Source organism: Gambusia affinis, linkage group LG17, assembly GCF_019740435.1.
Source record: "Gambusia affinis linkage group LG17, SWU_Gaff_1.0, whole genome shotgun sequence".
Taxonomy (NCBI): domain Eukaryota; kingdom Metazoa; phylum Chordata; class Actinopteri; order Cyprinodontiformes; family Poeciliidae; genus Gambusia; species Gambusia affinis.
In genome coordinates this window covers 10,318,447-10,390,535 of record NC_057884.1, presented here as the reverse complement: position 1 = coordinate 10,390,535, position 72,089 = coordinate 10,318,447, and the positions used below count along the sequence as shown (strand labels likewise).

The 72,089-nt window shown below is 38.3% G+C and overlaps 1 protein-coding gene and 1 long non-coding RNA gene across 3 annotated transcripts; one reads left to right on the top strand and one right to left on the bottom strand.

The window, feature by feature from the left end:
- Positions 1-14,010: 14,010 nt before the first annotated feature.
- LOC122819630 lies at positions 14,011-15,372 on the bottom strand. Its single transcript, XR_006368638.1, has 2 exons — positions 15,228-15,372; positions 14,011-14,158 (listed from the first exon to the last, which is right to left on the bottom strand). It is a non-coding gene; the product is annotated as an uncharacterized LOC122819630 (long non-coding RNA).
- Positions 15,373-20,935: 5,563 nt separating this feature from the next.
- On the top strand, positions 20,936-65,513 carry ctif (CBP80/20-dependent translation initiation factor). 2 transcript variants are annotated; one of them, XM_044096481.1, is made up of 14 exons: positions 20,936-21,144; positions 30,388-30,628; positions 31,011-31,082; positions 32,674-32,796; positions 33,081-33,154; positions 33,304-33,408; positions 33,550-33,628; positions 43,378-43,454; positions 47,898-47,978; positions 52,781-53,396; positions 53,882-54,181; positions 56,804-56,959; positions 61,539-61,592; positions 62,763-65,513. In XM_044096481.1, exons 2-14 carry the CDS (start codon positions 30,452-30,454, stop codon positions 62,982-62,984), a joined length of 2,136 nt encoding a protein of 711 aa, XP_043952416.1. In that variant the 5' UTR covers positions 20,936-21,144; positions 30,388-30,451; the 3' UTR covers positions 62,985-65,513. The 2 variants fall into 2 exon arrangements, with proteins under 2 accessions (XP_043952416.1, XP_043952417.1); XM_044096482.1 differs by lacking the exon at positions 47,898-47,978 and having other exon boundaries at positions 20,937-21,144.
- Positions 65,514-72,089: the final 6,576 nt, after the last annotated feature.

Here is a 72,089-nt window from a genome sequence, read left to right as displayed (position 1 = left end):
TAATGGTATGGCCCAGGCGTTTACAATAGGTGTTCGCTAAAAGCCGACAGGAAGAGGAAAGACGTAGCTGCGGTGAATTTAATCAGGTTTCATTAGCGATACTCGCTGTGCTTCCATTTTATTTGTATCTTTGTATCTTTCCTTCAGGTAAGAACTTTAGTTCATGCATGGGAGAGTTTGAACATTTGCAAGTACGTTTTAATATTCAATAAATTGAAATAAAATCAGATTTTATGCAGATTATGAAGTGCGTGCAAAGTGTCACACGGTTTAAGAACAATTACATCACATCTGACGTCAACTGATCTGCTGCTGCGGAAAGTTTTGATGTCAGTGCAGTGGAGGAGGATGTTAGAAAACGAACAAGGAGGGACTGGCACATAAACATTTTCATAAATGACGTGCAAATAATATTGTAGCACAGGCAAACAATATAATAATAACAATCTTTGCAAAATTAAGAATTTTTATTTTAATGGCAGAAATAAAAATTCCATCACTAATCAGTGACAAAATTGAAGTCCTGAAAAAGAAACACATTGTTCTCTCCTTTAGATGACAGGATGATGAAGGATAATAAGACCCTCTGATTTCACTTATTGCCTTTGTTATAACCAGGTTTGCATAATTAAAAACTCAAAGGCTTGTCAGCAACCAAAACGCTATGTTTTTGTCATATTGACACACTGTAGAATCTATTTTTTGGTGACAAACCATATTCTTTATAGATTGTTGAACTGATTAAGAAGACGCTTGATTATTTACTAGCAATAATTTAACTGAAAAACAATCAACTATTTAATTTATCATTACGTGATGGGGCAATATTGTCAGTCCAGCTGAAATTACTCAATGAAAGTTTAATTTGAGCAAAAGACATTGTCTTCTTGCTGTAGCAATGAAGATGCTACAGCAAGAAAATAAGAGAATAGCAGCCATTATGACTTTGATGCAACATGGTTCAACATGTAAAAATGTTCTGCAGAGAATAGTGGATCTTAAACTTCTGTATTCTGGTCAGGGTTTGCACCGCAAAGAAAATTGGGGAGTCTAACGCTATTCTGCCCAAGAATGCAGACATGAATAGAGAGCAGGTTAAAAAAAGAGACAGATAAATGGAAACCAATAAAATTATTAGAATAATTAAGAAAACAATGGATCACTTGCTAGCCTTTATTAATACTGTAAATACTGACTCTTTACATATATTTCTGTGTTTTCTGATCATAGAAAGTGTCTTTGATTTTTTTCTACATAGTAAGTAAATTCTTCTCAGGGATATTCTGACCCTGGAATGTTAATGTTAATGGAATCAATGCCATTAACATTTCTGCACAAAACCCAATAAATTATCCAAAATGTGTTCAAGAGTGATAAAAATAATAATAATTTATCTGGCTATTTCGCCTCAATTTGCTTTTTTGTGTGCTTGTTTTACTCAGTTTTATTCCTTAACCATTTATTTAATTTTTTTTCATTTCTCCATACGTTCGCAGACAAAATTTCATAAGTCATGTTTAGAGAAACCATAAGTAAAAGAACTATTAATATCCCTTATCAAGTTTCAACCAGAAACTGCTGTGCATGTTATTTGGAAGTTGAGTGACATATCACACAATGATGGTTAAATATAAATACAGGGCAATCCTGAAAGTAAACCAGTGATAAGTTGCAACAGACTTGAAGCTGGGGTGGGAGGTTAACTGTGTTCAGGATAAGTGGAGCTAAAATTTAATGGTTTAGATCAAAGCATTTTCATGTGCTAGAATGGCCCAGTCAAAGTCCAGACATAAATACAACCCAAAGTGTGTGACGATAATAGAAAATGATCCCCTTTGTCAAATCTGACTCAGTTTCTTTTATTTTGTGAGGAGGAACTTTGACTCTCCGGAAGTCAAATTTCAGATGATACGGCCTAGAATACTTCTAGATGTAATTAAGATGAAGAGTATCTCTTTAAAGCAATAAACAATCAAAACATGTTTCAGTTCATAATGATAGATTGCTTAGTCTTCATTCAACACATAACACCTAGTGAATTATGTGTGAATACTTCTGCAATATATGACATTTAAATTTGGTTTGAGAGTTAAGTTTTTGGGAATATAAAACATATTTAATGAAATGTGGAATCAGTGGTGTATGCTAGACTAACAAATATTAATTTAAGAATAAAAATAAAATAAAAGAGCTCCAAAGGTACCCAAACTCACATTATTACAATAATCAGATTAGTAATTAAAAATAATGCTAAATGTAAATAACATTGGAACTTTATTGTTTTTAGTCAGTTTTAAAGGTCAGTATTAGTATGATAGCTGATTATTGTTATTATTCCTTTACGTTTTCTGTTAAATACTTTAGTAACTTTCTTTTCATAAAATGTATATTTGAAACCAAACCTTCAAAACTAAACCTATTGACAAATCCAGCGAGAAAATCCCACGTTAGCTTTGCTTATTGTGCACCACACACCTCACGCAGGCATTAAAAGTCTATTGAACCATAACTATTTATGCATTCAGAGCATAAACTCTGCACTATATTACATTCTGCGATGCAAATAGGGGTGCAGGTAATGAAGCTTTTGCAGTGTGAAAAGACCAATTACTCCAGTGTGTGGTGGCTGGGACCAGGCGTGTGCTTGGGCTCCCTCCAGGCTAAAGACAGAGCCTAGTAAACACCTCATCAGCTGATGAGACACATGCACACACACACACGCACACACACGCACATGCATACAGTGTTAAAAATCCTTGTAAAATGCATAAAAACACACGCTCCAATAACAAAGGGTGGACTTGAGCACAATCCTGCATAAAGATAAATATAAATACCTTCAAATGATCATAAACACTCTAAATGCTCATTAAGGCGATTGAATCATTTCACATATCTGATTTTTATTTTATTTTTTTATTAAAATGTACGTTTGCAGTAGTAATTTACCAGCAGATGAGCTGGGCAGAGTTCAACACGGAGGTGGGTTAGACAAGGAGATCCCGCCTTTGTGTTTTAAATGTTTACTTTTCATTTGTTCCACTCTTTGACGTTTGAATGTCTCGTCGTGTGTGCACACCGGCCGGAAGAAAAAACTGGTTTTGTTTGAAACCCCAGTAAATCCAAGAAAAGTAAGGCATGCACGTCAGAGATGGGAATGAGCCGAGTGAGGAGACAGGATTCATCAGGGGCAGACCGGAGAAGAGAAAACAGACGTGCAGCGGGAGGCCGCTTGTGTCACCAGTGGCAGAGGATCATGGTGGGGGAGGTGAAAATTAAAGCACGCGGGCGGCGTCTTGCACCTCAGCCTTGGCTGAGTCCCCCCTCCTTGGCCCTCATCGGTGTCGCAGACCTGAAAATGTACAATATGTGTGAGTGCAGAAAGCTTTTTTTGAGGGGCGAGAGGTGGGCCGGGGGGGGTCTCAGGGGTATGGAAATTTGCAAGTGAGTCACAGGTGTAGCCGCCGTCATACACGCTGCATATTTGAGGAGTACCATCACCGGGGTGGAGGGGCACCTGAGCATGGGGTGCGCCATGTGGCTTCCTGCTCAACAGAAAGATTACACTGATGTCTCATTGTGAAGAAATGGGAGTGTGTGGACTGGAAGAGGAGAGACCTGTTGGATGAGTTAGAAGCCAAGCATATAAAAGAAATGAGTTGTTATCACGCTCAGAAGGCAGATGAAGATGAAAAATAATACACTGAAACAAATGCTGTACAAAAAAGAAAAAAAAAAAACCTGGGGAAAATCAAACAGTGTTTTTTATTAAAACAGTACCGCATCGTTTAGTGTAATGCATTCTGGGCAGTATTTACTCTTTCTCTTCTAAAACTGTTAAATACTGTACAAAGCATTGCGTTCCAGGAATCTAGTCCAATTTAACAGTTAGGAGGCTCTGCGGTGACAAATTATTACCATAGTGCCATTTACCATTGCCATATTACTTGACAAGTGACGGTAATATGGCTTTCAAATGCCACACAGACTGCAGGATGTTATTTAAAAAACACCAACAGTTCTGTAAGGCTTAAACGATTCATTTTCCAGGTGTTTCATCCTGATCTAAACTAACACAATTTCACAAACGTGGAATTCAGTTAAGTCTGAATACACCTGATAAACACAACCAAAACAATTCAGTCAGTGACATCAGTATCACGCCATGCTAATTTGGGCCAAAGTAATTGGGACATTACAGCAAGACCTCGTAGTACAGAACGAGCAGTGAAAAAAAAGAAGGATGAAATTAGATAAATGATGTGAGACGCTTCATGTTTGGTGTTTATGAGATGAATAAACTCTCTGGCTGTGTGTCTCTGTGAGTGTTTTTTGTTCACATCCCGTACTGACCTACGTGACTCAGCAGGGGTTTCTGTGGCCGTATAATGGGGATGCCCTCGGACATACACCATAATCATCTTCCTTTCCATGCCTCAACATTAAAGACTCCCCTTTTTCTCTAGCGTGTAATAATAGAGGAATGGCAATTCTTGCCTCACAACAGCTTGTGACTTTGTACAAATCACATGGCCGTCATAAAGATGATGTTTCCCAACGGGTGTTTCAAATAGATCCAAAAAGTAAAATCTGAAAACAAATTTTATTTTTTTTTTTTTGGTTTTTGATGAAAATGAGAGCTTTAGTTCATTTTAAGAAGATGAGAAGGTACAACTCAGACGGAAGAGCGACTCCTGAATGGATGAGAGGAACCGACAGAAAACATACCGCAGGTCGCTGCTGTTGCCCTGTCAGCGCGTTTACATAGAAGGAGTGACAGGAGACGAATCTTTGGGAAACTCCACAAATAACGCATAAAAAAAGGGAGGAGGGAGGAATCCGTCTGCTTCACCAGCAGCGAGGAGGGTGGGGAGGGCTTGGACTCAACTGTACACACACATACACACGCGCGCGCACACGCCAACACACGCCGACAGATGCGTTTCCATACAAACAACTTGGCCAGGCCAGGCGGTTAGGTGGGAGGATGTAAGGCAGAGGGCAACACCCTTATGTGAAGCTTTGTTGTGTGACACATAGACAGCCCACCCTAACATTCCCACCCCTATATTTGGCCTTGAATACAATTGCAGGTTTGAGAGTGACAAATCGGACTGGGGAAAGCAGGCGGGCAGGCTCAGGCGGGAACGAGGGCAAAGTTATATGAGCACCAGAGGAAAAGGCTGCAGCAGAGAAGGTCTAGTGGAGATGATGTGCAGCACATCACACTGAGACCTTTTTCTGACTATTTTTCCATAACTGAACTAAATCTGGGCTAAATCCCACTAATATAATACACAGCAGGTGTAAATGAAACCGGTGTTGACAGATGGGGATTGATTGAATGTTTTCCACTGCAATCCATCTTGTAGATGCCAGAAAACTAAATCAAGGACAACAAAAAATATTAATAAATAATGTAATAACCTTTTTGTTGTTGATGATGTGATTCACCACCCGTTAATATCTCGCTATGAATTTAGACTTTGATTAGTTCAGAGATTTTGTAAAATCGACTGTTTTACATGATTTATTTATTTTTTTTTGTATAAAATGGCATCTCTTGATATCTAAAGCGCTAAAGTGGTGCTGAACATCATGAAGCTGTTGATCATTACCACTTTCATCAAATGTATGTCTAAGTTTTTCTGCAAAAATACTCAGATAGTTCGGCAAGATTGCCAGAAGATAGTTACTGGCAATCTTGACTTGAAAGTGAAACTACACCCAGTTATGATAACTTCTCAAAGATAGAACCGCTTCCTTGTGTGAAAGAGAATGGCAAAAAAAAAAAAAGTGGATTTACTTCAACTGATAATGCCATTGCTATTTAAAATTATTATCGCCAACACCACAGTTTCTAAAAAAAGCAGTCCTTCTTTGTGGGTGTTTACAAGGCATGACAGCTTCCTCCCACAGTCCAAAAACAAGCCTTTTACTAACTTTTAGGGAGAGTTTAGAAAATGGACGAATGGTTTAGCACGACAGTTTAGAGGGATGTTCTCATCTTCACCAGACGGTTCTGCTGCTGCAGAAAAAAACACAAATTGTGTAAAAGGCTTTGAATTTTTATGACACAATGGAAAAGCACTACATTAGTTCAGTCCATTTACCTCATTCAACTTTTGAATATGTTGCAAACTAAATATTATTAATATTTAATTTATTATTCTATTAAAGAAAGTTTGTATATTTTTGATAAATTTTACATGGAAACACTTGTGATTTTCTGAGCTTGTCACTGGATCATATTGGATATTAAAGTTGAATTTGATTTTTTAAATAACTTAAAATGAATCTGACCAGCCTTGGTAAACACTTTTCTGAAGATGAATATGAACAAGGAGCACATGTCTAATTAATAACTGTACCTCTCCACATAAAAAAGATTGGAACATATTTTTAAGTAAGATTTGTCAGTGCATAATATTTCCACATCTGAAATACACAGATTGATTTTTGTTCATATTTTGTAATCATGTTTTTAATTTTCCTCTTTCAAAAAGAGCTCAGTGTTTGTAGATAAAAAATTCTAAGCAATGATGGATGCTACATGGCTTAAATATATATCAATTTCAAACTTGCCAAGTGCTACATTATGTGAATACAGCTATTATAGTGTTAAAAGTTAATTTCTCCAATAAGTAATTACATTTTTCTAACTTTATATGTTGCGAAATAAAGTTTGATTTCTGTTATTTTTGCTCTTGAGTCAAAGAAGCAAAAAAAAGAGTTTTAAATATATATCACCTTGCACAACTAAAGCGAATATTAAAGTGTTGATGATCGTCATGATCCTGTGACTGTCCAATATCTGTGAACATTTTTAAATTCTAATGGAAATAGAAACCTCGATGCAGTTTTACAGTCCGGTCGTCTCTCTATTTTACTCTCCCTGTTTGTGTGCGTGCGTGTGCGGGCGCGTGTGTATGCGTGTGCTGGGTAATTACACAGTGGTAAACTGGTGGTGGGACAGTAAATCAACTGTAGAATGAGTTGGATTGGTCAGCTCTGCTGACAGCACTCCTCACAATCAGGGAGGGACATGACCCTAGATATAAATACTGTGTGGGTGCGTGTGTGTGCGTGCGTGTGTGTGCGCGTGTGCGTGTGTGTGTGCGTGTGTGGGCATGTGTGCGTTCCACATCTGCATGTCCATATACATCTGCCTAATCACTGGATTGTCTGTTTGTGCCTTTTTCTCATGCGGACACATGTTACGCAGCAGCAAGTCTGTATCCGCTCCATGTAGTTTGGGTACACACACGCTACATGGGCGTATCTGTGCACAAGTGTATTTGCACGCACACAAAAGTTGGCGCCTTGTCAACGGAGTCACTCATCCAAACAGGTCATGAAAAAGGACTCCTGATGGCTGCCTCTTTGGCCACAGCAGCCACTCGGCCTGCAGCCGCCCGGACGCTGCTACTAAAAACACTCTCTACACAGCCAGAGAGAAATCAATAAACTGGTCCCTCAAAATCTCCAACATAATTCTTAAGCTTTTCTTAATGCTATCATAAATCTGGAATAATTGAAAGTAAATAAAAAAATTTTTAAACTGTTTAGGGTTGTTATTATGTTGAGATGGCATACCTTTCAACAACTGAAAAATTCTAGTGAAACATTTCACATTTGCGTACGGTACACAAAGGGGCACATAACCAGAGACAGAGATGATTGTAGTTTTTTTTATTACCTTCTTCTAATTCATAGATTTTACAGACATCAAGATTGTCATGCCTTTTAGGAAAACCTGGATGATGATTTGTAAGCTTTTGATAGGTCAATTCAAATCATTATAAATACAAGGAACCACAAATAAGGAAGGATTTTATCTACATTCATAGACGTGTGTGTATTTTGTAAGCTGTCAGAATGATTGCTTACAAGTTGTGGAAGACCAGAGTTCATCCTTTGGTGCAATTTCTAATGGCACTAAGCAAAATGTTTAAAAGGGACTTAAAGAAAACAAAGTCAATGTTTTGAAGTGAGCATCACAAATTCTTGATTTTAGCACCATAAAAAAGTGTGTTCAGATCTGATTCAACAAACTGGCTCCGTTACACCAGTTCTGTCAGGAAGAATGAGTCAAAGATCCAGGAAACTATGAAAGAAATGTATGTCTCATTCTGACATTTAGCAAAAATGTATATTTTAGGCATTCCTGACTAATGCCTAAAATATTAGGGAGGAAAGGTTTAGAAAAAAGGTTATGACCCTTCATACAGGGCAAATAAATATGTGATTTCCAATGCAGATTTTATGATAATTATCATATACATCATCAGCTAAAAGAAAAAAAAAAACACATTTTTCCTCAACATCATCTAACAAACAATATTAGGTGATGGACGGTACAAAATATTAAAGATAAATATGATCTCTGAAAGAATCTGTTTCTCCTCCATCTCCATTTTCCTGTAGCTCTGATTGACTTTTATACAACTCAACATGGCTTTATCTTAATTATATTTTCATAAAGTAATCCACTTCCATTACTTTTTGCCACTTAAAAAGTAAGTGGCAAAAGGCCTGCATTAGTGGATTATAATCCACGACATTTTATAGTTTCTGACAAGCACTTTCATAAGTTTTATGCACAAATATTTTTTGTCCACTTTTCTTTATTCCATTAGGGGATTGTGTCATTAATGAATGAACTATGTATGAAACACAGATTTCATTGAGTGTAAAACAAGGTTCAAGTGCAAGCAGTGAATGCATCTCAGGCAGCTTTGTTTGATTTCAATGTTACTCAAGCACAGAACGAAGAAAGGAAACCTATATTATATGAAATGACCTTGCAAGTGTAGATACTAATGAGGTTCATAAAAGCAAATAACTCTTGAACATTGAAAAAAAAATACATTTGTTTACTTCATGATGAAAACCCTTTTTATCTCTTCTAATCAAGAGTGCTCTTACGGATGCAGGCAGTCCTTGCTCCTTATCAACGATCAGAAAACTACCATGAACTTCTAATAAATAGGTCTCAAAATAATTATAGAAATAAAAAAAATCCAGACTGCACTTTTATAACAATCTACAGTTCAAAATTTGCTCAGGTAAACTTTAAGATTTGCAAAGAAACAGCTCTTGACCCAAAGCAGTCCACCACAGCTATCAAGCCTGATGCTGGTTCTGTTCTTCATTTTAGTTTTCATAACTAATGAAAACTCATTCATTAGTTAATGGAGAGCCTTGAATTTAGACTCAAGAGACTTTCAAGAGAAGAAAACTGACAGACATTTAAAAAAAAAGTGCCCTGCAAAAAGCATTTGTACTCATAAAGCCATTAAACAACACAGATTGATTTAGTTTTGTGGGATTATCTGTGGTAAACAAACATAAAGTAGCACACTATTGTTAAGTGGAAAGAAAAGGATCCATGTTTTTCATAATTTTTCAATAAATAAAAATCTAATAAGTTTTGTCTTGCATTTAAATTCAACTCCTGGAGTCAGGTTTTCTATAGAACCATCAAGGGATTGAATCATGCCCCTATTTTCTCTGCAAAATATCTTAAGTTCATTTGGATCAAATAAAGATTATGTTCTTTGAATATCAATTTTTAAGTCTTATATATCCTCAGTTGAACTGTGATCTGGAGTTTAACTGGGCCATTCTGACTCAATAGTATTCTTTGATCTAAATCATTTCATTATAGCTCTGGCTGTACGTCCAGGGTCATTTGTCCACCAGAAGATGTATCTCCATCCCAGGCTCAAGTCTTCAGCAGCTGCTAACAGGCTTTCTTTCAGGAAATCCTAAGCCTGAAAGAGGCTTAGGTTTAGATTGCTGATTTAGATTGAACATCTTCACAACTTTATTCCTCGCCTTGCTTTTATGTTCCTTCGTCCTCTTGGTGATGTTTGCTCAGCATCCTCTAAAAAACCTCTGAGGCCTTCACCTAACAACTGGATTCATAGCAAGATAAAGTTATTACCATATATGATGCTTGCTTGATGAAATGTATTTAACTTAATTAATGCAGTTATTGTCGAATGAATACGGCAGCAGGTTTGCGTCCGGCCTTCTTTAGACCTGAAGGCTGTGTTTTCATATTTGTGTTTGTGTGTGTGTGTTCGCTCGTGACAATATTGAAACAGTCACTTCTGCCAGCACAGAGAACGTGACTGACTAGAAAAGTTAGAAATATGAAACACAGGCATGTTCTGGCATGAGTCACCATCATACGCACGCACGCGCACACACGCCCATCAACAGATTGTCCGGATATTTGGATTCAGCAATTATTGGCAATAAACAGCCATCAGCTTGCCTGTATGTTGTGTTGGTTGATACGAGGGTCCTTCCACGTGCAAAGCATGAATGTTAAATTTGGTTGCACGCATTGTGGTTTTCATTCCATGTGTGTCCGGTTTTACTGTTTGCCTGCGATAACGAGAAACCCACACCCCACTTATGCGGCACGCACAGGGCTCAGAGCGCCACACCTCAGTGATTTGGGTGGTTCACCGAAGCCATCTCTACCCGCAGACGCACACTAAGTCTCTCCACTCCTGATCATATCAGAGCTGCAGCCACCACTACAATGAAACCCCCAAACGCCCCTCACAATTACTACCACAGGTCAACCACACATACACAAACACCTCCACACATCTTTTCAAATTGTGAATATCTTACTTCAATCATTGAATAAACCCCCCAAAAAACAATGTATTTAAATCAATTTTAACAAATGAATTTTGAATTAATTCTGGATTTTGAAGTAATGAAGCGGAATCTAGTTCTTTCTGTTTTGATGCCTCTAGAACAATGAAGATGTCACTTAAAAAATAAAATACCTCCAAATAACTTCATTTGTACATTGTGTTTTTTGTGTTCTTTTTTTCTTTTCCCAGATATGCCAACACTGATGAAATACAACAACAACAAAAAAACAGTAACAGCAGCGTTGCTGTGACAGCTGTGAGTTTCCAGAATGGTGTAAGTGCAAATCTATCTGTCTCGATTGGAAGCTTTTCAGTCAGATTCTGGCACAAAAACCTACATTTTTTTCACCCAGCTAAATTTACATTAACAGAGCCGTTGGCCTGGATCTGCTGAAACAACTCAGGACAGGAACAAAAAAATGTCAATGCACACAAAGGTTAAGAAAATGTATTGCTGCACTGTAGAAGTATTCTAAAAAGCTTCACTTGAAGGCATGCAAATTTATTTTTCTTCCCTTTTCCAGGAAAAGCAGGAAATATATATTTTCTTATCAATAAACCAAAAAGAAAAGTAGAATTTTCTCTACTGAGCAGTGATTTAGTAGCACGACACATCTTTAAATACAAAGTGGTGTAATGACGATGTTGCAGAACGTTGTAACTGGTTGTTTCCTTTTAATGTAAACCAGTACAACCATCGGTGTGAGCATGCTCCCACATGTCCTCCATTGAATAAACCACATTCTTGAGTTCAAAAGACTCCGACAAAGAGAGTGATAGGATTTGAGTCCAAATTGCCCCCCGCCCCTTTTGTACAGGACTGACAGATTTATGAAGTATTTGAAAGGCTTCATTTTAGATTTCACTTTTCTCTTGGGTGTGTTTGTGAAGGCCTGAGCTGGCACTTCTCAATCCTACAGATTTTAAAAAGCTGAAAATTACAGTTGTCATGGATAAATGTTTTATATTGAACCTTAGGATGTTGACCTAATTTACAACCAGTGGCTAGTTGGTGCAGAAAACCACAGTGATGCTAATTTTTAAAAATAAAAAAATTGTAATTCGCTATAAAACAAAGATTGTAGTGAATTGCAGCAGCAGTAATGTGAAACACTGCAAAGCCAATAAAGAAATACAAGGATAATTGAAATCATTAAGCCTCTAAAATAGCAATCTATTCCATTTAAACTCATGGAACTATATTTGGTTTTAACAGCTTGTTTAACAGAAATGTAAGCATGCATGATTACAATGATTCAGAGGTAGTTCTAAATATAACATGTAACATGCAAACTAACTTAAGATCTGCAAATCAATACCATAGCAACACTGTTTTAAAAGCTCACCTAAGCAACATCAGTATGTGGCTAAAACCATCTGGTTTACCACGTTCTTCAAAGTTTAGGACAAAACTTTACTGAACATCAATTATTTACTCAAAAATAACTACACACTCCTGTCTGTGTATGGCCTTCTATTGTCATGTTAAACATTGTAAATGGTCCGAACCTATATAGCGCTTTTTCGGTCATTTTGACTACTCAAAGCACTTTACACTAAAGTCACGTTCACAAACATTCATACACCGATATGCAGATCGGTAGGCAATTTGGGGTTAAGTGCCTTGCCCAGAGGCACATTGACATGTAGCTGGAGGAAGCTGAAATTGAACCTACAACCTTCCGATTGTAAGACGACTACTCTACCATAGAGCCACAGTAAGGACCATTTTCCTAACATCAGCTCTTTTGTGGGGACTGACCGCTCCTTATGGGGCCCAAAGCCAAGGCCTCATAAGTGTGTATGGGTGTGTTTGTGAGGTATCCTGTAAAACAATGAATTAATTTGAGATACTGATTACAGAAAAAGAAGCAATATAGGTATTCTAACAGAGGAAAATGTTAGGACACTCCAACTCCTGGTATAGTCTTATACCCTATGGTTAAATTCAATACAATCTTTGAGAGAAAATTAGCCACTCTATTCATTTTCAGCTGTGGGATCTCTGAGCAGGTGTCTTGCACCTGCAGCCTGTTTCAAGTCACCCCACATCTTCTCAGCGAGATCAAGATCAGGGCTTTGATTCAGCCCAGGGGTTTCCATTGCTTTGTTTTTGGCAACTTCTTAGAGGATTTACTGGAACCTCTTGGGTCCAGTAAACTTCAGCTTGAATCTACTGGTGGTCTTGTATTTTACTCAATCATCCATTGATACAGGAAATTGCAGATTCTCCAATGACTAGTTGACCTCTCCAACAAAACATCCAAAAACCATTACTTGTCCTCCTCTGTCTTCACAATTGTTATGAGGTTCTTTTTCTGGAAATGCTATTTAGTTTATATTAAACTAATTGCAGTGGGATTTGCTTTCATCTTAATGGTTGGAAGAGTCTGCAGTCCTTCCTGCAACTTGATGTGAACTTGTTTGGACGCAAGCCACATAGGCTTGTTAGCTGTTTTGAATCGTGTTCACTTTTTCACAATCTTCTGGATAGGCATTCTGGAAATGTTCAATTTCCTTCCTAACCTAAGAAAGCTACTACAAGCATCTTTCTGAAGACTTCACACTTCTTTTTAAATCTCATCTTTCGTTCTCATCTTTACAGCCAGGAGAACACCAGACTGAATGTCTCGGTTTTAAGCAGGGAAAACCTGCTTTAAAATGCCAAGTAATTATGTTTTAATTGTGTGTAAGATAGTTTTTATGCCTTTGTGTAATATTAACAATTTTAACAAATGTACAGTACAGACCAATAGTTTGGACACACTTTCTAATTGAATTCAATGAGAAGGTGTGTCCAAACTTTTGGTCTGTACTATATTTCTTAAATGTGTTAGAAAAACTCGCAGTCTTCTGCAGGATGCCCTAATGTTTTTCAGACGACTGTATGTAACTTTCACTTTACAAATGTTATTTAAACAAATTAAGTTTCTCTGTTACAACCACTAAATATGCCAGTGACCTGGAAAACTGAAGGACTGAGAGTAAACAATGGTTTTCATGTACATATGAGCAAATTCAGCAGTGTGCAATGTTTTAATTAGGAAGCAAAACGAAAAGGTTCAAAGACGACCACAGTGTCTCAGCCTTATGTGGGATGAAGTTTTAATAGGCATGAATTTGGAGTAACCAGACACCCCTCCCTCATTTTCTCCCCTCTTTCCAGACAAGACACCAAAAAAAACAAGATTTTTTTTTTTACAACCCATCTCTGACCAGAAGGCACCTCATCATATTGCTGCATGCACTGTAAGGTTCAGACAAGTTCACTAAGTGGGCTGAGATTTCTGATTCAACACACGTTTATACAAATGAGTAGAGAGGTGGATGTTTAATACAGTGTAGCTTTATTACGCTTGGAAACAAACGTGGGAAAGCAAGACGATGCTTAACAATCAGCACTGTGATGTTTGATCGGGAGAGAAGGCAGCGTAGCAGAACTTCCACATCAACAGAACCTGGGAGATCCTTTTATCCTGTTGAGACAGAGTTAATCATCACTTTATTTCTAGTTTAACCATTATAAAACATTGTGAATGTTGCTTTCACATTGCTTTATAAACACAGCTTTGAGTGATTTTATTTGCTTTTGTCCACATATTGACTCAGAAGTTCCAGCGTCTTCATTTCGACTCTATTTTGCAGTAGCAATATGAAATGCAATTTTTTCCTTCTTTAATTGAGAGACCAGAATAGCGCCACTGTTCTGACGTGGGGGTGATGGTTTAAATTTAAAACATCCAATAACACAGTAAACATGACATTCGCTCTGTCGCAGATGTTCAAACGCAAAAGTTTGTTTAATAGGGATTTAACAAACGCATGACATCACGTTGACTGTTGTCTGTTTTTGAGAAGCGGTTAAATGAGGGTACATGTCTGGTATTTCTTTATGGATTGTTTTTCATCTTGAAATTGAACCATCTTCACAGATGTAGCCTTAAATATAGTTTGTGTGAGTTTACAAATGGGTCAAGGAACCACTTATTAATATATTTAGTATTATAAGGTCTGATTTTCTCCGGTTGCATTTGATGATTTTTGCAGGGATTTTTGGATGAACATGTGATTCTGTGCCAGAGCCTACCATCAAACTATTTTGAAGGTCAAAAATATGTTTCCTCCCTCCTCCTGTCTTCCACCTGCTATCATTATCTCTCCCCAAGTCCTGACTTCTCCACCCTCCATCCCTACCTGTCACCCTTCCTCCAGCACCCGCTGCTTGTCACATCCCTTTCACCTCTCCCTCTGTTACCTGACACATCTCTCGCCTCTCCATCTCCCAGCTCTGCCACTTTTCTCCCACCACCCGCTATAAACCCTGTCCATCCTTTCTGCATGTCTGTCCCCCTCGCCCTGTGTTGTTTTGACTCCTCTACCTTTCACGGCCCCTGCGGCTCACTCTGATCCCCTCCCTCTCTGTCCTTCTCTACTTTTCTGACACTCTGAAGTGTCGCTGGTGAACTTCCTTCTGTGTTCCATCTGCCCCTTTCCCACCTCTCCCACTCACCTTCCAGCAGACCCACCTACTCAACGGGTGCTCACCATGTATGCAGGCGGGCTCACACACACGGGCCAGAGCTGTCAACGTGCTCCTCGGACCCATCCACTCTGTACCACAGCTCAGCAGCAGAGGGAGTGTTAGGATGCTGAGGGGAGGGGAGGAGAGAGGAGATGCCCCCCTGGAGCCTCTGCTACTTGAAAGGGAGGTTGAAGGCCAACAAAAGGGAAGAAATTAATATACTTGAAAAATATTTCATTAGAAAAAAATAAGCTGATGTTTGAGCTTTTTCGTCTTAATTCTAAAATAAATTAATGAATAGGATTCTGTAAAAGAAATCACATTTATATGTGCAACATTTTACATGCTGTAATGTTTGCAGTCGTTTTTGGATTTTGCAGTTATTTTAAATGCAACATATCTGACACATATTTTCTTCCGCATAGCATTGCTGCCCAAATATAAAAGTTCAGTTTAAATGACAACTTGATCAAGTTATGTCACTTATTTAATTTAGGACATATTTTTCTATGTATTACTCAATTTGTTTGAATAATATTTGTTTTTATTTTTAATTTGTGCATTTTGGGCTTTGTTCTATCATGGCTACTGATACATTGAGTTTTTTTCTATTGTCCTATTATACTGTAACAAATGCATTTATACTATACTCTGTGTATAGTATACATTTTAATGTGAGTTAAATGGTTCACACTCAGCAATACTCTGAAAGAAAAACATTATAATTAACTTTGTAATAATATAATATGATATGATATAATATAATGTAATCCATCCATCTATTTTCTTACCCCCTTCTCTCTAGTAGGGTCTCTAGTATATAATATAATATAATATAATATAATATAATATAATATAATATAATATAATATAATATAATATAATATAATATAATATAATATAATATAATATAATATAATATAATATAATATAATATAATATAATATAATATAATATAATATAATATAATATAATATAATATAAATGTTTTACTTACCATTTTCATTGGCCAAAACAGGGGGTTGGGGGGGAGGATAATCTGTAATAATCTGTAATAATATTTATGATAGATTCCTTACATTTCTTTGACTACGTCTTGAAATTAAAGCTCTTAATTAGAATTATCAGCCTTAAATTAAAGCTCCAGCCTTGTGAAAAATAACAACTGACAAACATGCAAATTTATCTACAAAACCATTATATATTTTATATATTATCAAAAATGTAAAACGTAAAAAACGTATTATTATTATTATTATTATTATTATTATTATTATTATTATTATTATTATTATTATTATTATTATTATTATTATTATTATTATTATTATTATTATTATTATTATTATTAGTAGTAGTAGTAGTAGTAGTAGTAGTAGTAGTAGTAGTAGTAGTATTATTGTTGTTGTTGTTGTTGTTATTGTTGTTGTTGTTGTTATTATTGGTTCAGATTAGGCACCAAAGTTCTGGTTATTTTAGTGTTTTACAAATTGCTGCAAACTTTTTCATCACAACATCCACCTACTAATGTATGTACGGTATATTTCTTTGTAAATTTTTATAAATGCATTTACAAAAATTAGTTCCAGTGCCATAATTTTCTTCCACCTTCCCTATCGCTTGGTTACCACAAATCTGTATTTTATTGCAGGCTTCTAACAGCCTCATTCAGAAAGAAACATTCTGAGGAACTGTGTGCTGCTCCCACCTGCTGGTTAGAAAGCTATCATGTTTTGTTTTGTTTTTTGTTACTCAACAAATTGAATCCCAGCCAATCTCAGTGAGAGTTAATGTGTGTGTGCGTGTGCTTGCGTGTGTTCAATCCCTTCCTCCCACTTAGTTTCTCTCTCCCTCTCTGTGCTACCGGCTCTGTTTCTCCCACACCTACCTTCTGCAGCCATTCAGCCTGAGAATAAAAGAGCCGGACAGCAGAGAGCTGTGGTGCCCGGGCTGCTACCCTGATGAACTCCACATGCTGACAGGCACAAATAATCAGTCGCCCTTTATGAAACCAGTGCGTACAGTAATAACAGTTTGTTGGCTGGTGTTGTTTATGTCATACCGTTGCTCTCAGAAGCCACAGGAAAGGAGAGTCTGTGACCGTAAGAGATGTTGGGCCTGTACTGTCTAATTCCATGTTTATGGCTTAGCCTTTTATAACACACTCAGACTGAGGCGTCCAGACCACAAACGCATGGAAATATCATCATGGGCCCTGTCCGCTACTAATTGGAGCCTTGGTACCTTCCCTCCCAGGGAGGATTCAGCGGTGCGACCTGCTCCCGGACGCCAGCTGCAGCCTCTGTCTGTCTCTCTCTCACTAAACAGATGTTTCCATCAAACCAACTTCAAAGATTTTACAGGCAGCATTTATGTTGTGGGGATAATTGACAAAGCAAACTTACATGCACTAATGTGTTGACGCTGGTGCGACGACATTATTGCATCGGTTACTATAGTAAATATACACTCTTTACTTTTATTTGCTGTACGTTTAACAGAACCTTCCAAATCTGTTTCTCCCTCATAGGGACACACACAAAAGTCTTTGAATAAACTGTTGTTATGGAAACTTTGTCTCTGCAAGATGCAACTATTTATTACAGTTTTCTGTAGAGTCATTTATACTTTAATTTCCCATACTGCTCAAGGGAAAGATAGACTTGCCTCTTCATCCAGGATTCTCTTTAATTATTGAAGCTTTTTAATTATTGCTATGACTACGTTGCTATTAGCTTGTTGCCATTTCTGGACTTACAAAAATCAACACACATCCCCCTTGCTTCAGTGACATTATCGCTTGTCTTACGTAATTGGTTTTAAAGGATATTGGGATAAACATTGGACTTTCCTACTTGAGGTTCCAACTTAAGAGAACAATTTTAAGAGTACATGTTTACTACTTGAAACGTGAAAGTTGTACACTGAGTATTTAATGAAATTGCACCCGTCAACCAAATATGCTTTGCCAATAGAAAAGAAATGTTTTGTTTTTGTCAATGTTATAAGAATACTTGAAAAGGTTTGAGAACCATTTTGCTTGTTCAGTTTTAAAAAAAGAATTTGTTTTTAAGGGGATTTGTGTCATATTGTGTCATGTATTCTCATAAGTGTATACATGTCTTTCATCAAAATGATGATGATGATGATGATGATGATGATGATGATGATGATGATGATGAATACTTTATTAATCCCCAAGGGGAAATTCAATGTTGCTGTTACTTTAAAAACCTTTCTAATAAATAATTTTGGCAATTTTAGTAACTATGTGTCAGTACTGGTCTGCAAAAAAAAAAAAAATTAAAAGGCAGTTCTATGGATTTTCTTACCGTCTCTTATATCTACGGACATTTTTAGTACAGTGACGACAGACATGTTTAATGTCACGGTTCCCATAGCAACAATACATTTCTAATCTAACTTTTCAAAAGCCTTACACCCATATTAAATAGACTTTGAGCTACAAATCTATGAAGCAGGTTTGTAATGACAACATTGTGGTTTAAATTTTTTCTGACATCATCTTCTTTGTAAAAAGGAGTGAATGCATGCTATTGCTCTTAACTGAAATAAACTACTTATTAGAAAAGAAAAACTGCAGAGCGGTGTAGTTAGAAAGGCTATTTTAAAGACCTCTGCACGTGTAAAAGCACAACAACAAGGGAGGAGAACTGAGCGCAAAATAGCTTGTGGTGAGGTGGGTGATGTGATCAAGGCAACAAAGTAATTATGGTATGCATAAGGATAGGACGCATCGGAGTTGGGGAGTTGAGTTATAGAAGAACTAAAGAGATATATAAGATGGTGAGAAAATAAGGGTGAGAAAGGAAATTTTCAGGCCCAGCAGTTGTTACATATTTGAATGGAATTTGGAAGAACATGTTTTTCACATGGATGTTTATCCAGTTTCCGATTTCTACATCTAATTTTTACTGCGGCCCAAAGCAGATCTATTTTCTGTTGTTTTTGTCACTGCATTAGTCTAACATACTTGTGTTAGACATGTGTACGTTCATCTGCAGTTTCAGTTTTCAGACAGTACGTTTGGACTCTACCTGCCTACTATATTAACACTTCCAATTATGTAGTTTACTATTCTTAATATATTATTCATTCAAACTGTAGGTGGTGCATTCCCTGGACAAGAAAGTTAGTCCTTTGGCTGCACTTCCCTTGTGCTCCACATAGGGGCAGGATTTTACAGCAATGGGTGTTGAGCTGATTTGAAAGCCAATCAGATTGAAGGAGATGCTTTCAGATGTAATATATATATTTTTTTTCATATACAAAATATTATTTTCTTTGTCTTTTTTCCAGTTAAATGTAGCCTGCTATGTTGTATCAAACAAAATGGTAGGGTCAAGATTTGTTTCCCTCTCCATCTTGTTAGGAATGGTTTCACAAATTCCATTTGGAGGCAGATGAGGGATAATTGAATGATTCTCAGAAGAAGGCTCAAGGCTCATTTCACCAGAAATGCCTTGTAACTGTACAAATATACATACATACATCTGTTAAAAATATTTTTAAATGAGGTAATATTATACTATGATAGGATAGTGATGTTATACATAATATAATATAATATAATATAATATAATATAATATAATATAATATAATATAATATAATATAATATAATATAATATAATATAATATAATATAATATAATATAATATAATATAATATAATATAATATAATATAATATAATATAATATAATATAATAGTAAAACTGATAAATATGTATATTATTGTTATCTTTGCATCAAATGACACATTATATCCCCTCCACCATATTATATTATATTATATTATATTATATTATATTATATTATATTATATTATATTATATTATATTATATTATATTATATTATATTTATAGTAAGTTGATTTTTTGTTTTTTTGTTTTTATGATCCATATCTTTTTTGTAAAGAGGACTGTAGTTGCATCATTAATACTGTTAACAGTGTTTCGTAATCAAGTTATTTATTATAATAATTTTTATTATGGTGCATTCACACCAAACTTATTTTGAGCATCACGCGCTTCAGGTTTTCATTAAAAGTCTATGTGGAGGCGGGTCGAGGGTCGTTGCGGCGCGTTTCAAGCGTCTAGCGCGGTGCCATTTCAACACTTTGGAGCGTTTTGAGCATTTGACACGCTCTGACGCTCCATAGATTTTGAATGTAAACCAGGTCAAAACGCGTTTGGTGTGAACGCACCAAAAGCACACAGGCGTCGAACTTGGAGGTCAGACACGTTTTGGACGCGTGTAACGCGTTTGATGCGAACGCACCATTAGCCTATGGTTCGTTCACACCACACGCGTTTTGAGCGTCAGACGCGTCTGGTTTACATTCCAAGTCTACATGGAGGCGCATAGAATGCAAACCAGACACGCGAAATGCTAGGTGTAGAGCAAAATGTCAAGCGTCTGCATTCAAAGTGCAGACGCGTTGGATTCGTTTTTGACGGGCGTAACACGTTTGGTGTGAACCCGTGAACCCACAATAATAATAATAATAATAATAATAATAATAATAATAATAATAATAATAATAATAATAATAATAATAATATTGTCATTTTCTAGATTGTTTTTAGTAATACTAATAGAGGAGTAAACGTGGCAACAGATTTCTATTTGTTTTTCCCTTGCCTTTTAAACGTGAAGTTAAAAACACGGTTAGAGTGGACTGTTGAACAAAACTCTGTTTCCCAGCGTGCTTTACTGCTGGGTGCACGTGTCAACGTTGCCAGCGGAACGTCACATTCCTGCATTCCCTTTTCCTTTAGTGTGAGACGGCGGAGTTGCCACAGGACAACTAATCTTCATCCTCCCTCCTTTTCCTTTGGACAAACACACTCATGACACGGCGGTTTTGATCTTACAGTGTGATCCAGGATTCTACGGCGGTTAGAATCTCACTTTGGGTAAGGATTTATCACCAGCTGAAGGCGTATTTTCAGTTGGGCTTTGAAAACCGTTGAAACCAGACAACAATTTTTGCAATGGGAGCCGCATAGTAATTGTTGTGTCTGTGTTATTCGTTTACAACCACTGACGCACCTGTTGAAGTCTTAATGTTTACAGGGAGTAGTTTGAATCCAGTGTCCTGGCGGTTGCAGCTCGTTGTTATTGTTGGGCTTAATCGCTAATGTTAGCCAGCTGGTTAGCCGCAAAGCTTGCGTCACCATTGTTACCGGTGAAACGCGGACAGACACACCGGGGCGTGGAGGCGGCTTCAGATGCGGCTCTATTACTTTGCCCTGGCCTTTGTGTTACAGGGCTTTTGATACCTAATGTCCTTGCGGCATGCCCCACTCAGCTTGCGTGTATTACAGCTATACATGGCACATGGGTGTGGTTACATGCTGAAAACATGTAAACGTGGAGGCGATGTAAACATGGATTCATTGAAGTGTTACATTCCCGCAGTGTTACGAACGCTTCACAGCAGGAATGAGAGAAGGGCTCTTTTTTTAGATGCCAGACTGCCCTGAAAATCAGCTGAACTAGCTCCACATAAGCTCGCTGTCTCAGCTGTGGACCCTCACAACAAAGAGAGAGCCATAGCTCAACTGCAACTGTTCAAAGAGCACAAGTGGATCAATAAGAGTTGTCACATACATTTTCAAAACATATAAAGAGAAGAACCCTGATTAGTTAGTTAAGTTGCTCAAAAATGTTCCATTTAATGCCATAGGATGCTTTCTGGCATTTAACTAAGATTTGCACATAAGAAAATTGTGCTACAGTAAATATTGTCATTATATAATAACTAGCGTGTGAACACAGGTTCTGACTGTAACTTGTAAGCTGATTTTCCTCTTTAGCTTTTTCCTAACATTCCTGGCATTCCTATTTTTCAGGGATTGATTGTATCAGAGTCACTTTAGTGGGTTTTGGGAATGTTGGTCTTCTGTCACAAGATAGAGAGCTTTCTAGTATAAATAAGACAGCATGTTCCCATGTGGAATATTCACATGTAGATAGGTATATTTTAAGACATTTTCTGTCTCACTAAATGACAGAACCATGTCTCTTTCAATAAATATTTCTGACTTGCTCTTAAAATTATTGTGCGTATCTATTAATAAACCTCCTTCATCTTTCCCATCTGATAATTTTGTCAAAAGGTACTCGGAGTAATCAACTGGTGGCCGAAATGAACAATTTTCAGCTGGCTTTGTGCTGCCTGCACACTATAAAATCCTCTGTTTCTTTAACGCATCACAGTACACACTACCTCGTCACACTGACAAATGACAAAACTCTGAAATTTGCTGCTGTTATTGAGTGAAGATTCATTATCAACTGTTATTGACACTGAATATTGCCTCTCTTTCCCCTTTTGAGTTGTTTTGAAATAATATCAGAGGAAACAATTGGAAGAAGCTGTTGAAAGGAAACTGTGTTTTCTATGACATTTTGAAACTTGTCTGCAGTTAATTGAGAAATAGGACAGAACGAGACTTTTACCAGTTTAAAACTGAATGTATCTCACAAGTTTATCTGTTTTATTCTCTTTCAGCTTGTAGTTATCAGAGAACATGAAAATGTTAGCAGCCTTGTGGAACATTAGCTTAGATAAATGTCTCCTTTTGTTAGAAAGTACACAAAGGGGCTGGTGTTTTATTTGTAGCCATGCTAACAGCGCTAATCAACAGCATAATACGCTAAAAAAAGTTTAAAAAACATGAACTTTGGGTTCTTTTTGTTTCTTTTTATCATAGTAAGACCCTGCTCCTTGCATAAATAGCTGACAACTGCTCAAGACACAAAGGCCAAAAGAAAAATAAAATGAAAGAGCTGTTGGCTTTTAATGATGAGTTAGGTTACAATCAATATTAACAGATCAAAACTTTACAACAAGATAAGCTCAATAAATCCCAATAAATTAAAATAGACATAAAATCAGAGTCATCCATTCTTTACCCTGAATTTGTTGAGAAGAGACCTTCTGTTGATACCAAATTATAGTTTTTTATAACCTGCTATGAACCTTCGTGTAACTTTGCCATGTATTAACAAACCTTAGTGCCACATACACTACTACCCTTCTCTCTGCAGCCATGAAAAATATCTGTCTCCATATATATATTGTCCAGTCAATATTTGCATCTTCCCTCTGCAGATATATTGCATACGGACCGGACTTCTAAACTGCACAGCATTGCTGATGTGTAAACTCAGCCTGAACTGTTCATCAGGAGTCAGTGCAACGTCATCACCCCTCTGATCTGCAGTCTTGGCACATGTCTGAATGCTGTTGATGCTGCTGCTGGTACGCTGCTCCATGTGTACCACCAGGAGCAGCGGATTGGCTGCATACTGGCCAGAGAAGCACCGCCGATCGTATGGAGGCCATGTTTGTAGGGATGTGGAGGGCGAGTGAACTAAAAGCTGAGTGCCGTGGTGAGAGTGGGAGTAATCTGTAGAAAGCTGAAGCATCCTGAGTCACACTGCGTTGCAGTGATCCATTCTCATTTCAGTGGGAGCTGCTGCTCATTAAGTTGCTGCTGTTGCACAGATGAGTGAGAGAAATGAGGAGTCATTACATGACTGATTATTCAGGAAAACATAAAGCAGCTCATAGAGGTGAGAAATGAAGTGTTTGTTTAAAGGGAACAGAGCGTTTGCGCTATATCAAAATTAAAAGATGTAATTACTCGTTTATTGATGCACTATCTGTGGCTAAGTATTTGCTAGCATGCTGTTGTGTGTTTTGCCATCTTCTTGATGGCCTCATTGGAGGCTAACCTTTTATTGCCTTTCTTTCCCCTTTTGTTCCTGTTGAGCTTTCATATGTCACCTTTATAGACGTTGGAAAACCAGCATGAACACTCCCCTCACTTTTATGTTCCACAACTCTTTACGTAGATATGGACAAAATGGCATTGTGGGGCTGAGGTCTGAACGGTTCCACAGTTCTGCACAGGCCCAATCCTCTGCTGGTCGGTCACAACAGGGACATGGGGAGACAATGGAGTTATTGTCTTAATGATACACACAAGCTAACACATCCCCCTGACCCCCCATGTGGCATTTGCAGTCTATTTGCTACTGGTTTGTTCTCTTGTGTTTCCTCACAATATCTAATTACAAAGAACGAGGTTCAGTTCTGTACTACTGAAAGTGTGTGAGCCAGGTATTACATGCAGAGTTTTGCGACCTGGTTCTCTGACGTGAGAGTTTTAATTTCCCTTGTTACAGATGTATTTTCCAAATGCTTATAGCTGCAGTGTGTAACTTTTATAAACAATATGTTCTTTTACATACTTGTAAAAACTGACGTGACATTATAACATGAGACGGATAATCAGTGAGAAATCAAGCTCCTCTGCCTCCTCCCTGTGGTCCGACAACCATCTGCAGAAATGCACCATTCCTGAAATAACCAATTAGAGCCAGGAGGAGGGTCTTAGCGCGATCAATCATGCTCATGTACACACAGCTCAAATGTGCTGTTGATGGAGAAGCAACTTCCTGTCATAGGAAAACTATATATTTGCCGTCATTGATGGTCATGCTGGCTAGCCTGAGTATTCAAGTCAGACTCCGGTGTGGGGAACCAGCTGTGGCATAGCAGAAAGACAGGCTGAGGATAGGAAGGAGTGTTTATTATATTGTTTATCATTTATTGTGATAAATCCCTTATCATAAGATTTCAATTTATTATTGCCACAGCAAATTCCAATTAATAATGTTTAAAAAAAACCAAAACAAACTGTCCTTATTTTCAAGATTGCTATTTTTGCTTTTTTTTTGCCACTGTTCAATGAAAGTATCAATCAATAAATTTGAAAATATTTGCAGTTTATTGAAACAAATAACATTTCCTTATGTGACTGGTATCCTAAATAAGTGAGTTACAAATAGGGCTGAAACAATTAATCTGATTAATCGTGATGAAACAATTATTGAAGCAATCATCAACTAATTCAGTAACCGATTAATCGTTGACTGGAGAATACAGACTCAAATATCATTTATTCACTTTTATTTTTTTAAAATATATTTAAAGCGGCCTTAAAAAGTGTTCATTGATACGGCAGCCTTAGATTCTAGGTCCTATGGATCACTCTATGAAGACCATGTGTAGTTTTCCTAGACGAATTAGACCAGATTAGATGAATTATCAGCTCTGCCAGCATAGCCTGAGAACATTGACTCGGACTCCCACTGAGGAGACCGGATCTCGTGTTCTTTTCTATTTGGATTGAAAGGATTATAGTTCTTACTCGTTGGTTTTTAGTAACCGTATCAAACGCTGCAGCTTGTTGGATCAGGCTTCTAAAGCCCTATCATACACAATGTTGCTGTGTATTGTCAAAACACAATTTTAGTGGAGCTTGTTAGCTTGTTGGTCCAATATGTCCTGACTGACCACATGTCAGTCTTTGGTCGCAAATGCAAGTCATAATGAAAATGAACTAAACGGACACATGATGGTAGCAATTCCAATTAATGTTGTGACAGAAAATATTATTGATATTTTGAACACTTTCTTCATGGGAACAGTTGGAGTAAGAAACTCGCAACAGTTCGCAAGGTTTTCTGCTGTATGTCAGGACATAGACCAGATCAATCAAAGCAAAGACTGTGAGACAAATTTAATAAGTGTTTGACCTCAAACATACACTGTGCAGATGGACATTTACCTGTTTTCTGTATTTGCAAGTACAATTTGTGAACGTATTAGAATCGTTTGAAAAGCTAAAGATTTTTGTGATTTCTATTGATGCTAAATGCTACATTCCATGTGATGGTTTCTGCAACAAGCAAAATTGTTTCGGAAAGATTTAAAAATTGCATGATTTAGGCAACTTTCCTGTTAAAGGTGCTGATATTTTCCAAACAAGAATGCAGATCCTCTAATGGATAGACAATACTTAGCTTTGCAGCACTTGATGAATAAATGTGGTGCAACAACACTATTCCCTAGATTCTCTTCATTTTGTCTTTCCGTACCCTTACATGTAAACAAGAATACACCTTTGGGAACCCACTTTATACTTAGATTCAGGACATTTTTACTTCAATTGTTGCAGTTGTTACATGTGAGAGAACTGAAACCCTCCCATCCCCAACATCATATCTTTCTTAGACCACATTTTGCACTTATTATATTATACATAATGTTTAGAATCCATTTTTTTGATTTGTACAGACAGTTTTTACAAAGAAGTGTCCTTGTTTTTCTTTTTATACACAACCATGTGTTCAATAGAGAAAAAGTAATATGTTAGTAAATGTACTTTTTACTTATTGCATTTCTGTTCTGTGCGTGCTTCTGGGATATACATGGCGGTGTCATGGTGATGTCTGGTGCCATGCTGTGGCTGTCTGACTTGTTCTGTCTCAATGGCTCTGAGCCTCAGGCGGAGCGTTCGATTGAACCACAGATGGCTCTTCATTCTGCAGGCCTGATCTGCCTCTCTGGTCTGTAAAGTAGTTTTCATCATTCACTAAATGTTGTATCAGTTATTAGGGTTTTGGCTGCCATGTGTTCTGTGTATAGTATTTCAAAGATAGTGTAAAATCTATATAATATAGTTTAAACTGCCACTTGATGTTATTTGGTTTTTGAATATGCCATATAGTGCCAGATAATGCCACCACTGGAGTTGGGCTAAAAGTGTGATTGATGGAGGATGGCAGGCTGCTCTTTGTTAGGACAGCTGGTTGAGTTGCGGGAATGAGGGTGAACGGGTGGAAACAGGATGAAAAGGCGAGGGGGTTACCGTGTCGCACTGTTATGACCTATGGACCGGTAGTCGTCGACAAGCAAAGTAAACACTACCAGCCCTCATAAGAACATGTGATTATTTACTCTGTTCCCTCTTCCATTTCTTTACTTTAGTAGGAGAAAACCTGCACCTTTTTACTGTTTAGCCTTTTATCTGAAATATTTTGAGCTCAAATATCTAAAAGTATCTCTTTCAGCTAATCAAAGCCAGCTTTGTGGTTGTAAATATTTTCCAATTCTGTTTTCATTTGCAGGACTTGATGATACTTGAATAGAATAAGTACCTCCATCCCCCTTTGGATTCTGGACGGTAGAACAGAACTAATAGTTTAAATGTAGCTCTTGTCATGCCTACAAACCAGTTGCAATGGCATTTCCAATTGAGTAACTAACTTAATTTCTTCTGAGACCAATACTGATGAGTCACTTTAACTAAGTGAATTGGGAAAGTGTGTGTTTGGTAAATCAGAGATATTTTGTGGTCCTATTTGTGCCACTGAATCTGAAGGGTCAATTCCTGTGCTTGGCTGGAGATTGAAGGCGCTTGCAGCCTTTAGTCCTGTTTTAATGTTTACTTGTGTCATGTATGCTTAATGAAGACGATTCTATGTTTGGGTCAGACAAATCCTCGGTTTAATCGTCCTGCATCCTGCTGGGATGTTGGGACCTTGGCTTTCTCATGAGCAAAGATCAAGCTGCTATTTCTTTAAAGCAGCAAAAAAATTGTTGCTCTCATTAGAAATATTCATATTCTCTCCTAACAATAGTTGCAACCTAAGCTGGTCCCAGACATCTCAGAACCACAATTAGGAGCTTTAAATACTTTGAGATATTACAAGATTACAGCAGGTTTTGAATTATGCATGAGGAAATCATGCCGGGTTTAGCCAACAGCCTCGCTTCACTCCAGGAGTCTAGTTCTCTGATATTGCAGAGCCACTGTTTACTTGAGGCAAGATAGTTTAAACTTAATTTACTTCTTTATTATAGTTAGATGGATGTACCATTACACCATCATTTCAACATCTAGTGAAACGTATAGCCACACAGAAATATAAAGATTGATAACACCAATCGGTAAAAAGGAAAAAGGTAGGACATCTTCATTAGGATGCAGCCATGGCCAGTTTGCATCTAGCAGTGTTACAATTAACTGATATAATCTTCCTACAGAACAGAAATCTTGGGCTTAACAACATCACTGTTGAGTGATTGATTTAATCACTCAACAGTGATCACTCATCATATCACTCATCATATCCACAATGATTATGTGGTCTACTTTCAGAATTAGTTATTTTTATTCTACATCTTTAAAATAAAAAAGATGTACATCTTTAAACAAAGCTGTGCAAAAAAACTAATAACAGTTTAAGCAGATTTCATTTTCTTCATAAGAAATATAACATATGAAGATGTGAGAAATCTACATAGTTATTTCTAGCTTTCTTGCAATAATGGGCTAGTAGTAGTTTAACTTTGTAGCAGAGGCACAATCCGACTGTGTGTGTGTCTTCTTCCCACAGATAAAAAACAAGACTCATGTAAAGTGATGTTCTGAGGATCATTCCTGAGTACATGTTTGTCAGTATTTAATTAATAGGTAGTAAATAGTTTCTAATCTGCAGTCTTAAGTAGGAGTACACCTGAGGAAGAATAACATAAATTTGAAAGTGAAATTAAATGTGTCAATGTTTCCAGTGTGAGACAAACTATTGTATTTGAGTCTAAAGACTGTAAAGTAACAGTGAGAAGAGAATGGTGAAAGAAAACACAATATTTTACTGATGACTGTAAAAACAAATTTTCAATGGTAAAAAGCGCTCTACATTTCCATCTTCCTGAAGTGTCTAAATATTTTTACTGGCTGAGAGGCGATCAGAAACGAATGACTGAAGCTTGACAGCTGTCAAAACATCTATGTCATCATCTAAAACTGGGATAGCCCGATGCCATAAAACATGACTTATATCTGAAGATGTTTACATTGTTTGTGTGTATTCACTTTGTATTTTTACAGAAATTACAGGGGATGCAAACCCTCTTGTTATTCCTGAATGAATTAGTTATTTTATCAGTCCTTTCTTTTTATGACGACTTGCTACATATTTAAAAGGAACTGTCCTCCTTCAAATATAGGCAGCAGTTTGGCTCAGCAGCAGTTCAAGAGCAGAGCACACACACTGTGCTCCGTCATATCAACATGTTGATATAATATACAAGACCATAAACGCCTCATAAATATGAACATCAAAAACTGAAGAAATCATTAACCTCAATTCTTCTTCAAGTTACTACACTTAAGAGAAACTCTTTTTCTTTCAAGTGAAATACTTTTTCATTTTACTGTAGCTGCAAAGAAGCAGGATAATCAATGTATGAATGGATTATACTCTACTGTCAACATGGGAGGATTACAGTTCTGACTGAAGGTCAGATTACAGACATGTTGAGATGATTTGCTTTTGCAATATGTGTAGGAAGACTCTGACCCCCGTGAGCAGAAGTTTTGTTACTCACTCTTCTGTTTAGCCAGTAGCTCAACTTCTTGTCTGGCCCATTAAGTGTTTGCATTAGTACTTTATTCTATCAACGATGGGCACATTTCAGTGTTTGTTGATATGTAAACGTCTTAGTGTTGCATTGACCAGGCTTTTTGTGGCTCACACTGTTGACTTGTTGGCAGGAAGTTCACGGGGTTCCCCTGTAAGTCGCCAGCCTCGGCACGTAGTATTCTGCGTGCTCCAACCATAAATCCTCTTTGCACGGCTGGTGATCAAACCTTGATGTAAAGGAGCTTAGCAGCAATGGACAGTCAGGCGGGAAGCTGCTTCCCTGTTGGTCAGGGGTCAGGTGAACACACACAACTCTGACAGTGGAGAAAGAGAGAGACAGAGGGACACCAACATAGAAGTAGCAACACAGTCGCATAGAATGGATGCAGAGTTGCAGCAGAACTTAACTGGGGAAAGAAATTGGCAGAAAAAATGTTTCATTTTGAACACCTGAGTAAAATATTGCAACTACCCAGCAGGGTGGTATTGCAGTTGGACACATGAGCAATAAAAATATGGACACGTGCTAACAGTTTGAACTGTAACTCGTCTTTGAATGTTGTGAAAGTAGGAGGATCAAAGGTAAGAGAGAGAGGGCTTTTCAGTTTTGCTGTATTTTTCAACATTTTTTGGACAGCTTAGACTTCTAACCATATAAATATATTTTTTGTTTAGTAATATTTATTTTTTCTAACTGTGAAGTTAAGGATAAACTGTCTAATTCATCCACTCTACCGGGACTTTGGTCAGTCATTGATTTGGATTGTTGATATCTGAAGTAAACATGAAATCTATAACAAAAGCATCTTCTGTTACTGAATTTCTGACTAACTTCCATCCATCTTTATCCTTATCTTTGTTATGTACAGGTCACCTTTCTCCCTCCTTCTTCCTCCTCCCTTCCTCCCTCCTGCCATCTCTGCGGCGGTTGCCATGGAGAACTCTTCGGTGGCGTCTGCATCGTCTGAGGCAGGAAGCACCCGCTCGCAGGAAATAGAGGAGCTGGAGCGTTTCATCGACAGCTATGTCCTGGAGTACCAGGTGCAGGGCATTCTGGGAGACAAGCCAGATGGAGACGTGGAGTTGGACAATGATGGCAAAGAACCGCAGGTTGGGTGATGATTTCTGAAATGTTTGTTTGTTACACATGATACATCCCCAGCTGGTTTCTCTCAACTGTACATATCCCAACTTAATAGAAGCTTTCTAAAGTCTTTAAACCAGCTGGTTATGTTGTTGTGGCAGTGAATGTGATATCAGTTGAAATTGTAGTTAAATGGAAACTCAAAAGGCAATAGTGACATGTAGAATGTGAAGAATAACACCTATTGACTGTGTGTGTAAGGGGATTTATAGATGTTCAGACAGTGCAATATATTTAGTAGAAGTTTTTGCTATATATATAGTCTTATGTTTTAAATTGGTAAGAAAGCAAAAGTAGAAACAAAAGTAAAACAGTGTAACTATATCTCCTTTTCTTTTTCTCCACCAGTGGACAGATGACTGCATCAACCAGAGAGATGGTAGTTGGACGTCATCTCAAGGGAGAGGCTCCTCTAAACGTGTAAGTTTTACCTCCATGCACCAGCATTCTGCTCCTCTCTCACTCTTGTTTTTAAACGAAACATACTATTCAAACTTTTTCAGTTTCTCTTTACTCATGTCTTTGTCCTGTCAAGGGTCTCGGTTGATAAAGTATTAAACTCAACTCACGTTTAAGGCTGCAGTATGTTTCTTACATATTTGTTAAAAGTGTCACCATGTCGTGACAGGATGGTATGAGACAGATGATCTGTGATAAGAGCAAGTTCTTTACCAACTCCCAGTGCTGCTTTTGCCTTCTAAAGCAAACTGCTCCCTGTCAAAAACAAGCAATCAGAGCTGGAGGTTGGTCTTAGCCCAGTCAGCATGTGCTGACACATGTAGTAATAATGGTAATACTACTAATAACTTACCATGCCAACTAGCATTAGCATTCGTGACAATGTATTAACTACACTGCAGCTGCTTGCTCTGAGCTGTAGCGTAGCAGGAGGATGTGACCCGAGTTTATTATACTGTCAATATTTCAGCCTTAAGAATCAAAAATACCTAGATGTTTAATATAAGTTTGAAGTAACTACAAAAATTGCAGAAATGGATGCTCAGGTCATTTATTTTATATACTATATAGATATCAGTTATTGACTAACAGCATTTAGCCTCTGAATTGTGTATACATGTATAAAGAGGGTTGGTTTACTACAATATCCTGAGTAGTAGTTGCTCGTGCAAAAATATCCACATTATTTTTGATAAGGCTGTACTTATGAGCGTCTGAATGTTTTCAAGTCTTTTTACAACAATTCTGTCCGCTTGTTGCAAAAGCAGACAGATGCAGATACCAGTGTCTGCATGTAGACACTGGTAGCACAAGCTTTGAGTAATTTACAGCTCATCAGTCTGAGTGAAAGGAGCAGTCAGTGTATGTCCTGAATGACTATCATGGGATATGATTGTGGTACAGCAAGTGACTGAATTTTCTGTGAAATATTAGTGAAGCTTTGCACTGTTTTTCTTTTTTCTTTTTTTTTTTCTTTTTACTTTTATTTATTTATTTACAAAATAATAAGAGCCGTTCGGGCTTTGAGGCCATGTTTTGGGATGGTGTGTATTTTGAGCACAACAAATCCAGACTCTGCGTACCAGTAACTTATTTGGCCAGGTGAATGGACTCCGTCTGCCTCAGGACTAATTCTGATGTATATATTTTTAGTGAGTCAGATGTTAAAGCTCAGAGAGTGTTGTGGGCATTGTGCTATGGTAAAGAAACCAAAGAGTCAGAAAAAATGTTGGTTAGTTATTTATATTGTTGCACTTTTCAATGATGGCATCACAGCTTCCTGTTCTCCTGATATCATCAAGCTCTAACCCTGTTTGACTACATGCTTGCTGAGCATGTAGTCAAAGGATTATTACTAAGTTAACATTCAATCAACCATATACTGTTGCTACGCCGTATTATTGGAATGTAATTAATTATTTAGATGTGAAGCCGACTGTACTGCATGAGTGATATGATTTGATAATTTTTTTTTTCTGTGTATAAATTGGATCAGTTTGTTTTGTAAAGTGTGTTTTAACAACATTTGCTGTGAACTCCTTATGCACTGCAGGATGAGTGGGAACACAGCAGTAACGGCAGTACCGGCTCCAGACCCAGTTCAGGCTCCCGACCAGGATCCGGCTCCCGCTCTGGCAGCACAGGCCGAAACAACCAACTTAAAGGATCTCCCAAGGTATGGAAATATTCATTCTTTTTCTTGTCCTGTTTGTTTCTGTAGTAAGCACATGTTCAGCAAAAACAATAAAAATCCTCACAGATCAAACAGTAGTTATTGTTAATGGTCTTATAGTAGATTTTTCAAACAGAATTACTGACAAATCTTCAAAGGTTTTGTGTTTAACCTTGGAGGTCTGTTGGCTTTAACTGGTTGCTCTACTTCCTATTTCTGGAGCTGCAGTAGGAAGAAGATGAAATGCCTAAAAGCGTTTTGACAGAAGTTGTTTTTTGTTCTTCTAGAATGGGAACCGGGATGTCTCCTTTGACATCTTGGGGACAGACATATGGGCTGCAAACACAATGGACTCACATGGGTAGGTGCCACATGATGTAGTTAAACCTGTTTTATACTTTTTCAATGGGGCAGTTAATTTAAGCCCAATTTCTTCTAGTGCCTTTAACTTATGCATGACAATATTCTGATTTCTCCTGCTCATGCATAAAATGTGTCTCTCTGTTGTAGAGGTGCGGGCTGGGACGTACAGCCAGAAAAATTGGATTTTAGTCATTTCCACAGGAAACACTTCAGAGGAATGCCAAAGCAACTGCCTCACATTGACAGAGAGGGGTAAGAGTCTGTCTTTATGCATCTGTTGGAAATGGACCAACTACTCAGTGTGTGGTTTTGGTTACTTTGTGGCATTAGAAATATGAAATGCAAATTAATAATAATTCATAAACTAATAATGTCTTATGCTTTTCCTTTCAGCATGAACAAGAACAAGTTTGCAGAGGATGATGGGATAGACATGAATGACTTGGAGAGGTTCTTACCCCATCTGCGCTCTGTAAGTTGTAGACATTTTTTTCTTTAGAAAACTGAGTGCACTTTTTGTTTTTGCTCCAACACTTAATAAAATCTTGCTATCATCAGGATAATGTTTAATAATTTAATTAAGTTTTATTGCTGCAGCTCAACTCCAAGAAGCACCTTTGTAATCTACTAGTTGTTATAGGCTGCCCTCTGGTGGTCTATTGAAGAAATATTGAGCATTTGCTGAACAGATCTGTTACTGAAATGGGCAAAAATATTTATTTGCTATAGTATATTTTTAGTTTAGGAGCTCTTTTATTGGCGATTGAATGGCTGGGCAAAGTCAGTGTATTTTGTTCAAATGGTTAAACAAAATAACCATCTGATACTGATCAGGCTGTGGTCTGGAAATGAGTGAGAAGCAGCTCAAGACAAACTGAAAAACACATTCAGAGGACCTGTTGATTAAGAGCTCTAAACAGATTATTAAAAGCTCCAGCTTCATGAAAACAAAGTTCTAACAATCTCTGGCTCAAAGTGGTAGGTGACATCTTCAGAGTTAACACTTTGTTCATAAATGAAGTTTTGGTGACACCTGGTGGTGAGATATTGTTATGGAATATTCTCAGCTTTATTTTATGCATGCAATCCTAATTTATTTCTGTTAATGCATATGCCTGTTTTTATAGATTACAAATATGTTGTTTATTATGTAAACTGTATTTTCATACCAATCACCTTCAGTCTGAATATCCAATGCCTGCATTTAGTCTCATACTTATGATTTTATGTATTTGAATTCTAAGACAGTCAACAGGGTGGAATTTGTTTGTGTGCTGTATGCATGTCAAGAATATTGCTTGATACACGTAGGAAAATTATATTGTAGCTGTCAGAAATATTTGGGGTCGTTGAAAGCTCACCAAATAAGGATACGAGTTGTTTCAGTTCCTACTGTATGTCCTGCAGTGTGAGAGGTGCGCACAATAACAGCTTCCTGATGTCATTACTCAGTACATCTGAGTATGATGTGTCTGGCTTGAACTGAGCAAAATTGATTTTGCAGCTGTTAAAACCCTAGCCGAGTACAAGGTATGAAGCTCTGTGTTTTTCCACAGTGAATTTTGATCTAATGAGGTGGCAGGGTTCATCTTTTGTCACCTCGATCGCCGTTCTCTTTTCCTGCCCTGCTTTCTGAGTCAAAATGTTTTCCCTCGCTCATAGTGGTGAAGCTCCAGGGTCTTCATCTTCCCTTCCCCTTTTGCCCTCTGGGTTGAGATTGTGTTTGGCCTTTTACACCGTTTCAGCAGAGATATTTCTTGTTGAGCTACCAAGTTGGCATTGCTCGCTGTGTAGTTCCTGAATCCAAGTTGCGGTTTCCGTTCATTCAGTAGAACCAGAAGTAAGATGGGAGAAGCTGTTTTTGTCTGTTGTGCTAGGGATCAGATTTATGTTGATTTGGGGACACTGTGAGGTACTTTCCCCGACATTCTCATCTGCTCCCAAACTACATCCTCCTCATTCACTCACTGTTTCGCCTTTGGTATCACATATTTCACATTTTGGCCATTTATATCAGCCTAGATTAAAAAAATATAGACATGTGGAACACTTTAAATCCTTTTTTATGTTTTTTTTTTTGTTTTTTGTTTTTAAAGGGCACTTCAGCCTTCAGACATGGGCACAGCAATGTAAATAAAGGAAACCTATTCTGATAAATACACACAAAGTCAAGTGAGACTGATTTTGTGGCCTTTTTGCCATCATAAAACAAATTGCACACAGAATGAAGACGTGAAAGAGTTTAGACTCAATTCAGTCTTAAACAAATAAAAAAACAAACTTTACTGCTGAGTCAGAAGTCAGAATTCAGCATTGCAATGGCTTATCCAGAGTTGTATAAAATGTTATTGAAAATATGTAGGAATTACATATAATAGGACTTCAGATTTAAATGTGAGATTTTATTTGTCTGGACAACACTACGCCTTGCATTACCTGCCTATCATTTCTGGAACAGAATCAAAGTGCTGCCCAATTTTGAGAGAATTAGGACAGGACATCATTATTATTGGTATTTGTGTTGCTTTCACTGCATTTGATCAGAACTCAGCAAGTTAATTATTTATTAACTTTCTTTAATAAATAATTTACTTTAAATCTTTACTTGTTTGTTTCATGGGTGCTCTGTATCCTAGTTTTATTTTGACTTTTGGTCCTGTGGTGCCACCTGGTGGTCCAAATGTTAGAAATAAAAATATTGAAATATCTACCTTGAATGATAACAATACTGTACATTTAACACATAAAAATACACAGAGCTATTGAACCATTTCCCTATATTATAAGTACAGTTTCAGAGTTAGCTAAAAATACATGTATATTAGAAACTCCTTTTAAAACATTCTCACTTTTTGTATTGTTTGAAAATATCAGATAGTTTTCTCCATCATTGTGAGAAATGAGAAAAAATATATTTAAATATAAATATACATATACCTACATTATACAAACGTAGGTACAAGTGGCATGAAAATATGTCTAAAATATCAACCAGCATTCGTTCAGTCACAACGTAAGACAACCAAATGCAGTAACATGTTGCCAGTCATCACTTCCAGTCCCTGAATGGTGGGACTTCATCATCCAAAATCCGTGTCTGCATTCCACTCTTCATGCTAACATCTACTTCCCTTTTCCAGGAGACAGAATGGACACACAAATAGCCCAGGGAAGTAGAAAACATCCCATTTGTGTGTGTGTGCGTGTGTGTGGGTGTGCATGCAGTTCTGTAAAAAAGCGCTTCCTCCCTTTGCTCTCCGATTCTGCCAGACCTCGTTTGGCCTCTCTGGAATGTCAGCCTGCACGCACAATAACCCTGCCTTCATGTCCAATCTCAGTTCGTAATGACAGAAGCATCCAGAGGTCAGGGAGCAAGTATTTGATCTGCGCATTCATCTCACGTATAACAATGATGGCTTAAAAAAAATTAGACATGAAACCAGCGAGCATGCAATTAATTGCTCTATTTATTCAAAATACTACTTTTTCTTACTGTTCATAGAGCACGAAATTATGATATATTATGCGTTAAGAGCGCTGATGTGTTATGACTTTGCCTAAAAGATATGTCAATATTTTGTCAGGAACAGATAGCTCTTAAGCTCAACTTGAGCTGACAGCAATGCTAGTTTTGCAGCACTGTTTACTGATTTTTTTATTATTATTTTTTTATCGAAAGTCACTCAGGCAACTGTGCCGGTGGAGGGGAGTCACTTCAACTCAGTAAGTGTTCCTTCAGTGTGTGACAGGATGAGTTGTCTTCTAGCCCTGTCAACATGAACTCGGATAATAAGCAAAACAGATTGTCTTCTGTGTGTGTGCCTCCTATGCACAGGCACAGAGTCTTAGCTGAAGAAAGATTTAAATTTTTTAAGTTGATTTTTTTTTTTAAACTTATTTATGTTTTTTTTTTCTTTAGAAACCACCACAATGATTATTCTTCCCCATCCTTTAGTAGTGTTCATTAGGTTTGTCTGTTTCATTTTATCCTGACTCGTTTTTTATGTATTGTCAGATATTAGCCGATACGAACTCTAGCTATTTTCAGAGACTCTTTAGCCTAAGACTGCTTTAGCTGTTCTCAGTATGTTCCCTTTTGAATTTTAATGTAGTTATCATGACCTGAAATGAGCTTTTGTAGCTCAACTCTTTTTTTTTTTTTTTTTAATAAAAGTTCTAGAATGTTTTTTGAAATATAGAGAGATGTGTAATTCAGACTTTACCAACCCACCCACCTCAGAAGGGTGTCTAATGAACATTGTTCTTAAGGCATCTTGAGGGAAGTGAAAACTGAATACGGTGACATATTTCCGGATCGTTTCCATCGGATACCTACAGTGAGATACAGTCTTCACAGAGAGTACAATATAGTCATAATAATAAAAATTATATAACAATTGAAATTTTTCCACAGTTAGTTAAGCTTATTTAACTGCACAAATGTGCTCACAAAAACTTCAAAATATATTTACATGGTTATTTCAGTCACATAGTACTTATTTCTTTACTCCAAAGGATAGAACTCAAGAGAAAGATTTGAGAAAAAAAAGTTTTTAGCCAAGACTATTTGAAAGATATGAGTTTTATTATAGTTGTGTCCAATAACAACCTGTCTTTTGATGTTCTAAGCTCTTTGACTTCTTGAGTGATGACTCACTTTGTTACAAGAACATTCATGCACAATAACATCTAAACGGGTCCTCTTAAAAAAAGAGAGAAAAAAAAAAAGCCACATTTAGAACTGCTTCTTCATCTATTTGAACTTGAGGCCAGTAAGGCAACCCAACTCGTCATTAAATGTGGAGTGAGCCTCAGAATTAGCCAAGGACTGGAGGAGAGGAGGGGAAAGTGGCTGGCCACTGAGGACACATCCGGTGTGTGAACAAAGCAGGGTGACTGGGGAACAAAGCCGGAGTCTGGAGCTGAGACGTTGCAGACTGGTCGGCCCCTCAGTCTGGAAGTGTACGTGCTGCAGGGCAGGACTGCAATTCTGAAGGGATGCTGGGGGCAGGGAGACTTGCTGTGGGTCTGTCTGTCAACTCCCACCTTTATTACCCTCCCAATAGATGCGTTTTACTCTCCCAATGGATTTCAACTCATCTAAATCTTCCTCCTTAATTTCTTTTTGTATTATTATTTTTTTACCATCAAACGCCTCACCTGGCTTTGTTTCTCCCTGTTCATTGTTTCCTTCACTTCTGACCTGTTCTTCTTCATGGCGTCCTTCACTTCTCCCCTCCATCCTTCATATGTTGGTGGGCAGCAGAACAATGTCCAGGGGGTCATGGTGACCGGTAGCCCCGTCCCTTTGGTAACTTCCCACCATTGTTCCTACTTCTGCTACTTATTGGCTCCTCCACTTCATTAACCACTCACACATTGAGTTAATCACCACTGTTCACTTTTGTCTCCAGGATAACCAAAACCACTCCTACCTTTTTACTGTCTCTCTCGTTGTCGTTTTTAGCACACCCGTTGCCATGGCAACCCCCTGCACTCCGTAAGCCGAGCAGAGACTACGTGAAAAACATAACATTCAGTCCGTTACGGTATTTGGGTTTCAGGATTTATATTTATTTTGCGATTATTAACAAGCAATTTCATGGTTGATTACTCCTGCTCTGCTCGTCAGTCTGTCTTTGGTTCGCCTTTGTTTTAAATTGTTAATGGAACCGAAATGCACAGATTTGCGCAACACCTTTTCGAAACAATATTACCAAGACCATTAATTAGATTTAAAAAAAATTTTTTAATAAAGTTCCAAACGTTTAATATTTTGATAAGCGCGTCAGAAGAGGACGCACTGGTTTCAGCCTCTTGGCAGCATTCAGTTTCACCTACTGCCGAGATCGACTGAAAACCTTCCGCGATCGACGTATTGAGCACCCTGCTTTAACGTCTCTCTAGTCCAGGGGTCTCAAACTCCAGTCCTCGAGGGCCGCAGTCATGCAACTTTTAGATGTGCCTCTGCTGCACCACACCTGAATACAGTAATTAAGGTTCTGGAGAACTGATCTACACAAGGTGGAGGTAATTAAGCCATTTCATTCCAGTGTTTTGTGCCTGTGGCACATTTAAAAACTGCAGGACTGCGGCCCTCCAGGACTGGAGTTTGAGACCCCTGCGAGTCTAGTCCACACTTTTCTGTTTCTTTCTTTTTTCAAAACTTTACTTAAACTTGCGCAACTTCTTCAACAGATGAGATTTACAGCCTGATCTACAGTCACATTCAGCAGGTGATCAGTGATGAAAGAGAAGCATGTGAGAGCTTGACATCTATGTCTTATTTATTATGCAATCTGAGGCCTTAGCCACAGAGGAATATACAGGTACTTCAAAGAAAGAAGTAGGTGGCGACAGGAGACAAGCCATCGTGGGATCACAGTGTCAGAGAGTGAAAAAGGAAGAAAAGGCCAGTGGTGCCCTATAGAAAAGCAATCTCTGCTGAAGCAGCAGCTTTCAAATACATAGAGCTCAGCTGGCATCCCTCAGAGTGATGAACAAAGACATCGATCATACATCCTCTGCTCGTCTGATACTTTGTGTGCGCGTGTCTGATCTGGTTTGCTTTGGGTTTCAAAGAGGCTGAATAAAGACGATACAGCTTTTGAATGTAATTCATTAAAATCCATTTCTAATAGATTAAACACTTTTTGTGTTTTTATATTTACTACAATTAAATAAAGAATAAAAGATCACTCGATTGTGACAAATGGGAGGAGAAGTTATTCTGGCCTTGTATCAGCGTATGCGTTACAACTCCCTTTGTGTGCTTCGCTACGTGTTCGCTATCTTGTATTTACAGCCTCCCTCGTAGTCATTCTTGCTCTTTCGCTCCCCTCAGTTCTCAAAGGTCTGTCCTGCAGTGCCACCCCCGGGGTAGTTTTAAATTTATTGCTTTTGGCCGACGTCCTTGGCAACATAAATAAGCCTGGAGAAACAATGGACTAACTGACTGAGGATCATACCAGAATTATTACGCATGAGAAGCGACAGGAAAGCATTCACTCCACTTTCCACTGCTACTGCAGTGAAAGTTCACTAATCATTATTTTCTGTTTCTATTTTTCACATTTCCATCTCCAGGAGCTTTTCTCATTTCCTAACTTTCCTTCCTGGCCACTTATACCCCTGCTACACTGCTGATTGACTCAATAGTGCGACCTGAGTCATTTCCAGAACCCTGACAAAAAAACTCTTTGAAAAATTCTGATCTCTCTCGATTATTTTCAGATTATCTCCCCTGGTTATCCTTTTAAAAGCTAAATCTTGGTTTACTTTGAATCTCGTTGGGCTGTCACATTGGTTCATGTTTGGCCAAATGAGATGATGCAAGATGACAATATCTATAGTTACCTTCTACCTTTTATCTGAAATCCTGATGCCATGATGCCAACGTCCATTCATTGATAAAAAAAAACAGTCAAAAATATTTTTTTTCCTTTTGTCAATTTTCTACCATCACTCTCCCACTCACAATTTGTACTCCCACCCCATCCCCTGTCCTTGTCACGTCTACAGTGGTCATGCTGCCTCCTTGGAGTGTAGAGGTTCTCTGGCAGGGGACCAGGGCAGCTCATGGCTTCCTTTGATCTACACAGCATTCGCTGCTACCTGCAAATAACCTATTCTCACCCACAGTGTGTTCTCTCTAAGTCAGTTTTACATCATTTTCTTACCGTCGCTGGAGTGCAAAAGTATTTGCTCCCTTTTCAATGTTTTTTTTTTTTTTTTTTTTTTTTTGTCACATTTTAATGCTCCAGCTCAAATACATAATGCCATTTTCAACTGGTTAGATTTTATTTGACAACATTTTTGTGAAAATGTCATCAAACCACAAAAAAAGCAGAGAAGAATGAACCTAAATACCATCATATAAATGAAATGATTTGTGGCCAAATGTTGTGGACACTCTTTGGCTGTGCTGCCAAGTGTTGAACAGTGAGTTGTGAAGTTTAGGCAGCACCTACTTTATCTCATTGGGCAAGGTTTTTTAATAAATAAACCGTAATTTGCAAACTGCTTTTTGTCGTTAAGGTTTTTTGCGTGATAGTAAAATTTTTTTCTTCTGGACATTTAAGAAGGACAATAAAAATAATTATATCTTTGCTGATTTTTGCAAAACAAGACTACAAAATATAAGATTTACAAGTTTATAAATTATTAGCATTTTGTATTGCTGTTGTTTTACGCGTTTCGGATAAAATCTGAAAGAAATTGCAAGTTTTCCATTTCCTCTAAATGATCATTTTTTTGTGAAAATGCAAAATTCTATTAATTTTGGAAAACGTAAGCAGATAAATTTTATCTATAGAAAGTCTTCATGCAGTGTTAGAAAGTAAGGGGTTTGAGTTAAGTATTTCAACACCTGAGGGGATCTCAGAAAATATTCTTATTTTCTGTCCCATGCAATATTTGGTTTTCAGTCCATTCATCCAATATTCATTCCTCTCTCCTGTCCATCTTGAAATCAATGCAACAGACTGTCCTCTGTTGCTACATGCCTGTCGGAGAGACAGCAGCAAAGTCGATGGCTCAAAAAACGCCTGGGTTACCTTAGACAAGAAACTTTTTTACAATTGCAATAATAAACTGAAGTTTTCTTAATTGTTTTATAACAAGGATTATATTTTAATGTTTACTTGCAGTTTGGATATTAGGATATTTCCGCTTAGAAATATTTTTTTTGTAAAATATCTTGAGCTTAGACTTATGATTGGCCACCAATACATCTTTTCACGTTGGGAAGTCTAATCACTTCAAATATCTTTACGATCAATTCACTATGAACTTTTATGTTTTTGTTTTAAAATGTACTATTAGGTCCGTAAACTCTGCAAATTGCACTTTGAAAAAAAAAAATAAAAAAATGCAGTTTTGGAGGAAAAATGTATCTATCATTTAAAATTAAACAACTTTATTTCCAACCTGCAACTGCATACATAGTCCTATAAGCTAGTACACCTTGTAGGACTATCTATGCTGTAAGCTATTACCATAATTGAAATCAGAAGTATAAATTGTAATCCTTTCTTAACAGCTTCGAAAAATTATTCGTCAAGGTTTCCAGCATGTTGAAGTAAATCACGGCCAGTCTCTTACATTTGGGACTTTGCGGACTTTTTTTTTTTTGCTCAATCACCATCTGTCTAGTTTTAATCTGTTACTGGGGCCAGACGACACCTTTCTCCCAGTGCCCACCTCTCATGTAGTATGTCTTGAATATTACACTGTGTGCACAGCTGTTCATAGTCCGGTTCATTTATGCATACAGCCTTTTCACAACACTGTTCGTCATCACACACTGCATGTTTACTCAACAGGGCTAGTCCTAGGCCACTCATAACCATGGTAACAGCACATAGTGGTGATGAGCAAAGGAAAACTGGGCTATTTGACTGACAGAGCCAATGTTTTATGGATGATGGATTTCATATTTCCTGTTCAGAAGAGGTGAACTGTAAAAGCGAGAGGAAATATCCATCACAGTGTATTCCATCAGTGGTACGAATTGCTCTGCCCCTTGCCGGAAAAAAATATTACATTTAGTCAAATGAAAAATGACTCATTTTGATGTGACTTAGACCTGAGAACTCCTCTCACCTAGTGCCAAAGCATCAAGCTGCTAGGAGTATATTTTACAACATTTTTCCATTTTTTTTCCCCTTTTTTTTTAAATAATGAAAAAATGTGCAGAGGAGGGACTTTCTTGTGATCTTTAATTATCATTCTGTGAAAAAGAAAAAGAGCATTATGAGTTATAATGGTGCCTTTTTGCGTCCAGTTTTTGCTTGTGTGATTGTATTTGACCTTGCATCTTACTTGTTCAGATAATGTTCTCTCAACAAACATTAGAGCTCAGATCCACATCTGTCTGGTGATAAAAATTGGCAATTCTGTCAATGTTCAGTTCACCTGTTGTCAGGAAAGAATTCATACTCATAATGCCATATACATATGTAAAAAAAACCCACTAGGTGTAATAAATTGTAGACATAAAAATCTGTCCACAAATCTAAACTCTTTTTTTTAAGAATATCTTCTGGTTTGGATTTTAAAAATGCAATAATTAATTTACTTGCAGTATTGCCAGCATATTCAACGGAAAACAGAGGAAAAGCAAACAAGAATGTTCTAATTAACATTTAAATGTATTTCCAGTCATCAAAATTGCTAGTTTTTACAGCAATTTTCTCTTACACCATGATTTATTTCTCACAGGTCTTCCCACCCCTTCCTAATGAGGCCGAGATAGCACACACCAAAAAGCTCTTCCGACGCAGGAGAAACGACCGACGGTAATGTTTACCCACCATGCATATGCCTGCACACACACACACACACACATACACTTGCACCAAAACCTTTCTCAGATAGAGAAATGCTGGAATCACAGCTTAAGCATGTCTCCACAACCACAATAATGTCTGGAAATGAAAGCACACTCCAGCTCGGTTTCTCTCTCTGATTTAATAGTCCTGCTTTGCAACCTTTTACCTGATTCAAAGTGGATTTTTTTTTTATATTGGTTGTATTTTCTGTAAAATCAAATTTTCCCAGGTCAAGTCTGACTTCACTGAAACTAGCGAAAGGGGGGAAAAAAATATATCCCTTTCACTCCCTGCCCTGATGTCACTGGAAAACTGTTCTTTAGTTGCTAAGATACAGGCTAAAGAGAAAATATTTTGGTTGTATTTGTGGCTTTAAAAGAGGAAATTATATCTAAACCAAATGGACAAAAACACTTTAATTCCTGTTTTTAAGTCCAGAGAATAATTGCGTGTCTCCTGTAAGCTGTTGTCTTTGCTGTACAATGAGCAGAGCACAGGCCTGGTGGAAGGAAAAGAACAAAAATATCAACATAGACCAATAGCCGCTTGCTTAGGTTTCACTTTATTTGTTTTGTGTAGTGGAAGCTGTAACAGGAGACCATCCTGTTTTCTTCTGCTCACTGCTTTGTGAACACTTCTTTGTACTTAACACACTTCATTCAGGTTTTACATAATATTGTGCACCTTTGTTTGCTGTATTCATGTTTTTAAGTTTAGCTGTTGCTGCCAAACATTTTAAAGTGAATTCTAGTTAAACACTAAGAGGGCTAATGGCAGTTTTACAGGGATTATTTACTTCATTTATGCTAGCTAGTGGCCAGTTACTTGCTGTGGTTTTTTTTTAAATATCAATATCATACAAAACTATGACAGAAAATGGTATATGGTTGAGGGATTAAATATATACATAAAAAATAAAAGATGCATAGAAATAAAGAATTGCATTTAAAAAAACCCGATTCATGTATACTACAGTACGCAGAGTGTTTCTTTGCATAATTCTACAAAATCAACAAAAACAAACAAAATATTCTTATGTCATTGTAAGAATTATATATATATAAACAAATATATATATATATATATCAACATACTAGATATTATGGTTTTATAATTTGCCAATCGGATTGGGCCACGTCAATAATGCGCTTTGGGATGGAGGCACAGAGGCATGTTTGGAGGATAGCATGGTCAAGACTAGGGTTTGGCTCAGACAGCGGCAGAGCATAAAGAGGGCAGTCCATCACCAGATGAAGACAGACCCAGGCGGTATCAGGGCAGGCAACACCAGATACCTCAGGAAGGTTTAGCACGAAAGCGAGACGATAAAAGTTAGGCCTCAACGGTGAAACGAAGAAGCAAGTCAAGAACCAAGTTGCTGCTTCATGTCTTTTTTTTTTTTTTTATGCAAATAGATGCAAGTTGTCACCATCCCAACTTATATTTTATAATCTCTTAAGCAGATGACTTCTTTACGTGTTTAGAGGATCAGTGTATTGGTAGATTTAGGTAGTTTCTCTTCAAATTTACATATCCATTTGCTTCAACAGCTCAGCTTATTGCTTAATAGTACTTATTCCAAATTATTTGTCTGAGAAACGGTAGAAGAAGTACCACTGATGGTTCTCGTACCACATTTTGAGGATTATGGCCTTAGATCACCTGATAGTCTTTTCACTTTCTTTCTCTAAACCTTAGACTCATGTTTCTTTATTCAGATGTGCCAACACGCTGTACTACAGTAGCCAGTCTAAAGAAGCAACTATTGGTTTTCTCATACTGAAAAGAGGCCCTGTAAGACGTCGCAATTCTATTGTTGGGGAAACAAAAAACAAATGGGTAATTATAGGGGCTGAGGTTATGAAAGGAAGGGTGAGGTAGAGGTGTGCACAAATAGGACTTGGAAAAAGTCATAAAGTATTTGGCTAACAGTAAATCATTATTCCTAAACAAAGTCAACATTTTCAAAGCCCTTTGGAATCAAAAACGGGATTGAGGGATATAATCAAAGTGCATTTGGTTGAGAGAAATGTATGATTTTGGTTCAGTTGTTCTCATTAGCTGCAGGAAAATAAAGCTCTAATATGCACAAACTGTGCATTTTGCTATGAAATGCATCATAAAATTGAAATCCGTAGTTAAAGTATCCATCTCAACGTGCATTCACTAAATAGCCCAGCTAGCCTAACTTTTCTATTCTAGAAGCTGCAGACATAATTTAAAGTTTAACAACAGTAGCTTGCAGGCAGTAAAGAAAAACCACAAAAAAATGTTGCGCTTGGGTTGGATTTTGTGTTCTGTTGCTTGCTATACATCAACACAACAGGGAAAAGAGGAGAAATGGTCTCAGCTAAACCTGGTGGAAAGACATGATGAAATATGGAAGCAAAGTATTGATTCGTCGACTACATGTTTGAAACATGAGGGGTGTATCGAACAAATGACCAGCAAAGGGAGCAGACTGGGAGACTGAGTAAAGGAAAAAGTGTGGGCTGGCTGTGGCAGGATGGAAAAGAAAGAGGAGGCAGTGCATGTGTTTCTACTTTAGTAGGCACGTCAGGCAGGGCTGAAATTAGTTGTGATTTACAGGAATGTGCTGGTTACTGTTTTTTTTCCTTTGCTTCAGAACAGAGAAGAGAAGCAAAGCTTTGGAAAATGAGCAGCTTCCTCACTCTTTTCATTCTTTTCTAATTACTTTTCTAAGATGTTTTTTGGACATTGTTTCAAGAAGAGCACTTTGTCTACAACATTTTTGTAGTGTTCTTGAAACTGATTGAGTCCAACTTTAGCAGCAGTACTTACACAACTGCCTGCACCAGTCACAGTCCCTGCAACGCTGCATCGTCGGCTGCTTTTTCCAGATGATGGATGACTGCCAAAAGTTACACATTCAAATAAAAAAATAATTTTAAGACGATATGCAGAATATTTGTATACAATGCCCAACTATATTTGTGTTTGTTGAAATCTGCATTTGCCTTCTGTTGTTTTTTTTGTTTTTTTTTAATTAACAGTTATTGTAAGCTTAAACCTTATGAAATGGTTTTTGCATCAGTTGATCTCTTTCACATTTTGTTACAAGCACTAAGCTTGTTTGTGATATGTTTCAACCAGCATTGCATCTGGACCACTGAATCAATATTCTGTGGTTTGTGCTTTTGCTGCATTTACGGCTGCAAGGCTTTTTTGGGTTTTTTCCTCCAGCTTCACACATTTAGGGTTTAAAATTTTCACCTTTTTCATTTGTATGGAGAGTCTATGATCATCAGCTTGTCCTTGATTTTCAATTAGATTTAGGTCTGGACTTTGTGTGATTCTAACACATGAATATTCTTTCCTGTTGTGTGTCTGGCCGGAAGGAGGTTCACTGCTCCAGTGTCGGGTTTGTTTGTTTTTTTTGCATTCTCTGCACAACTCGTATTTCTCCTGTCAAAAAATTCTCCCACCTGAGCTGTGAATCTCTACAACCTGGTGTTGGCACATGAAATACTAATAAAATGCCCTGAAATTTGAGGTTGTCTTGTATAAACGTTCAAATGCTTTAAGTAATTATGATTCTGTATCATCTTCATCAAGACTCCTATTGGGCCTATTGGCTCAACTGATCTCATTTGTCAAGTTGTGTTAGTGGTTGTCTTAAAACCTTTGTATTTTAAGGGGGATTGACTCGTTTGCAGCTTTGTTTAAAGACACGTTCTGCTCAACACTGTATCATTCTACAGTGTAAGCTGAATGTACTGGCATATTACTCATTTCAGTTCATTAAAAAAAGTTCCAGTTCCTCCTCTGTTTTCTTAAAGATATTATGTCTGATGAGTAGAAATTCTTCTTGCATGAATGCACCCAAATTTATTTTCCCTTCCAAGTTTTAATCTTAAAATGTAATAATGCAAATGCTCAGTCAGGCAGCTGAAATCCTTCCTCCCACAGTGCATTAAGTTAGTGTTTTGTGGCCTGTGAAGAGCCTCGGCCAACTTATTGACTGTCTGGCCTGCAGACATCTCTTCCCCCAGGTCAATCGATTCTCTTGTCTGGGTCAACCAGTGGTTCTATGAATTCTCCTCTTGCGCACAGTAAAAGTCATGATTGATCATTTTTATCATGCTCACCCTTCCCTGACCATGTCTGCAAGTTAATTTAATCTTTTATGTAGAATTCTTTTAGACTCCTCGTTTTGTGTGACCTTACCAACCTGTAGTTTTTTTTGTTTGTTTGTTTTGTTTTTGTTTTCCCTTATTTGCTTCGCTTTTTCGACCTTTCCAACTTGTTGTTTTCTCCTATTTTCCTTCCATAAAAATTCTCCGGTTTGCTACAAAATTTACTTTGACTTTACTCCACTCTTCACCCGATTTCATCTTCCCATCCTTCCAATCATCTGCATTTTGGCACACCCTCCTCTCCTGCTTGTAGAACATGCGATCACTTCACCCGAGAGCAGTTAACCATACTTCTGCCCACTGGCCCCGGGGAGAAACGGCGAGTCTCAGCCAGGTTAGTGGCAACTTAAGTAGGATCTCAAAAGGTAAAGTAACTTTTGAAAGTATCCAAACCTCTGGAATTTGTGCAGCTGTTTCATGAAGACGTCAAAGGTTTAGAATCTTAGAAAACAAACTGTGTCACTATTTAACATTTAAATAGTGAATCAGCTGAAACTTGAAAGTGTTTTGAACACAGTATACCCCCATGTGGAACGCATGGTGGTGGTGGCATCATGATATGGCTTTTTTTCTTCAACAGAGGCTGCCAGAGTTAAACAGTTAAATGCAGGGAAAAACTGTCAAAGGCTACATAGATCCAACAGAACAACAACCGTATATTGAAAGCTAAATATGACAATTGTTATGCATGATTTATATCAAAGACTAACTGTGATATTCATGGATTTTTGACTGAGCTTGTGTGATCTTTGTGAGAAGAATGAGCGACTGCATTTACAACTGAAATTACAGAGAGAAATGGCGGTATAAACAATTGACTTGCATGAAAGTTTGCAAAACCATGAAAACTAGCTTAATTTTGTTCCCTACTCTCTAATTATGCTCTACTTTGCATTGATCAACTATTTAACATTCTAATAAAGTACATTGAAGTAATGGGGCAAAATCTCAAGAGTTTAGGAAGTGTGAATAGTTCTGCAAATTTCTATTAATGAGGTCCAGATACATTTTTGGCAGATCTCTGAAAATTACATTTGACTTATTTCTTAATCAATTTGAAGAATATGTACTTAAATATGTCTCAGTCTGGCAACATCCAAGACTGCAATGGACTTGAGTAATACCATTTAAATGATCAAACCAAAAATAATAAGTCATGTTCCATTTTATTAGATGTTTAATCATGAAAGAGTAACTTATTGTTGAATGACATTTCATCAGTGGGTCCATCATTTGTCCTAAATGCAGCAATCTCTGACAGTTATGGCTGATAGATGATGAGCACTCAAACCACTGTCGAGGTCACAGTCATTAAACATGATTAACATTTTATTATACTCCTTCTCAGATTATCAGTAGATAAGCAGAGTGGTTTATTACATCTGAGCCTAAAGTAACAGCAACTAGCACGAGCCTGTGAATCCATCAGAGTTATTCAGCAGCTCTGGATGTCTCCTTGGCAAAATTAAGTAGTTTTACTAATTCTAGGATGAGATGATCAAATGTTTTCACAATTTCTATCCAGGAGTTCTGCATTTTTCAATGAGGACTATTTTCAATCTTTTTGTGAAAACAACAAAAGCACTCCAAGTATTCAAATTTGAATAGAATAACAAGTCTGTTTGTTGCATCAAACCAATAATGGCAACTTGAGTTGAGACTCCAACTCCAGTTGCACTTAAGTCTCAAAAGTAAGAATTTGGTCTGGACTTCGAATTGTGCCTTTAAAAACTGAGACTTGTGAGTAAGTGACAGTTTTTTCTGCCATGTCCTCCTTTAACACAGTCAGACTTTATTGGTCTTTCAAATGATGTAACACCTCTCTTCCAGTGACAAATTACACTACTTCAACTTTATTTGCAAATGTGAAAATGTGTGGAAAATGACAGATGAAATTGTTGTTGGTCAACAAAATAAGAATAACCACTTGCATTTTTTTGTTTGATAATAAGATTTACATATTATCAAGCATATTCTCACATTACACTAACAAAATATCTGAAGCAGTAAGTAAGAACCAGCAGGTGTGTGATTATATGATTATACTGCGATTATAGATGTTTGTTTGGGAACATTGCAGTTTAAACCTTTCACAGAGTTGGTGAAATACTCTCATTCAGTGTGGAAACTCTAACCAGGTCAGTGAATGGCTAATGCAGAACTGATATTCATAAGCTACAATATTTATTAATTAATCAAACGCATATTAAATATTAAATGTGAACATTAAAATATTGTTACCCCTGATAGCCTCATTCAGATCTTTAGATCTTAGCTTTTTTAATATTTTAGTTCATCATGTTGCATATTTGGAGGTGTTAATGAATAGCGTTAGGTAACTCAGTACATTAGTTTTCTTTTACCACATTAAACTACCACCTCAGTCTTTTTCAGGTAAAACAGTAGCATTCGGCTTTAATTTTTTCACTTTATTGATATAACACCAGTTGGTCAAACAATGTAGTTTCAAGACCCCTTACATATGAGACAGATTCAAATTGTATACAGAAATGTATAATCAAGTCGGTTCAATCATAAACAGATTCAGTTTGACATGTTTCAGTTTTCTTCCAAATTACAATGCCATACAGTAAAAATCTGTTTACAGTGCCTGTTGATAAAAAAATAAATAAAAAAGTTTTCTATCTAAAGGAGCCTGCTCAGTTATATGAAGTCATAGACTTGGCAGCAATCTCTCATACTGGACAAACATTTGGTGACAGTGGAAAGAAACACATTCTTATAACAGGAGGAAACTTCCAGTAGGATCCTGCAGATTATCTACAGCAACAGATGGGAAGTTTGAGAAGATGTAGCACTAATAACACTGTTTATTATTGTGTTCAAACATTGTATTATATATGCAGATGATACCCAAATAGTTAGGCTTTAAGTCTCGCCATCTGCCTGGTTTCTAACTTTTTTAAACAACATTTTAATCCCTCTAAAGCCCAGTTTATCTTCAGCATTTGAAAATTGACGTGGATTACCAAAGCCCTCTATCGCCACCATGTACCTGTCCTCTTCGACTTATTACATTTGTACAAAACCTGGCTTGTGCGGAAGAACAGAAAGAATGTTAACTTCTTTTGAGGCTATTTCCAAGGTTGGTTTTCCATCCTCTGATCAGATTTGAAAAGAACACTCTTACAAAAGAGCACTGACTCAAAGATTTTGAGTATGCAAGTGCCAAAGGGTCTCTATCCCAATTTATTTTGATTTTTGTTCTACGGCCTCCAAAATGTCAGGGTCGTGCTTTCATTTTTTTTTTATGCTATCGCTAAAATTTAGGCAGCTCAAACTTTGTAAAAGAGGGATTTTTGTAAAGAGTGAATAACCAGTGTGGCTGTCTGCCCACTGAGGACCTGTTCAAAAATTTCGAAACATTGCGTCTGTGTTTGCTTCGTCCAGCCTCCCACAAGGCTTTGCACAGCTCAGGGTTACAGGCTCAACTTTTCTCTGCATACTTTTCTCTTCTAGTCTTTTACACCTTGTTATTAATAGAAAAAAAGTTTGTTTGGTATTTGAAAAAACAGGCGTACACCTGAATGTTGAGAAATCTACAGCCCCTTGTGTAATCCTAAATCGTGTTAAAAATCACTGTGGTTTAACTGCATGCCTGTGCTAATAGTTAAAATCATTGTTCGTGTAGATCCAAAAAACTTTTATTTTATTGACTATTTTTATAGATGTTAACAGAATGTGTGATGCAAATTATATACATGTTTAACATGACATATTGGTCAATGTTTTAGAAGTAGCACAACATGTTTTAAGGGTGTAATCAATGTATGGAATGACATGTTTTATTTTTTCCATGTTCATTTTTCTTTTTACAATAAGTAATTTCTATAAAGTTTTTCAAATTATAACATAAACAGGATTAAATTTATTTTGGGAAAAAAAAAATCACACTTTTGTTTCTTCTTATGAAAAAATAATTGCATTGCTAACCTGAATCATGGCAGCTAATTAGTGAAACAAAAGACCAGGCATATGTATAAACATTTTGAAAATTTTATCATCTTTTATTTTTTTATCCATTGAATGTTAACAAGCTGCAACTACCAATGCAAGTTTGACATCTAAAGAAAGAGCTCTCTCTAGTTCTGTCGTTTTCATTTCATTCTAAACTACTGGCTGACATGGTGGACAGCCAGTAGATATTTCAAATTTAGGTGCACAGGTATTTTCTTGTAGCCTTGTGCTGACTTAATAAGACTGGCAAACATCTTTATTACTTAAATGAGATGTTCTTATATCTTTGCCATTTTAAGAGTGGGAAAATCATGGATTACGTATTGTAACATCCTACTGATTATCTTAAAAAGTACAATCCCTTCATTTTGCAGGATTTCTTTTGTGTCTGTTAATATCTAGATTGAAAATATTGTTTGCTAAAATCGTTGTGTGAGATTTTCAGTTTGAGATTAAGCAGTGAACTATCAATTCATTTTGAAGTTTGTTGCTTATGTTTTCTCTAATTGTTTATTTTTTTAATGTCTTTCAAAACTATGGACTTTAACTTTCTTTAGCCTATGAATCGTTAGCTTTTTAGGCGAGACATATCTCCATCTGGAGTTCTTGAATTGAAATGAAGCCCACATTTAAGTTGGAATACCTGGATTAATGCACTGCATTTTGGGGTAAAAGTGTCCTAACAACTTTGATTTAAAACTGAAATTATTTCCTTGCATACTAAATCTGTAATATTTTATTTGTCAAAAAAGGTTTCAGTTTTATGCAATTGAAAAAGGTTGTGAATGCTGCTGTTGATGGTTAGATTTGAGCAAGTTCACAAGCAGAGGTCGATAATAGGCTGTGTCCTCAGTGTGGAGGTGACTAATCCCCTGAACCATATGTCAGTGGTTTGTTGACCAGAGCCAGTACAGCAAAAACAACGTATCAATGCAGGACAGGAAAACACACTCAGACTGTTCATCCTCATGTAAGCAAGAAGTGAGCTTTTGATTTTATAGCTTTTAGTTCAGGAGATACTACTTCTGTTGAGTGGTACCGAAAGGTGAATGTTTGTAAATGTCTTGGTAATTTGTTGGACCATGTAAAGGGCTGACCTGAGCAAACTGACCCCTGTAACATCGTGAAGGTGCTAACTCGAACCTGGTTTATTTTCAGGAGGCAGCAGCGACCCCAGAGTGGTGGAGGAGGAGGAGGAGGAGTGGGAGGAGGAGGAGGAGGGGGGAAGAACCAGCCTCAGCAGATACAGCAACAGTCTCCACAGCAACACTGGGATCAAACTCAACAGCAGCCCCCAAACCAGCAAGAGTTGAATTTACCAGATCAGGGAGATTACAGAAACCACAATGCTGGTCGACCACCTCGCCAGCACCAAGGAGGACATGTTGGACCTCGCCAAGGAGGACCTCCGCATCACGGCTACAGCCACAACCGCCGCTGGCACCACAATCAGAGGGGTCAGGGCCATGAACAGACACTCGCTGCAGGTGATAAAGAAGCATCCCTAAAAACTACCAAAGACAAACAGACTGAGATTGTAAGAGTGAGTGATGAGCACATGCCACCATCGCAAGCCTTCAACCATAGGAGTCCCAATGAATCGCCCAATTCAGCTCCCTCTCCTAGTGCGACGGCCCACTCAGACCCAACAGTTAACAAGGAATCCCTCAGCATGCTGCCAAGTAGAAAAGTGAGCGATGGCCACGCAGAGCAGCCAAGAGTCAGTCTTCTGCAGTCGTCTAAGGAGAGGCTGAGGAGGAGACTAAAAGACAAGGTACTGACAATCTGCTTAGTGGTTTGTCAGTCTCTATTAGGGCAGCCAGGCCTGATCTGCATGTGTGCACACGCTAACGTTTGGTTTCCCAATTAACTTCAAAAAGACAAGCATGGTTCATTACCGCACAGAGACGCAGACACACTTGTCTCTACTTGTCTGGCTTCATTTAATTGTCCAGGTCTTTACTCTGCAGTCACTCAGCAAATGTGTCTGTGTTTTCCTTAAGGAGGTCAGGAAACTAACAAACATTTAACTGGCTGTTTTTTTTTTTTTATGTTTTACTCTGTTCTAAACTGAATTGGCCAACTCTATTGTGAATTTCAACTTCCTCTCAATACAGCCAAGTGATTGATTTGAGAACATAGAACATCAAAAAGGAGTCACTACATTGGAAATTTGTGTTATTGAGGTCTGGAATTGTGACATAAAAAATAACCAGCATCCCTGGATGAGGTCAAACCTTTACACTGCCCTATCTGCAGGACGAGGTTAATGTGGAGGAGTCTCAGTTGGGACCTCAGAACATGGACCGACTGGTGGACCTCCTCAACAGCATGAGGAGCAACAGCAGTGGCGTGGAGAAGCAGCTGGCCTCTTTCATGGAGGAGGCACAGAGCTCGGCGCAGTCCGAGGAGTCGCTGGCTCAGGTGGTCGGAGCCATCTACGCCAAGGCCGTGTCCGACCGAAGCTTCGCCGCAACGGCCGCCAAGCTCTGCGACAAGATGGCGCTGTTCATGGTGGAGGGAACTAAGTTTAGATCGCTCCTCCTCAACGCGCTGCAGGTAAGAACAGCTTTTGGAATCGTCTGCCTTCAAGCCCTGTTTCTCCGTAATGCTTCATTTTGTAATTACCACTGCAGGGAGCTGCTGGTTCGGTTCGCTCGCAGTGAATCTACTTCTCATTGCAAAATTAAATCTCTTCTCCTGTTTCTGCAGCCTCTGTACTCAGAATCTCGGGGGATCTTGTTAGTTATGGCTTCCATTTAGAAAACAGTGCTCCTTTTAAAAAAATCAAGCTCTTGGATAATTGAATCTGTGCCACATTCTCATGCCTAATAATGCATTTTCTCTATATTGTATCTTATTGCTTCAATTATTATGCCATTTCTATCCATTTGTGCTGATTCCGTTTTGAATTTTACATTGTTGCACTTAATTATAAAGTAAAAATTTGCTTTTTTTTTTTTTTTTTTTAGCATAGTGTGTTTAAAAAAACGTTCACTATGATCTCAGTGGCTTTATTCACCTTAGCTTTAGGAATCCCCTCCATCTGATGACCAGCTCATTGTGTTTCAGACCTGTACATGTCAATGCACAAAGTAGCTAATCTAAACTCCCAGGGGGAGCGGAAGTCTACTTCCTCTTCACCTTCCATTCCTTCACTTTACTGCACAGTTCCAGTCCTGCACCCTGAATGAAAACATCCTCTGAGGCGTTGCATACTTTGCCGCCGCTCCCTCCTTTCATTTCCTCCTTCTTGTCCCTCATGAGCTCTCTATTCCCATGTTCCCACGTCTTCTCACCTCCTTTCACCTCGGCACCTCGCTGTTTGCATGCCCAATCTAACAATCAGAAGCAATCAGGAGACGTGTTGTCATCTGAAAGCTGCCACGCTATGTATATATCTGCCTTGAGATTTTTCTATTTAAAAGTTTTGATATTTACCTCAAATTAACTACCGGTATGTGTTTATTTCTACCTTGATCCTTCAGCCTCCTTTCCAACTAATTTCCTCTTCCTCCATCACATTTGTGTGGTCTTTTCTCCTCTTTTATCTCTCTCTTTAATCTCAGTTTCCCAGCCAGCATAGACCCCCTGCTTGCCTTTGACATTTTGGCTTTTTTTGCTATAAAACATTTTAAATGTCATAAGTGGGCTCATGAAGGCTTTCATTAATGTTGTTGCCATTAGACCCCTGGATCTCAATATGGGGCCAATTAGTGTGAATGCTCTGTTTATTCAGAGAGAGGTTTTGTTGGCCTTAACGCTGCCACTGTTCCACCTGTTAAAACCTCTCTTATTAAACACAGCTGAAGAAGGCTCGGCATGTTTTTCACTCATGTTATGGACTCTGTATGTTCCGTTTTCATGTGCTGGCGGTGAAAGTCAAAGTAGCATAACTTCACTCTGAAGAAGTAAGAAAAACATCAACATTTGGTTTGAGTACATTAATTCAGGGTTGAAGGAATAGGATAAATAAAACTGAACCATTTGTTTTCATTTAAACCACAAAAAATTAGTGAATTTGTACTTTTCAAACTGGGAAAAGTACAAATTTTTGTACTTTTCTTACTGGCATGTTAGTAAGATACTTATATGTTGCTCTTCATAATTGCCGCAACAAAATGCTTGCCTGTTTAAATGTACCAAAAGTTAAAATCAATGCAATTATTTAAAACAAAATTCATACTGCGAGAAGTTTATTTTGAGTTGGGTAAAAAAAAATTATCTCGTTGTCAGGCAACTGCTGCAAAGAGGGACGTCTTGGTGTCCCATGTATCCACCAGTTGTCTTGAAGGGACGTCTGGAAAAAGCCCTTTTCCAATAAACACCTCTAAACTGTTTTGAGCTTGGTCTCATCAACCTTCCCATCTGTCTTTAGTGCTAAACAAAGGTGGAATGTGTGTGACAACAATCCCGTGTTCACAGTGAAGTAAGGTGGAGGATCTGTGGTGCTCAGGCCCTTTTTCTTCACCAAAGCAACTGGAAACCTTGTTAGCATATTGAACTCCTTTTTTCATTTTTTTCAGCAGGCTCTAAATTGAAACTGAACTTCTTTATGGCTTTGTAGTTTTTTTTTCTTCCCCCCACAGAATAAATGGACTCAAATTAAAGAAGCCAGTTTTCCAGGTTTCCTCCTCATTATTCTGCTGCAATAAAAGATGGCTTTATTTTAAAGCTCTTACTCATCGTTTCCAGGCGTGCCAATAAATGCAGCCAGCTCTGTAAGCTGCCCGTGTTTCTCGAGCTCCTGACAGATAATATTGTGAGCGAGAGGAGGGGTGGGGGGATGGAAGCCTTTGCACTGCCTGTTAATAAAGGTTCAGTTTAACCTGCACAGCAACAGCTTTATGTGAGCACATTAAGCATTAACCCGTATTAACTCCAACACTTTCACAGAGCTGACACACTTCACTGGTCTCACTTTCAAACTAAATGAATACTTTAAGCAGAAAAAAGGTATTTTCAATGGAGTTGTCAAATGCTTCTCTTTTCTTTTTTGGGGGGGGGTTGAAGTACCTGGTGACACAAGGTTAATGTGTGTGCCAGTTTCCTAAATGCTCTACTGTATATATCCACCTGCTAACTGAATCGTTGTGTAATGCCAGTACAGGAGTTGCTATGCTGTTTCTGTGCAGTGTTTGAAGGTAAAAGCACGCTTCGTGTTTTTCTTTCCGTATTCAGAGAGACTTCTCCCGCCGCGAGGAGCTGCAGCAGACCGACGTGGAGCGGTGGTTGGGGTTCAACACCTTCCTGTGCGAGGTGTTCTGCACCATGAGGAGCAGCTCCGGCCAGCCGTTCAGGGTGCTGGTGTGCCCCATCTACACCTGTTTACGAGAGGTCCGTATTCAGATGCGCTGGAAACGTCGAGCCGCTTGCGCGTCTCGTCTTCGCAATCTTGTTTCCTGTTTTTCAACCAGACGCTGTCTAGACTGCAGACACCACGTTGAGGTTTGCCTCGAGGTACAAACGGTAAAGACGCACTCGGTTCCAGTAAAAAAAAAAAAAAAAACTAATTGCGTGACCCCGGGTTACGTCCCCATTAGCTGGTCACACTTCTTCATTGGTCGCCATAGAAACCGTTCAGGGTAAGCCACAGCAGACTCACTACGATACAGAAGTGCTCAATGGCAGATTGGAAATTGAAAGGGGAAGCGAGTGGGTGGGAAGGAGGAAACGTAGTAGACTGTGGTCGGATTGACAGTTGGTGGAGAGGAAGTTGGCTCAGACTCTCTCAGGTAGAAGACAAAGGACGACAGAGACGAGATCAAAGAATTCCCGGGTGAATATAGGTTTTGATTGCGTCCGCCAAGTATAAGAGAATAATGCCGAGACATGTATAAGTGGGTTTTAGCACTCGCGTTCATACCTCTACCAGTCTGGCACTTCACACACACCCGGCGTGCCATTAACGAACAACAATGACACACAACGATCCATCTGTCCACACCCTGTCTGTGGGTATTGCCCGGGGCATTATCTCAGCTTGTTAAAAGACTCTCCAACTAACCCGTAGGCGTGGCGTAACTAGTCAGAATCCCACACGCATACAGTTTACAACATGGTACATCTCAACAACTCGGGTAAGAAAATACCTGTGTGCTGCATCCAATTATATGTAGGTGTTAATGTGTCTGTCTTGTAAATCTCAGGTTTTTTTTTTTTTTTTTTTTTTTTTTTTTCCAAGAACTATTATCTTTGAATTCAGTTACAACCACAGTGCCAGCTTTTCTTACACACATCTTCCTGCACGAACAGAGCCTTGCAAAAGCACCACCCAAACTCTTCCAGATTTCGTCATGTCGCAACTGCAAACTTCAATTTGCTCTATATCATGATTTCATGTCATAGAACTGCAGGAAGTAGCAGGGAAATGATGCATCGTATGTTAAGAAGAATAAAGTTAAAGGAAAGTTTAAAAAGTCCTTTATGCATTTGGAGACGGCAGAAATGGATGAAGTTGCTTTGGTTGGATGAGACTTTTTGGCCTAAACGCAACACGCAATATGCAACACCGTCATCACCCTGAGCACACTGTTAGAAATGCACAAAGTCCAGAACTAAACTTTCTGATCAGATCCTTTCCCATCAAATTTGAATTATCTTTAACTTATGCGAAAAAAGATTGGGCAAAAATTTTTAGTCAGCCTTTGTTTTGTCTTGTTAAACATTTTTAAAATCATGCATCGTCTTTCACATCACAAATATTCACCACTCCGTGTTTTCACAATTGCAAAAAATACCTTTAAATCATTTTGTTGTTGCGTCACAAACTCAAAATATAATATGGATACTTTTGAATATTGAACACAAACTTCCTTTTAAACGCAAATTTTGCAAAGTTGTGAATACGTTGCAAAATGTGCGTGTGCCTGTGTGTGTGTCTGTAGAAGCTGCTTCTTGTGTTTATACCTGGAAAATAGGATTAGGTAAGAGTTGGGGAATTGTGGGTTGAGTTTCCACATACGCTTTCCGAACTAAATAAAACGAAGAACCGTTGTCTGCGGCTGCCGTTAAAACTTCATATTGAACACCTTTCCGCTTAGTCACTGTCGCTCCACTGTTTAGCCCTAATGGCATAAACAGTGAAATCTTCCCATTAAAATAAACTGAGACACTGTTCACCCATGTCTGTTTGCACTTAACAAATTACGCAGAAATGATCAAAACAAAGTGAAAAAAGGCCAGTTTTTACAAGCAGATCTACCAGAACATGGCTATTAAAGTTTTTTTGTTTTTTTTTTATCACCATGTGAGCTGCAGAGTTGCAAGCTTTGAAGTCACCACTCATGTGAGTGGGAGTGCTTTTTTTAATCTAGGAATAAGAGCTTTCCAGCACCCAGCCACTGCTCTCCTACCAGAGCAAGATCAAATTGAATAACGGACATAAAAAAATTAAAAAAAAGCTGCATGGACGTTTGTCTCATGAAAGGTTTCATAAATGATCGATTGTTGCGATCTGCACATCACTGATTATATTGGAGTAGTTCAACAGATTTCTAAGCAAGTCTAGTTGTATTTGTGGGTTTTTGCTAAGTGCAAAACCTCGCCTAATTTTTGCAAGTTTAAATTCTTCTTAATAGAAGAATTTAAATTTAATTTTAAATATTAAAGCTTACTCGAAACCATCTGCCTGTTTACTGTTTTATGCTACTGCTTCCACAGGCTTGTCTAAAATAAAACATCAGTCTGAGAAGCTACAATATAACATAAGTCCTGCCCTGTCTAAAAGTCCTGGACTGTCGGACAGTCCTGGCAGCCAGCTTGTTTTATTTAAAGACCCTATTTCCCCCCCCCCCTGCTAAATCACATTGCAGGATTTGGGTTTTCATTTGCTTCACTGCATGAGGCACCAGCTTGTTTTTTCTGTTTCCCTGAGAGCTTTAAAAAAATATCTACAAATGCCCACACAGACAAATCATTACAGACTCTGTTTTATATGTAGGCTTATTTGGTTAGCAGATAGTGAGATGGTATTAACTCCACAGTTATACAGTAATGAAATAAAATGTAACTACAAGTGGTGCTAATCCTGAAAACAGACTTGCAGTTGCTATGCAACAACTGGAAAGATGGTTTTAGTTGAATTTCAAGTTACTCTGTCAAGAGAAAAGCAACAGTTTTTTTTTGTTTGTTTTTTTTTTCTGCAGTATGAAGGCAGAAGTTCTTATATTAAGAATATATTTCTTGTTGTATGTATTTTAAATCGGCGTTATCAGAGGATCAAAAGTTGCTCGTGGTTCTCTAACTTTGTGCTCACCAGTTTCCTTACTGACTGAAAAGAAACAGATGATCTTCTGCTGAAGATGAAGTTCTTGTGTGGCCATCGATGTATATTATGTGTTATGACGGAAAGTTAAAAGCTCGTGTGAACAGAGCAGAGCTGGAGAGCTGAGGACTAATGACTATAGATTAGATCATTTTAACAGTATTGAAAAAAACTTCAACCTCTTCTCCCCTGAGAACTCATTATGAGCTCCTCCAGCTTGTCACATACTTTTCCTACTGTGGAAACGCCAGGACTGGAGCTCCCACTACAAACAGCCACTCTGTCACCACGCCTGTCTTAGCATACTGAGGAGCTGACGTCTGTTCCACTGCTGGGCCTGAATGATAGGTGAAATACCAGGAAAGTTGCAGAGTGGAAATAAAAGCCCGGCTTTGACTAAATGTAGATCCACACATCAGTTAGGAGCAGAGTTTTCTTTCAGACTTATGATGGCTCTGACCTTTATGTCACTGTTTTTATGTGGCATCATTTAGGAAAAAAATGGATGTGCAGTGAATATGGTTATTCTCCAGCTATTTCAACTATTATATGAGGAAAAATACCGTAGAGACCTTTGAGACCTTTTGAGTTGTTTTGCTGTGTTTAGGTGGTAGGTGTTTTTTAGCTTTTTGATACTTTGGATCAAAACTAAGTTGTTAAATAACAACAGACAGAAGATAGGTTTTTCACTCATCTAAAGATAATAAATATATTCCAGAAATTAAACTCTTATTGTAATGGCTGAGCAGATGCTTGTATGTTGCCTCATATTCTGATGATTACATTTTGTGGTGACCTCCAAGATTTTGAGGTTGTCGGCTCTCTTTTCCATCACCCACAACCTTTTTTTTATTTTTTAATTTTTTTTACTTTTTGACAGAACAAACATGCTGGTAAAGTTAAAAGATGACTTTAAACCTGCCAGAACTACAAATAATTTGGTGTTGAAGTGTATAAAACGAGCCAAATGCTTTTAATCATTTCTACTGCTACTACACTAATAATAATCTTATTATTTATAGTTTTTCTGAGACATGGACTCAGACAAAAATATAATAAACAGCCACTAAATTGAGAATGTTGGCCCTTTTATTGGCTTTCAGCTCTTTATAGAGTAACACAATCATACCAAGTTGAAATTAGCTTGATATGCTTCCTTCCGCCTCCGGGAGCCAGCATGCAGTTATCTATTTAACAGACACACCGCTTATAGCTGTAAACAGTGTCACCTTAATATGGGTAATGGGTGAGCTCCCTTAGTTTGTACAAACTAGTGTGTGTACCAGCCACCTGTTTGTCTTTGGCTGCACAACGTGTTTACAGACTGTCTGTTCATTTGTGTGTGCATATGTAGAGCTTTGGTAAAGTAAGCCTTTGTGAATGATGTTTGCCGTTTTGTCTGACCCGAGGGTTCTGTTGCGGCACAAAATGCTCACAAGTGGCATTAGGTGTTCATTCTCTCCTGTCAGATGAATGATGTTTACAGACACTTGAACCTCTAGTATTTTTATTTGATGTCAATTTTAACATTCTGCTTTAGACTAAGTGTCCTTTTGTGGCTTTCGGCTTCATATCACTGCATTTTACTGCGTAGACTTTTGCTCTTCTAAGTATAGTCCTCATGTGTGTTGTTTTTTTTTTTTTTTGTAGCTGCTTGAGTCAACAGATGTTAAAGAAGATGCCGTCCTTTGTTGCTCCTTGGAGGTATGGACCACACACAAGCATGCTCACATTTACAAAAAACAATCTGAGGAATGTCCTCACAGTTGGTCTCAATAAAAATGTACATAATAACACACAACAGTGTTTGTTTTTTGTAAAGAAAAAACAGCCCCTGACTTATTTCTGAGCTTGTCAGGTTTTAGATAAAGCAGTGTATTTTCCAAGAAAAATATTTAACCATTAAGTCCTAATTGGTGATTTCACTTGGGGATTGAAAAAAAAAAAAGCAAATTTACAGTCACACTCCAATCTGATTGAGCTTAAGCTATTTTGAAAAAAGGAATGGGCCAAAACTTTAGTCTGTAGACAATTGACAATGTATGAAATTCACCTTAAAATACTTGTTATTCAAAGCTAGAAGGCTAAAGACATTTTAGATTTTTATTTGAAACCATTTGGATAATTTTGTCTCATTTTATGACTTTCTTTGTGCTAGTCTCTTACACAAAACCCATGTAACTACATTGAAGTTTATTTTAACAATACAAAACCTGAAAAGGTTCAAGATGTGTGAATACTTTTTCTGCCATCCAACATTCAGCTGTTTTTTTTCCCCCAATCTGTCAAAAGACAGTTTAAGTTCAATTTGTAATTTGTAATTGCTTCAAAATGAAACACTTCTGTGTCTGACTTTGCATTCGGTAAAGATTTTGTCTTTTACTCATATGATTTTGATCATGTTTACATTAATGAATCATTTCTTTTTTAGTTTTCACATAAATAAATGTAGAGTGAATGAACAGCTCCACTTAATAAGCAGCAGGAGTTACCATCACCCTCAGAACCGCAATCAGTTCATTGATTTGACTCCCTTCAAGCTGAAAGTTTCTGAATTAATCCTTCAATAGTCAAGGAACGGCCTTGGGGTGTGAGAGCAGAAAGACAGAAGGTAGGTGAGCTGGGAATTACCAACAGCTCCCAGATGCTGAGAAACACAGCTCTATAGCTGCAGGCTGTGTGAATCTCTTGCCTCTGTGTGCTCACAGTAACAAGGTGCCAGACACCGTCTTGCTCCCAATAAGGGGCTTCCATATCTTCTTTGCCTGCCTCTCTCTTTCTCTCGCTGTCTGTCTCACTCTCTATCTATCTATTTTTTATTTTTATTTTTCCCTTGACTTGACTGTAACCCATCCTCCTCTGTCTGTCCTCTAGCTGCAGAGCACCGGGCGTCTGCTGGAGGAGCAGCTCCCCGAGATGATGACGGAGCTCCTAGCAGCCGTCAGGGACAAGATGCTGTGTCCGACCGAGTCGCAGCTGACCCGCTCCCTGCTCATGGAGGTCATCGAGCTGCACGCACATCGCTGGAGCCCCCTGGAAGCGATCACCACCCAGTACTACAATCGCACCATCCAGAAGCTCACCACGACAGCCTAGCGGCAGCTTCTTCCCAATTGGAGGACACGAGTCCCGCTGACGCCCAAAGTCTAATTAAAATATTGCTGTGTATCACTCCCTGCCTGGACGACTAACTGCTATTTGCTGCTGCTGATCTTGACATTCGATGACCCAGGTAGATGAAGACAAAAAAAAGAAACCCACGATAAAGCTTCCTAACATCCAGACTAAGTGTCGTGTGGCCAGTAGGGGCGTGCTTGGCCACACAGAGTTGGGGTGCTCACTGGGCTTTGAGTGGTGCAGAGATTAAAAGGAGAAGGGGGAGGAGAGGGCAGCAGCCTGTCCATGGGGAATGGAGAGATCTGCACCCAAAGATGAATGGATCGGGGTGGGGTGGGGAGGTCAGGGTGGTCTGTGTCAGACTCTTCATTGTGTTCGTTTGCCAAGCCTCTTTCTCCTCCATCCCCTCTGTCTCTCCGTCAGCCCCTGGGGTCTCAGTGGCTGACGGGGAAGGCGGCAGGGAGCAGACACGGTGCTGTCTGTCTGGGCCGTCTGCCCCGCCAGGGTGGGGAACCGGGTCAAAGGGTCTTGCGGGGGAGCTCCCCAGCCCTCTGCTACATCTCCCCACAGCAGGAGCCCCCTTTTGGAGGGGGACGAGACAGCAGGCCTCCTGGGCTGGGGATAATGCTTAGGCTGGCTGAAGTAGGGTGGCAGATGGCTGCTCGAGCCCCCGCAAGGCGACGCACTCCGAACATACCCCACTGGCACCCCGACTCCCCGCTCCACCATTAAGGCAGCGGAGACTCTACAGTGGTGATGGGGAAAGAGAGCAGGGGGGGAAAATCAGAAAATTAAAGCAGACGGTGCTGTCTGATCATTTCTTTGTTTGTTTTTTTTTTTTCTGTCTTGCGGGGGAATGTCTCTGCTCCATTATACAGTTTGTGTCCATGCTTTATTTACCGCATCATTGATATTTTGTTATACATTTTTAATCATGTATTGTTTTTATCACTGATGTCTGGTTTTTATGCTAAGATGTGCGTATGAGATCTCATAGCGGTAGGCTTTATTGCACAGCTTTGATTTGTTTTGCACTGTTTCAAAGCAATTTGCTTCAAAATTTTAAAGAAACATAAGGAAAAGAAAAGGTATAATTTGAGGCTGTTCTTGTGGATTAATATTAAACGTTGGTAGTAAAAGAAGTGGGTTGAGCAGAGTGAGGGAGTTTAGGTTATTCTAATTGCCTAGTGGCCTTTCTTAAATAGGACCTCTCTTGTTTTCTGGGTTTGTGGCAGACCGCATGCTGACTAGTTGGACTTGATCTAAAGCATTTCTTTGCAGAAGGAAAAAAAAATGTGAGGAAAATGACAAAAGCATGGCTCCAGCCATTCTTTCCAATGGACATTTTGCCAGTGTTTCATATGAACTCTGTTGGATCTTGCTTAGGTTTTTCAAATAACTATTAATCTGTGTATTTAAAAGTCACCATGATGATAAGAGAAGATATTATTGTTTGAATGATCTTGCCCTTTGTGACCTTTGTTCCAAGCTAATGTTTGTAGTATAAGATTGATGTATCAAGCCAAACATGTATCATGTTGAAACGGGCTTTATGTATAATCTGCATAAAGGGCGTTAGGTATTTAACTATAATGAAATAGAGGAAAATACTGGAGTGGAGCTGTTACACTGAAAAAGATGTCAAAGTATTACCCTCTACACCAACTCTGCTTGGGAGTTGTCTTTTGTAAACATACACACGTGCATTCAGTTGAAGTCAGAAATATACAACCCCCTTTCAACACCTGATGCCACAGTGATGATTTGCTTGAAGGCTGATGACAGCGCCACTGGAATAATCAGACCAAAGAACCAGTGGTCATATCCAGATTCCTCCTCACCTGTTCTACTCACATTTGATCGCCCGTGTGGTCGAGCGTTGAGTTTGTCTCGGATTCTGGCCTTGAAGTTTTTGTTTTGTCAGTGTGCATCCTTTAATTGCCACTGAAACTCTTCATCTTACAGTCACACAGGGTTTGCACCAGTTGTTCTAACCAAGTTGCCAAGGACCTTTGATAAAATGTTGGGCTCCCTTTCACAGCCAGAAAGTTATTTGCTCCCAATTGTGTCTCTTCGTGTTTTTCACTTTTTTTTTTTTTAAATCTTCTATCCAAGGCCCTTTAGACGGGATGAAATACTCTTTCACTCAGCTTTTACGTAAGCTTCTTTGCCTTTCTCATGAGTGCAAAGTCACCTTGAACACCCAGATGGATGCATCACAGCTGAAGCAAATGAAGAACCATGATATAGATCCCAAAGAGTTAATTATGGTAACTTCGTCAGACAGTTTAAACCTTATTATTGTGACATGGTTATACCAACTAAATATGCTGCACACAAATGCTAAATTATGCATTTTCTGTGTTGACTGTGTGGCATTTGCTACATAGAGAATCATTCAGAACAGAATCTGGCTCTGTGATGCATCCTGAAAATCTCTAAAGGGGTTGAATATTTCTGATGGCAACAGTAGATTAAAGTTTCCCACTACATTTGTGGGCAGTTGTTTTTTTTGTTTGTTTGTTTGTTTTTTTCTTCATTATTATTATTATTATTTTGTCTTGCATCAAGAATTGAGATCCTGTGTGGTAGAAGCACACCCCGAGTGGTGAGAAAGATAAGGTGTGTGATTTTAAAGGAGCGTCTAAGTCATGTTTATACAGTTGAAACCAAATGCATACATTGGCTGAAAAAGACATCTTACTCTGAGGTTTAGCCAGTAGAAATGATTCAGATGACCCTAAGGAAAATAAAACAGGATGTAGTCTTTATACATTGTATATAAATATTTGGTTTCAACAGTATATGTTGGCTTCAGAGAGGATTTGTTAAATAGATTATTATTTTTTTTTTATTACTCTATTTAAATTTACTCGCGCCATTTATATATGAATGACGATGGGTTTTAAGGACATTAAACGGTGATGCCTCGCTCCTTGGCAGGTGTGTAAGTGTGGTATTACTGTGTTTTTCTTTGTGAAAAGAAGAAAATCCCATCAATCAGCGTCCATTATGCAAAGAGCGGCTTCGTCTCACAGCAGACAGGTGCAGGTGGAGATCACTCCCCTCCTCCCTTTGCACCACTGGAGCCTCCCCACCCCCCGCGTGCCCTAGGACCCCGCTGTTTGGGTCACATGACTCAGATGACAACTGAATGAGACGCACCGTCATTTGCATATTCACGTGAATGGCGAAGGAGCAAAAGGCAGCAGCTGGAGTGCAGACAAACTTTCGATTTGCTGCAAGTGAGGTTCTCTGTGAGTCTTGTTGTTTTTCCTCAGCAACTGAAAAATAAACCAAGTGGAGAGGGCTGCAAAGACGTGATGGAGAAAAGCTGTGTTGCGTTTTCTTTCATTGTCTCCTGCACTGTTGGCGTGGTTACAAAAAGTCACCACGGTGTCACATGGGGGTTTACACATCACAAAAGAAGCACAATCGTGGGCACGTGGTGGCAGCTGCCGTTACCAGAGAGACCCCCGTAACTAATCGAGGCGCCGCAGTTGGTCAGCAGGCCGACGATTCAAACTCGCGGACTAAAACATCTCATTTACATGCCCGCTTTTTTACATGGTCACACATTAAGCGGGCCACACGTCCGAATAATAACAACGCTGTGGATCCTGATGTATGCAGCGTCCTTGGCCGATGATAAGTCTCAACACTTGCCTGAGGCTCTCTGACTGTGGACCTCCCCACTGAGGCCCCCTAACCCTCAAACCTTCGGGGTATTGTTCTGAACTCATTCGTACCAATCAACATCATCCTATATGCCAGGATATTCAAATGAAAACACCTCAAGCTGTTTTCATAAGAAGCTTTAATTTGTCTTTTGCTGCCATAACTCTTGAGTAGTAGACACAGCAACGGTTTTGTCGGCCCAGATTACTCTCTTTGTGAGGTGACACCATGAATAAAGTACCAGAGACGGTTTGGCTTTAAGACATCAGGCAGACTGGGGCATGAATGTAGAAAGTGACTCATGAAGATATTCTTCGTTGTCATGTTTTCTTATGCTACAACAATACATTTGTTTTGTTTTTGTTTTTTTAAACTAGCACAAAGGGATGTGCAGTAGAAGACAAAGTGCATGATTTTAATTACCCCCTCCAAGTCCCCTGAGTACGGAGGGATAAATACTAATGCAAACGACACTTCACGTTTTTTTAAGTGTCATTATCTTTCCTCTGAATTATGTACTTTTTGTGTTTATGTTACATAAAGTCTTAATAAAATAGTCATTTTAACAGAAGGAGATATATAAAAGGGCATTAATACTTTTAACAAGTTACTGTTTTTTAAGTTTTTTTTATACGGTTGTATAAAAAAATTTTGTTAGGCGTGCTTCACTTTATTAAATTGAGAGTCAGCACCATGATGGGATCTAAAGAGCTGTCAGAGGTCTTCAGAAAGACTATTATATCTTTTTTTGTTGTTGTTTTTTTTTTTTTTTAGATATATTTTTTAAAGAGATTTAAAAACATCTCAAAAGAAGCTGAAATTCCACTGTCTGGAAAATAGTCTACGACTGAAGAACATTTATGCCAAACGTATCCAGACTGGCCGTCTTAGTGAGTCCGCCCTAAAAGCAGACTGCTAGATGCTAAACGAAGTCTCCAAATCAGTTAAAATGTCATCACAGGACCTACAGCAGGCTTTTGCTAATGATGTGAAACTGCATCCCTGTGTAGACATGCCCTCCATGAGGTTTGTTAGGGTGAAACCATTGCTCAAGAAAAACAGGAAGCAAAGATTTCTCTCCAAAGAACTTAATCAGTCCAAACTTGTAACATTTTGACACCAGAACAGAGGACCCACTTAACATAAATACAGTAGATACCCAGTATTTGCAGAGGTTAGGGCGTCCTAACTTTTTGCCTCATTTAGAATACCTATTATGTTGCATAATATTTAACAAATAATGGTTCATTTTTATGGTTGCTTGCAATAAAATCACTTTCTTTACCAAAGATAAATAGATTAGACAAAGTATTTAATGAGGTGTCCTAATTTTCCCACATGACTGTGTATTCATATATATTCCTGTTATTGTTTGCCCACTGAGAAAATCATTACCAGTAATGAAAGTAAGACGGAGCCAGGCCTGTCTCATAATTAGCATCATAGTTAATTTAGCTCAGCACTGCGAGAACACAGTCAGACGGACACGTCAGCCTCAAGGGATCATGATGGCCACCATGCTGTTGGAGTCTATACTGTTTAGGCTCCTAAGGATCATGTTACAGTGAAGCAGCCAGTTGTCTCCAAGCAGAGTAAACGACTGAGTTGTAAAGTGGAGAGCAAGAGAAATGAGGCCATATGGTTCAAATCAGGCTCAAAAGAAAAGTCAGTAAGACACGGTGAAAATTATAGGTCTAATTAAAGTCACCTTTATGAAAATGATCATACATTCTTATCTAACTATGACTTTCAAAAACCAGACTGTATATCGCTGCTAGATTTTACACTATGCTATATTGTGATTCCAGTTTTGGGATGAAAAGCAGTCAATAATCACCGCAAAGAAAGTAAAAAGGTGCTAAAATATTATCACATGTATTTATTATTGAGGCTTAACGTGCAAAAAGTTGCTTGGAACTTAAAATAAAGTCACCTGAATCAAAGTTTTGTTAGAACTCTGGTTTTTGTGTCACAGAGTAAGAATAAGTGACAAGAAAACAAAACACAAATGCCTTTTTATTTTTAGTAATGACAGAAAAACAAACCATCCTGACTGGTGGCTCTAATGACTAGTACATTTTCTTCAGAATAAAAATCAGTGTCCATTATTAGATTAATTAGTTTAACCTTAAATTTATGGAAGATGAGAGGTAGAGCAGAACTAGATAACTTAGTAAACACTGCCTGAAAAGATGGCAATGCTTGCTAACATTATAGCAGCATTCAAATTCTCATGAATTGCAAACGGTTTCGCCAAGCCACATACTCACAAACCCAATTTCACACATCGCCATAGAAACATTGCTTTATGACTATAAGGCTTGCCATTACTTTACTGCTCCCAAAGCACTCTTCTGATCATGTCACTCATGGCCAAGTGAAAAAATAAAATGCATGTTGGTCTTTTTTTGCATTAGTTTGATGTGGACTGCTTTAGATACTAATGTCAATGTCGGTTGGTCGGTTGATTTGACTTTATTGAACGTGGTGTAATAAGAGAATAAACAACAGTTTTTCTCTATGGCTACTTCACCTTCTAAAGGAAGGAAAATGGCTGGAGCAATTTGCTTCCTTTGTCTCTCATGCACAGCTGATCAGCCGTGAGCAACAACACGTAGGGGAAGGGAGCGTGGCTGTCTTTGCCAACATTGATAGTGCAAAGCTGGGCCCACGCTGATGTTAGCTACAGTCCAAACACACATAAAAAGTCCACAGAACTTGATGGACTGTATATGAGGAGGGAGAATGACCCCATCGGTATTGGGGATTGAGACACACTCCTTCGTTCTCACATTCATCAGCTCTTTCTAAGCGAATGTAGATTTATTTATTTTTTTTTTAGATGTGTTTTTGGAGTGTGTTTCAGCACAGTATGTGAGATTTTCCTCTATCTGATCAGCACACCAGTAAACTAAAGAAGAGCCCTTTAAAATGCATTCTGTGTCGTGCGAGGGGCACCGAGGCCAGATATTGTGCAAAACAAATGCAGTTAAACACACAGACATGTTCCCAGATGTTTTACACTCCAGTGCGCTTTTCTGTGGGAGAAATCAATAACTGTGGGCTACAAAATGGTTTTAGCTTGCTCTCTTGACCTTTCCATCTCACCAGCAGCTACTGCGCTGCAGTTTATTTTACTAACAAAAAATAACAGATTTCATTTCAACTATATTTGAACTCGGAGATTTCAGTTTTGTTTGGCATAGATTGGCTCCTCAGAATTGTTTTAGAGGAGATTTTGCTTAGGAGTTGTTGTTTTTTTGCTTCACTAAAAAGAAACTTTTAGAAATATATGGGCTGGCACTTTAAAGTTTGGCAATTAATGTAACAAAGCTAGACATAATAAAGATGACTAGTACCTCTTTGTAAATTAGTGGATCCACACATTGTTCTTAAAGGGAGAGTTGGGTGTTTGAAAAAGAGTAAAGTGGGATTTAACAGAAGCTAAAAACTTTGTTCCTGCTTCCTGGACAGGCAGTAATAAAGGAAATGATGTCAGGACCTGTTCACTTCCTGTATGAACTGCCTCGGTGGGCTTTCTGGTCAAGGACCCATTGAGTCAGCAAACTAACCGGTTTACCAGTTTGTGTGACTCATTGCTGAAACATTTATTTAAAAAATTACTCTAAAAGATTTGCAAAATGATTATAATTTTCAGATTTATGTTTCAGAATCTAAAAAGCGAGTTAACATCTTGGTGGGTTTAAATTCTCAAATTCATTATGTTGTTTTGAATCTGGCTATGTGGTTAGATGTGTTGCTTAAAACATTTAAATAATCAATGTCATTTATTTTTCTTCACCGACTCAAATCGTTAAGCTAGAAATACTCTGATCAGAATTTTGCTGACAACTTTCAGAATCCGGTTTTGTAAAACATGACAAAACTAGTCCAAACCGATTAGTTTTATCACTCCCTAACCCCATTCCTCTACTGCAGTTTAATTGACATTGATCAGAAACTCCAAGCCACGATGCTGCTCTTGATGGTGAAGCTGATACAAATGATCAGTAGGAACAACGGCCCTCTGAGTGGATGTTGTTTCTGAAGGAGGAAGGCTCAAAGTTGGCCAATTTAAGTACGAGCAAAGTGTTCAAAAATTAAGTCAGAAGAACCACAAAACGTGTGAAAGGAAACAAAAGTTTCTACATGTCTGTGGTTCTACATTGTAGAACCACAGACAACTACACATGTCTGTGTAGAACATGTGAGCTGTGAGACGGTGAGAAAGACTTCAGGGGAAGGTTTAAATAAACTAATTGTTACTTTGTTTTATCCTTTTGAATTTGCAAACAAGAGAATAACTTGCTGTATTTGAAATTATTTTTGTAGTTTCCAGCTGAGAGTAATAATTAAACATTTTTCTTTGGAGCAGAGATAATGTCCCAGTGTTTTGCTAACTCAAAAGAGAGATAAAGTTACAGACCTAGCACAGCTAAAATTATTAACTGAATGTGTGTGTGTGTGTGGGTGTGTAAGGAATACAAGTCTCAGGCACACACACACATTCAGTTAATAACTGTGGTCTGACATTATCTCTGCTCCAAAGAAAAATGTTTAATTATTACTCTCAGCTGGAAACTACAAAAATAATTGGAATGCTTCTTTCTTATCTGCTTATATTTCAGTTCTCAAAGAAATATGTTATTCTGCTAAAGTCATTACTGGCAATTCAAAGCTTTTAATAAACAGAGATCAGTTATCAGCTACAAAATCCAGGTCAGTTTATCTCAAATACGGACACACATCCTGTCGCTAATTGTGTGGCTGAATGCTCTTCTGTTGTAACATAAGCACAGCTCTGTTTCTGCAGCAGCGATGTGAACCGGACACTTTCACACGTAGCGTTCACCGATCTTAAAACGGCTCGCTTCAAGTTGAGGATGCATGACGTGTTTGTTGCTCTGCAGCATGGGTGCCCTTGCAGTGGCCTGGCTGAAAAGTGTGCTGCAGTGTGCTGTTCTCACTTTGTTCCTGCCAGGAGCAGCATACCACCTGCCAATGTCAACAAACACATCTCTGCAGAGGGAAAGACGGGGTGAGCGCGAAGGTGAGGCAGAGGAGAAACCTTCCTTGGGGTGGGGGGGAGAAAAGTTATCAAAAAGCAGCAGACCCTTTTACGTGTCTCACCAACTTCATCTACGCTAAATGCTGTAGTTTAAGAATGCTGACGTGTAGCCGTGTGCGTTTGTGCAGCATTTCTAAACCAAACCAGGGCAGCCACCCAGGAGCGTCTCTCTCTGTGGCTGACAAGCTGGCATGAGCAAAGCCGCTGCTGCGAGCTGCATTTGGTGACCGACCGAGCAATCAAGACAAAAATACAAACACTCTGCTATAAGCCCACATCATAGCCAGAAATGTAAAGTGGTGTTTGAGGAAACCTTTATGGGCGTGTCTGGGAGGGTA

What these genes read in the sequence shown, in the direction of transcription:
- ctif (XM_044096481.1), top strand. Translation starts at nt 30,452, where the DNA reads ATGGAGAACTCTTCGGTGGCGTCTGCATCGTCTGAGGCAGGAAGCACC. An exon ending in CCTCACATTGACAGAGAGGG is followed by an intron (nt 33,409 to 33,549) that starts GTAAGAGTCTGT and finishes TTTTCCTTTCAG; the next exon opens with CATGAACAAGAACAAGTTTG. An exon ending in TCTTACCCCATCTGCGCTCT is followed by an intron (nt 33,629 to 43,377) that starts GTAAGTTGTAGA and finishes TATTTCTCACAG; the next exon opens with GTCTTCCCACCCCTTCCTAA.